At 32.3% G+C, this 55,773-nt stretch overlaps 1 long non-coding RNA gene across 1 annotated transcript; it reads right to left on the bottom strand.

Moving 5' to 3' along the window:
- Window positions 1-8,926: 8,926 nt before the first annotated feature.
- On the bottom strand, window positions 8,927-54,463 carry LOC143055683 (uncharacterized). Its single transcript, XR_012972130.1, has 4 exons — window positions 54,237-54,463; window positions 31,483-31,690; window positions 11,203-11,303; window positions 8,927-10,397 (listed from the first exon to the last, which is right to left on the bottom strand). It is a non-coding gene; the product is annotated as an uncharacterized LOC143055683 (long non-coding RNA).
- Window positions 54,464-55,773: the final 1,310 nt, after the last annotated feature.

The following is a 55,773-nucleotide window of genomic DNA, read 5'->3' as shown; positions in this document are numbered from 1 at the left end:
AATGGAATCAGTTGTAAATAGATCTGAGGCACAATTCGATATAGATATTTATGCACATGGTGCTTGAATTTTATCGTGTGCGTAGGATAACTTTATTAGTATACCAACAATATTATAACACACTCGGGACATTGCTGGTCCGTGACTGAATTCATATATACGCCTTATATTTAGCCTTTATCTTCAGTATTGGTATTTTTATATAAAAGGGTCATGTTGATTATAAAATTGTATAAATTGCACGGTTTTCGCTGCTTTCAAAATCTTTTAGTACGGCGGCTTTGTGAAAAAATTGTACACATCCTGCTACAACATGAAATTTGGCACAAAGCTGTAGCTAGTATTTTCTTTAATTTCAGATAGGGAGGCGATCTTAAAAAAAGCACCACTTCCGGCAAAATTAAATATGGCGGACATTATACTAAAATAATCCAAATATCGAAGGCTGATATGAGAAAAGGCGTTATAATCATATTACTTTCATTATATTCGGTACAAACCTTTGTTTTGTACTACTTTTGGATATATTTTAAAGATAATATGACTTTAAAACCCCTACTGCCGGTTAAATCCAACATGGCGGATATTGTACTAAAAACAAGCGTATTTTTAGGTAGCGCAATTGAAATGCGTCTTAACGTATTGATATAATCATCATGATCATTATATTCGGCAGGAACCTTTCTTTAGTGCCTAATGGTACAATTTACCGGACATATGTCTGTAAAACCCCTCCTTCCGGTAATATTCAACATTTCCAATATGTTTGACATAGAAATAATTATGTAAATTGTCCTAAGATGTAATTTGGTTATATTTATACTTTTGTTGCAGTCTCATTGTCTTGTGTCCACATGTCATCTACTTATTTGAATATGAAAGGAATTAGGCAACACGATTGAATAGATTTACTTTTTTTCACCAAAATATTGATAAGCATGTGCATGTAATATGATGTTCGTGTTTGTCTTATTTTCATTTACTAATGTTTGTTCTTATGAAGTTGATTATTTTAGACGAGATATTTTCTACTTTGATGTTGTTCCGTCAACGAATCATTTACAATTTGTAAAGTATTTAAGTATATTAATCGAGAATTTGTACATTTTTCCTTTAATATTACTGTCAATTTCTTGTAAGAATATAAACAGGACTTGATACTTGAAAACATATAAGTCATTGACGAAACGTATCAGTGTCACTCTCTCACGTTCATCCGCGTCAATTGATCAAGGAAATGCACGGAAATGCGTTCATACACCTGAACAACTATTCCGATGTTTTGTACGCCAAAAGGTAGTTGTATTAACTATTTCAGTCTGCTTCATTTTCTCAACGTAAACAAATGTACAGTTATGACAAATTGTTGATAAAAAGAATAATGCCATTTTATTTAATGATACTGAATTGATAATCATCTAGACCCAGCGGGCTTGTTTGAAATTCTTGCTGATAAAGTCAGTATCAAAACAAAAATGTAATTATTCAGAATATGAAAACATTTCTTTTTACAGCATGCAGCTGTACACAAAGAATAAACGATAAACAGCATTAAAAAAAGGTCTGTATGCACTGATCACCAAATGATTGTTATTCGCACACTTTGATAGAGGACATTCATAAGAAAAGACTACAATCGATCACAACTCGATTTGCAAAACATGATTTCACACTGAACGTCGATAGAGGTCTCACAATATTGGACATTAATCTAAGAAGGTGAAGTTAGATTTGAACGTCGTTTTAATGAACAAACGTCGATTAGACACCCGATGTTGATTCGAGGAATGGACGTCGATTACAGACTGGACGGCTTAAATAATTATTTGAATAGCTTTCTGTTCTACGAACTACAAGTACTTTTCTTAATTTAAAATAACCTTGACCTTGATTTTTAAATTAAAGATGAATGATTACCTTTGCTGTATTTGACAAAACTTTTAGGAATGTTGGTCCTCAATGCTCTTCAACTTTAACTTGTTTGGATTCGAGCGTCACTGATTAGTTTTTCATAGAGGAAACGCGCGTCTAGCGTAAATACAAAATTTAGACATGGTATCTATGATGAGTTTATTAACAATCACTGGGTCGATGCTACTGCTGGTGGAGTTTTTATTCCCAGAGTGTATCACCATCCCAGTAGTCAGCACTTCTGTGATGACATGAATTATCATTGACATGGTCAAATTTATAAATTGACTGTTAACAACACTTTTTAATTTTTGAAATACTAAGGTTTTTCTACCTTAGGAATAGATTACCTTAAGTTAGCTGTATTTTGCAAAACATTTAGAAATTTTGGTTATCAATGCTCTTTAACTTCGTACTGCATTTGGCCTTTTTAACGTTTTTGGATTCGAGCGTTACTGACGAGTCATTTGTAGACGAAACGCCCGTCTGGCGTAAATATGAAAATTTAAGCCTGGTATCTATGATGAGTTTATTTACAACCACTTGGTCGATGCCACTGCTGGTGCAGTTTTAATGCCCCGAGGGTACCACCAGCTCAAAATATATCAATGATATGGTCATAATTATAAATTTACTGTTTACCAAATGTTTGAATTGTTTGGTCCTCACTGCTCTATAACTTCGTACTTCATTTGGTCTTTTACACTGTTTGGATTACAGCGTCACTGATGAGTCTTTTGTAGACGAAACGCGCGTCTGGCGTAAATACAAAAAAAAAGATATTCCTATGTCGGACTAATGAGATGATCAATGACTTTTCGTGCTAATGAGGTGTTGGAAAATCAGGGCTGTGCCACCAATGTTCTGTTAAGCTCGTTAGAATGTGTTGTCACCCATGTTCTGTTAAGCTCGTTATATTGTGTTGTCACCCATGTTCTGTTAAGCTCGTTATATTGTGTTGTCACCCATGTTCTGTTAAGCTCGTTATATTGTGTTGTCACCCATGTTCTGTTAAGCTCGTTATATTGTGTTGTCACCCATGTTCTGTTAAGCTCGTTATATTGTGTTGTCACCCATGTTCTGTTAAGCTCGTTATAATGTGTTGTCATTCAAACAGTGGACGTGTTCTGTGTATTGTTTCTAATGTACCGCGTGAATACGTAATAAAATTGATGACAGTATTTTTCATCGAGATTTAAAAGTTACAATATACTGAGATGCTGATTTACTTGATTTATTGATTATGTGGATTGCATAATGCATGACGCATTTAATAAGTTGTTCAATTAAATTTCACCTGATTAAACGGTCAAAATTCAAGATAGACCGTACCATATGGATATAAAACATTTAGTTATTGTCAAAATGTTCTATTACATTTGCTTTTGAATGGTTTTCTTTTGTGATGTTCATTAATGGTGTCTTCATATGTCATATATTAATGTGTTTTTTTTTCTGTATTCGTAGAATCGGCTGTTAATGAAAGCTCTTCCCTTTATTTCTGTTTTTGTTTACAACTTTGCAAGACTCTGGACTATGTTATACAGACACCTATCAATTTGTAAAGTTTGTTTGTTACCCTACTTCAGTGGCTGCTTTGGGTGGTTTTTTTTTTTTTTGTGGATTGGTTACTGTTGCATTACTGTTTGCCACACATAAAATAAGAAGTTTTCGTGTATTTCTGTATAGTTAGCTAAAAATTGTGTTATATTGTAAGCATATTTAAACGTATACTAAAGATAATATCGTCATGTAAATGACATATTCAGTCTTCACTGGGTTTTTTAAGACACAATTTTTAGCCTCAACAAGAACAATTGGTGCCATTCTATACAGGACAATAAATGACAATATACCTAGTCATCAATTGATGATTTATGTTCTGTTCTGTTTAGGTATTACCCCGGGTTTATAAAATATATCCTGATACCACGGGTAATTTGTGAATAATAATATTGCCATGGTTAGTCTTCTTCCGACCGGCAGTAAAGTGTTTACCAATGTTGCGCTCCACAATCAATGCGGTCTGTAAAAGTACGCTCCCTATCCCATCAGAAAAGGACAGTTAACTTCAATGCATCGCGAAGAGAATGTACCATGCTCTCAACACGTTACAACCAATGGCAACAACTCTTTAAAGGGTTCGGACGTGATGTATTGCGAGATTTTGATTATATCCAATATTCATCATTTTCTAGCGGTTGTCCATATTTTCCGACAAACATCCCGTAAGGCCACTATTACAGTACCTACCTATTCTATTTTTTGTTAAATTGTTCTCGTACTAAACATGTATGACATATTTGTCAGCATCCAACAATATTAAATGGTCTCATTTTCAATCTTCTACTTGCCGGTGTATAAGTTTTTACATAGTTTAAATCCGTAAAGGGAACAGTCGTTGTTTATATGTGTGTCGTGTAGTACGTGATTTATAGTTGTCTAAGTGGCATACCATATCTACTAATTTTAATATCATTGTCAACCATGAATTCATTGCATGTACTGCTAAATGCTGGGTAAATAGTGAGAAACATTTGAAAATACTTTGGTTGGACTGAATCGGTAGTTGAACCAACAACCTCTTGCACTCGGATAGCACAACAAAACATTAAATACAGTTTATCATGTTGTCGCATGCTATTTAATATTGATTATGAATATCATTATAAAATATAATGCATTGTAGTGCATTGTAGTGCAAACAATACAAATGGCGTGACCACTTTTCAAAAGTATCGATCGCAAATGAACTGCCAGGTCATATATTAAGCCTGCCGCAAAAACATAATTTTTTATCTGTTAACCAGATGTTTACCAGATAAAAGAGGGACGAAAGATACCAAAGGGACAGTCAAACTCATAAATCTAAAACAAACTGACAACGCCATGGCTAAAAATGAAAAAGACAAACAGAAAAACAGAAAAACAGAAAAACAATAGTACACATGACACAACATAGAAAACTAAAGAATAAACAACACGAACCCCACCAAAAACTAGGGGGGATCTCTGGTGCTCCGGATGGGTAAGCAGATACTGCTCCACATGTGGCACCCGTCGTGTTGCTTATGTGATTACAAATCCGGTAAAATAATGTAGGCACTCACGTTCGTATTTGTTCATTAAGGATATGAGGATATTACTTTGGTTTTTTTAACGTAAAAAGTTCGCGAAAAAAAGCTATGTTGATTTTTATCAAAATTAAATTGCAATAGGTGACTATATGTAAAATGTGTGTTCATCCAATTTTGGTTCGGTTTTTTTTTTTTTTGTATTATTATCTTTTTTTATCCTATGTGATTGATGTTATTCTTTACCAATAAAAACTAAAACAACTTCTGTGTCAATTTTCATTTATATCATCTTACATTTCAAAATACATAAAGTCTAAGTACAGTCACGCTCTCTGCAGTTAGATAAGCAGGGGATGTAATTTTTTTTAGCAGAAACAAGATATAACGGGAATTCATAATGCTAAGAAAAAAGGTACAAGTACATGCAATGTATATAGTATAGCTAATATTACATTTTAAAACACAAGACAGAACAGTACACTTTATCAAATTCCCTAATCATACAACTGAATATCACATTTGCACCGGGAGAAGAAGCAGATACATGTACATATGCATTACAAATTCAAAGTCTTCTTCGATACGTTTCACTCATTGCCCCTACTCCTTAAACAATCTGCAAATTCTTAAAATTCTTGAAAAAAGTTGTGATATATTATCTCCTTAGTACCATTGTACTATCATCTAAGATTTGATATGGTAACATATGTTATGTGTGTATTTATGTTTGACCGTGTGTCTAAATGAAATATAGTAAATGGAATATAGAATCGGACGGCTGATACAATGACTCATGTAAAACCATTCAAACGTCATATTTGTCTGAAGTGCCATTCAAGTCTGTTTATTGCAGCTAAAGAGTACATGAAGCTTTGAATTTGTAATATGATTGTATTTAAATATTTTGATATGAGCGTCACTGATGAGTCTTATGTAGACGAAACGCGCGTCTGACGTACTAAATTATAATCCTGGTACCTTTGATAACTATTATATACAATGCACTAAGTTACCAGCTAGGTCGTACTCGTCGCTTTCCGACCCCGCAATTTGATAAGGTGATCTAGATGTGTTATTGTATAACTACATGTATATACCAAAGTCAAACAAAAATTCCTTGACATTCAGGGGATTATTTGCCAGGGTATCATTACATTATATCTTTTGATTTGATTCAGTTCATGCCAATAATGGAACAAGAACTGCTTACCACTACGACGCATCGTGGTTCACCACCAAATGTTTTTTTTTTGTTTCATGTTGTTCCATCCTCGTTTATATAGGATTTTTTTGCAGACATGTTTGTCTTTTCGTATTTTTTTATTTCTTCTACATGCTTTATTTTTATTGCCTCTTCGTGGTGTTTTTTTTTTTTTTTTTTTTTTTTTAAATAAAGTGCACTCGGGAATATTCAATTTGCTTTGTTTTGTACACATATATGTTATAGTATTCTCTACCTGTATGTAAAAAACAGTTTCCAGATGACGATGAGCAATTGAAACACCACCGTTTTCATGTATTACCACATGAAGTACTACTTATTCATATCAAAAAGACATATTTTGACTATTTACGGTCACCAGTGTAACAGTCCAACAGTACATCATTTGATTCTTCATAAAATGCAGATAACTAGGAACTTATATCGATATTACTTTGTTATTTGTTTACGTAAAATATTTGAGGAAAAAGGCTTTGTTTTTTTAAACGAAATTCCGACAGGTAGCTTTATATAGAATATGTAAAATGTGTGTTGAGCTAATTTTTGTTGGATTGTTTTTTATCCTGTGTGATTGCCAATAAAAAAATAGTAAAACTTCTGTATCAATTTTCATTTATATCATCTTACATTTCAAAATACATTAAGTCTATTATTAGTACACGCTCTCTAGTTAGATAAACATTGGGATGTAATTTTCCTAGCAGATTTAAGATAAATCGGGAATTTATAATGCTAAGGGAATAGGGGACATACATGTAATATATTTTTAAGTACATCTTAAAATACAAGACAATACAATACACTTTATCAAATTACCCAATCATATAACCCATTCTCTCACACTGACACCGGGAAAACAATCAGATACATGTACATATACTCATAAACATTACAAATATTCAGTCTTCTTCGATACGTTTCACTCAAAATAGATTTTAAAAATCTGAAAAATCTAACCATTTGTAAATAATTTAACTTTGGATGTGACGCGTCTTCTGATTGGCTGACGTTATTTTGTTATCAGTCCATAAACATAATTTTGTCATGTGACCGTGACGTCATCAACGTTTTTTCATGGTTTTCTACGGTTTAAAATGGAATTTATAATTAAATAATAAGACATGACTGCATGTAATATTTTTCTGTCTATTCGAAATAACATTAAAAATGTGGTGCACACTGTTAAATAACCCGCAAAGCGCGTTATTCAGTGTGCACCAAATTTTTTATGTTATTTCTTCATAGACAGAAAAAAATATTACAGTCATTCCTTAAATAACGTGGTTTTTCCTTGTCGTTTCAATTGATGTGGTAACATATACGTTGTGGGTGTATTTGTTTTTTGAGCGTATGTCTTAATTCGGTTCTGTGTTAGTTCCTGTAAATGCCGATAACTTATAAAAACTTTACAGATGAGTAACCGTGGTTGCTAGGGCTATATGAATATGAACACAGCACAAGGAATTAAAAAACACACATATGGCATTCAAATATCATTATAAGTAAAAATCTACTGGTACATTCGGCTATCAACCATTATACCTATGTGCATAAGACAAATTAATTGCAGTTGTCTTTCTTCGCACACATAATTATAATAAATAATTGTAAGCCTAAGATAATCATTTTCTAATAATCAGTGTTTCGCTTGTGCTATACTTTTATTCAACAAAAGTTCTCACGACGGAACAGTGTTTTCTTCTTATATTCAAACAAATACATACCAACTAGTCAGACTATGCATTTTTACATTCAATTATCTTCATAAATATATAATATACTGTAGGGAAATAAACGACAAACACACTAAACGTTCTAGTTTTTATCATACACTATACATAATTTTGAATATTTTTATCATTCACTCATCTCGCAACATTACAAACATACATGGTATAATAATTTGTTAAGTTTATCTATGGTAATATTTAGACAACATTCTGATATAATTTCATGTGTGAATAAAAGCGATGTAGGGTATATGTCAAAGCGATATAATTCAACAAACCTAAAGGCATCGATAGATTACCATGCTATAATATTCGTCTAGCTGTGTATTGTATCTATTTTAATTTTCTTTCTACCATTTACATCATACAATATTATCCACTGCGCTTAACAGTTACATGTACATGTATTCAAAGAAACTTCTGAATTTTTATTCTTGTATTTAGGTGAAATGACAATTTTTATGTGATTCAAGATTAAAAACTAGAAGAATTGGTATCAATGACAAATAGACAGCTCTCTACCAGAGACCAAACGGCATAGAATATAACAACCATAGGTCACCGTACGGCCTTCAACAATGATCAAACTCCATACAACATACTCAGCTTTAAAAGGTTTCTAAATTAAGAATGTTAAACAATTCAAACGAGAACACTGATCTGATTTGTTACATAGCAATGAAAATAAACAATTACGATGTACAGCAACAAACACAATTGGATAACAGGCTTCATATTTGGTACAGGCTCATACAGAATGGAGTTGAGTTAAACATGTGTGAAGGCGACAACTATGCATGCTTAATATTTTTCATACGACGGCGAGGTGTGGTCAATGATAAGACATATTGAAACATTAATTTTATTTGTTATAAAAAAAACATATGATGAAGGTATCTGCGGTCACTAACGTATTGTTATACTTCTACAGTGAAGCAATAGCCCGTGTGTCCGTAGTTCGTTTTTTCTTTTAGTTTGTACATTTATGTATTTATATTGTGTGTCGTCCTGTACTTATGTTGAATCTACATGTACACGTACAACTCCTCTGCAAACAATCGCATGGTTGTGATGGAACTTTTAGATTACAGTCAATTGTAATTATTGAAAAAGTGGTAAATTTGTCAAATGACAGTAACAGATTACAGGTATTTCGAAAACGATTTTCTACATGTATATCATATTGAATGTTTGCTAGATATATACTACATGTATATTGATTCTTAAAATTTATAACTTCTTTTAAACGACGATTGCATTCAATGGTATTTTTTTCTCTAGTTTCCATACATAAACATAAAAATAACACGCATTTAAATCTTGGATGCTATTTATATTTTATCATGGTCAACCTTTTATTTTCATAAATTATGATGGAACTTGTATTTAGAAATCTCACAGGATTCCTTAAGGCAGTGTTTTATTCAAGATGACTTATAATGGCTAAATTATATGAAAACCTCAACTGTAACGATCAATGAAAAGTTATCACAATCGAAAAATGAAAATCATAGTCAATAAAAACATAAATTATTTTGAGCAAGTGTTAATACAGTGATTGTAAGAAAATACCGCGTGACTTTATTCAAGGCACCCGTGACGTAATTTAACACGTGTCTTTATTTAAGGCAACACGATAATACTTTTAAAATGACTGTAAAGCACCCAAACCATATTCAATTCTCAAAACTACCACCAAAGTTATTTCAACGAGGAGCGATACAGTTATGTTACTTTAATATTATAAATTTATCAATGATACCAACGTGGATAATGTAATACGCCAGACGCACATCTACAGCAGAGTCGTAAGTGGCGCTCGAACAAAAAAGTTGTCGGTAACCAAATCATCTACATCTACGATTTGGTTAGAAATAAAAAACAAAATGCATGTAAGGTATTTTACAGTCAGAACACGATTAAGGATAAGTTTTCAATTAAATGAGTCAACTTCTTATGCATGATACAAAAACTAAACAAATTCCAATCATAAGTAGACCTAAGCGCTGAATGGTCTGTTCTGCACTATTTGTTTTGTCTTCTTCTGCTTCTAGCTTCTCTTGTTTTTGGCGGGAATTTTCCATTTGAAACATATCGTCCTTATCCAAAGTAATTTCACATGTGACTATGGAAAAAGTTGATTCTGTGAACTTTGGAAAATACATTTGATCTACGTGAAATAAATTATTAGTATGTTCTATGATACTCATATTAGCTGTCATATTTTTAAGTTCAATATTTAGGACAGACGACAGCAGTTCTTCGTGGATACTACATTGTGAATCGGTTATCAGCAGTTCAGAATCTGTGAAGAAGTTTGACCCTATTTGTACTGCGCATGTGTTGTTTTTATTTTTACATGCTGTTACTATTCTTAGTCTATGATTTTGGAAAACATTTCCTGTTCTTTCGATTACGACGAAACGTGGTCGGATGATTACTTTTGGAGATTCCAATCTGAAAAAAAAAACAAATGAAAGTATTACGTGTATGGTTAACAATTAACAAGATATGAAAACTATCTAATTGTTAATTAAAGTATCGAGTGTAAACGAAGACGGTTAAAAAAGCTGAGCGTGAGTGGTTATGACACCTCGATTTTCAAACTGAGTTTGAAGCAAGAAATCATGTTTCTGAAATGAATTTTTGGATATGGTTAATTGATACAGACAGATTTATGCAACACGCGCTTGGGTGCACGTGGTTCAATACAAAAATAAAATAAAAGTATGAACAATTAACTTTAGTGTCTCGTGCGTTTTCTTTGATACACGATAACACATCAATGTTAACAAAAAAGGGGTGCCTAACAGTTAATGTGACATGAAAACCGCGACAGGTAGATATCAAAGGAAATTGTAATAATTTAAAATTGTATAGTCTTGAAAATGTAATTTGTTAGTATATTTTGTACAAAAGTTCAGCAAAAGTTTGAAAAGAGCATTTTAATACAAAACTTCCAAATATTTTTTTCATTCTTAACATTGAAATTTATTATGCTGGCAAATATTTTTTTTAAGAATAACATCACAGAAACAATTAGAAAGAATACTATTCTAAATTTGACATACACATACAAAGTCATGTAAGAGCTTTGGGATCCAAATTAAATACTGTAAATGGTGTAATAGAATGTTATCCTACCGTCGAATAATAGACGAAATCAACACCGGATACATTCTTGCCCACCCCCCTGTTTTCCTGCAATATGTATAATAAACTAAAAAAACAAAACAAAACCAACTTAAGTCACATGACTTACGCATTCAGGAAGGCTATATCTGGTGTCCAAATTGAGCTGTCATTGACCGTAATATACGGGATTTTGTCTGTTGACCACTGCAATCGTCTGTCATGCCAAGTCTGAAAAATAGCAATGCCAGCAATATATAAAAGTTTTAATAAATGCAAAAGTATCGAAATCCTAAGAAGTCGTGAATTCGATACATCCATGTACGTGTACCTGTAAGTATATTATTCTAATGGAATCGCAATAATTTATCTTGCGCTTTCATTCAATTTTTAACAATCGCAATAATAAGAACATCGCATACATAAAGTTCACAAACTACCAGAGTACATAATGCATAACACGAATATATGGAACGCCATAGCTGTCTTCCGTTGTTCATATTTAGTATATGCTGTGATCATTTAATTACTTTCAGCGGTATTTTTCTCGATTATGAGTGCCCTTTTCATTATGTTCAGTAGTATAACAATTGTGTTGAGCAGTAACATCATAATGATCAGTAGAATAACCATTATATTGTGCAGATCTGGTATTATATTCAGCACTTTAATCAATATACTTAGCAGTTTTGGCTTTATGTTCAGTAGGTAAATTATTCTATTGAATAGGTTTGTCTTTATATTCAGTACTTTTGAAAATATCTTCTTTTGAAAAAAACGCTGAAAATTAAATGATCACAGCATATACTAAATATGAACAACGGAAGAAAGCTATGGCGTTCCATGCGAATAAGAATGTTTGATTATTTAATGTTTAACGCCGCTTTCATTTGTGGAGGAAGCAGGAGTGCACCATATGATATATTTTTTCTTTGTACTAACCAATATCTCTACTTCGAATGCTAATTTGAAAGCTGCCGCTAATTTAAACTGTAAATGTACTTCATATCAAAGAGTACATATAGTCAAGTTAATAAAATAAGCTGCATGCGCAGAAACCTTGGAAGTTGATGCGCATGACACGTAAGAAGAGTCCCTACTGGAGAGATAGAGAAAAAAAATTTATTTGACTACATGCAAGTCTTTACGGTGTTAATTACAAAATAATTGTGACTCACAAAAATTCAACGCTGCTACATAATGGATAATGTTAAAACAGGACTGTATAGGAAAACAATTAAAAGACTTTGAATAAAGCATTACAATTAAAAACGCATCGTCTTAATTCAAAAGGTTATTCACACAATTATAAAGTGCTATAGATAATGGTAGCTTTAAATAGTTTCAGATGTACAATAGAAATATAAACAAATAAATGCTATAAATCTAAAGTTCTTCATAACTCTCTGTTATAAAACTAGACATTCCTCTCAGATATAATAGTTGCAGTTCCCTCCAATTACGGTGCACCAAGCGAAGAAGACAAGTGTTATTGTCATTTTCGTTTTTTGCAAATCTTGAAAGCAGCCAAAACATGATTGCATAAAGAACAACAACTATTTACCTTTATATTGTGAAGTGTGTTTAATTGACCGACAATCTAATTTCATACATTTATTATTAGAACTTCTATTAATATTATCACGACGACACTGTTTTATTGCTACATGTACCATACCATAACTTAATATATCACAACACCATTTTACTACTGCTGCAACTACTACAACTACTTTCGCTGATGCTGTTACAACTACTTCTACGACTACATTACTGTGTCTATAACCCTAACAATTACTTTCGCCGTTGCTGTTACAATAGTAATTACTCCTCCTACTATATTACTGATATTAAAACCCTTAAAACTACTTCCGTTGGTAATGCCATTACTACAACAACTTCTACAACTATCAATCATACATCTACGTTCACTGTTGATGTTACAAATATAACTTCTTCAGCTACTACATTTCATATATTACAACCCTTAGAACTTCTTTCGAAGTTGCTGTTTAATCAAGTGTACGGGTGCCACATGTGGAGCAGGATCTACTTATCTTTCTGGAGCAACCGAGATCACCATCAGTTTTTGGTGAGGTTTTTGTTGCTTTGTTTTAAATGTATGTTGCATTGTGTTGGTCTGTTTCCATTTTTCTGTTTTAACCATAGAGTTTGACCTATAATGTTTTACTTTTTACACATTGGGACTTAGACAGGGAGTTGTCTCTTCGGAACTTATACCACATATTTGTATTTCTATTGTCAGTTTATTTTCGACTTATGAATTTGATTGTCCTTAGAATAACATTCGCCTCTTTTGTTCTAGAGCCAAACAAAAAAAAAAAAACCGGCTAAACTTGTAAAATCCTGGCAATGTCGTATAGTTGATAAATAGATGGTTAAAGTATGGTAATGTTACCATGAAAACGGATACAACACTGGGAATCTTGCATTGAGACTAGGCGGGACAGACTAACTCAATACGTTTGATTGTAACTGACACTGCCATGTGATATAAAATATGACGGAAAAAGAAAAGCAGTTCGATTACGTTAATACTGCTTTTTAAACTTAAAGACTGAGCAACACGAAGTCCAACAAAAACTATTGTTAAACTACCACATATCAGTGGCGGATCCATTGGGTGGTCCCACGGCGCACCGGACCACCCCCATGACGAAACTCAACTTTTTTAAAGTGTCTATTTTTTTCAATAACTAGCCAATTAACAAATTAACACTTAAGATTAATCCTTTCATCGCACTAATTGGTTATCATGGATTACCTGGATACCTGGAGGTGTCACAATGATAGAATACGGATCAATGCGTTTCACCTGTATGTAGCATATTAATCTATTGTAATAAAAATTCATAATATCTAATAAAATTTGTAGATTTAGCTAACAAGGTCCTTATATTTGGATAGAGTAACATTTGTTTATAGTGGAAAGTTGTTTTATCGTTAAATAAGCTACAATTAAAAAATGCTTGCTAGTCTCTCTCTGTGATTACCTTTAGATAACTCTGGTTTATTTCCCAATCAATCTATCATGAAGTGAAGATAAATAACACAAATTTCAATCATAGTCTTTTTCAAAAATGATGAACGGTTCTTTATATTGGTATGTAATTATTTTAAACGTTTCAAATTTATGAAATTATATTCGTACATTAATGTGTTTGATACACCAATAACAAAAACTGAAATATATTGAATTGATACATAATGTAACTATTCAAATTTATATCAGAAACCTAAATTTAATTATAAAATAATGAACCTGTTAAAGGGAGACAATACTCGCATAACTTTTTCGAATTGGCACATAATACAACGGAATGTCACTCTAGCATACAAATGGCACATCAATATAATTAATTAACTGTGCAATCGCGCTCCACCTTCAATGATGATTCTAAATTATAATTATAACCAAAAGTTGTTAATCTATATATAGTAAAGACTAATGAAATCTAACCCACTGTTTAAATATTTCTTTGCATTTTTTTCAAAACTTCCTCAGTAAAATGCTTGAGCAACTTGACTTTCATAGATCATAATTAACGTTTTTACACAATATTTAAATAAAGTAGCTAAAGATTATTCGCTTCTCAAAGTGTAAGACGCAATAAAAATCGTATGCTTGCACCATCTTACCCAAAAACAGATTTAATTAAGTTCTGAACATTTCGACATTTCTTCGTTAAAACCGGTTTTAAACAAATCACAAGTACGTGTTAAGATCCGACTAAATACCCATATCCAGATATCGTCAGGTAAATTTGCTACTGTATGCATGTAATTAAATTGTCAAAACAGCTCTTCAATATGAAGAAGTTGACTTCTTATTTTGAAAGGTAAATACAAATTATTTTTGTATTTTTAAGTGAAATTTCCATATATAATTGCATTGTCCAACTAACGGAGTCTCGGTTTTAAAATTCATTTATGTACATTTTGAAAAAAGCAATCATTATGAATGAATTAAATTAAATTTGTTTATTTATCTCTTTGAGCCCCCCCCCCCCCCCACCCCCCACCCCCCACCCCCCACCCCCTTTTCCCACAACATCAACAGCAATTCAAGCACTGAAGTTGGTACCGGCATTTGTACAAAGCGCAACATTTGATGAAATTAAACATTTTGTAGACTTTTACCATACTGATTTGCCGAGTCCATCTACAATGCCGTCCGAACTGCGTTTGTGGCAAAAGACTTGCGAGTCAATGCTTTCAAAACCAGAAACTGTAGCCGGTGCTCTGAAAGTATTTTGTAAAACAGACTTTCCAAATATTTCTGTTATCTTAAAAATCATAGCTATCATGGGGGTGACGAGTTGCGAATGTGAGCGATCCAACAGTGAGTTATCACTTTTAAAAACCTACCTGAGAACAACTATGGGACAATCACATTTAAACGGACTTGCGTTGATGCATGTGGACTACAGTTTGGAACTAAACATAAAACAAATTATAGATAACTTTGCAAGGAAACACCCGCGACGCATGATGTTGAATGGCCTGATAAACGACTCTTTGTTAGATTAGTAAATTTTGAACAATTTTACGTAGAACTATTTTTACCGATTCGGAACATTTTAGCTAAACTTTTTTCACAGCTTGCCTAATTCAGATGACAGTTGTATGTTGTGCTATTTTAGATTGCAAGATATTGTATAGAGTCTTAAATAAAAATCAGTTTTACATGTCTTTAAATTCCTTTACCTAGGAATATGTGCATTGCATGGTGTTGTCCAAATTCATGATCTTCCATAATGTCGAAGGTATTTTTTAACCTTTTTCGTACCATTCAATATTCATTTGGGACCACATTTGGGACCATCCCCAAATTTTTTTCTGGATCCGCCACTGCATATTCTGTATCTGCATTCAAATAACGTATAGGAACTTAGACCCCACCTTATTATTTAAATTTAGGATGTAGCCTTTTTTACTCTGTTCACATTTGATCAAACCTACTTGTTTTGTGGCGTTTCTTGTCTATTTCAGTTTTTTTTCTTCAGTTTTTACAAGTTTCAATATGCTTTCTGACGAAGAAATCAAAATGCGTGCAATGTATCAAATGTAGACTGTGACTGCACTAAAGGCAATCCATAAGCTCAAAGCAGACAAGCAGTAATTGTGATCAGATTGACAAGTATTACAACAGAACAAGGAACAGTTTACCATCACAAATGCAACAACTGTCAAAGCTAAATAGATGTAGTTTTTTGGAAAGAAAAATCTAATAAAAGTTTGCCAAAAACGTTACACGAGTCATTAAATTAAGGTGTTGACTGATGTATTTAGCATCAACCTGACAATTTACGGGCAGTAATTGGGCATGAATGCTAAATTAAGCAGAATGTTATCAAAGACTTTGAACACCTTGCCTCTAAGAAAATATTTCCTTGGGATTTTCGCTTGACCAAGTAAATTTCATTGATAACAGATAGAATGATTTAAACAGTTGACTTTATTATTGTATAGGGTGTTAAAATCTTTGAAGACATGATAGTTTTGATGTTCAGATTCGAAAAAGAACTTATAGACATAATGATCAATCTTGTTTACCATTATTTACTCTTTTAGCGATAAAGCTAATCGTTTAAGTCAACGTATAAAATGAGAATGCTAAAACTCAAATATCAAGCGTATCAATTCTATATATAAAAAAAGTGCGTATTAATAAGAACACATTATTTGAGAACTTTACTGAGGTACTTGAAATGCAAGTCAACATACTCTGTTCTTTCACATTTGTAACTTATTATAATATTATTTTTTTTAAATCATCTGTAAAAAAAGAACAAAGATTTCATGCAACGACTAGCGGTTGAATATTTGTCATAATCAAAAAGATAAAAAATGTTTAGAAAGACGTTTCACCGGTTATCTACAATGGTCCGTATGTTACTTACCGCTATCCCTTGTCATGAAATAAACCCTATATACAAATAAAAAGTATGTGGCATCATAGGTTCGTTGTAGAAAACCTGTTAGTAGGCCAAATGATAAATCAAAACTGCTTGATCTTTTAATAGAAAATGGTGGTATACCGTACACCATACATGTAGTTATATGTTCACAGAAATTTAAGTTCAGCTATGTTTTAAATGAACAAGAATTCGTGTTTCGGAATTCGACAGATGATTTGTACAAGGTATTTTAGCTTAAATATAAAATTAAAACTCGCTCTGACATTGCTGACATTAGACGATTTATAACAATAATTCATAACTTCAGAAGAATGCGTCTTGCGCATGAAACCGGTATGCTCGGTTTACATTACAGCCATTGGGGAAGATAACAATATGTGCAGTGGGAATTATAATTGACATACGTCCCCTAAAATCTGAAGAAAAAACATTTTGTCATAAAAATAGTATATTTTTTTTCTTGCATCCCTCCACTGGGTGACATTCTTAGAGTGGCTTCAGTACTAACCTAAATCTTTGCTCCGCTGATGCTGCTTATATTTTTCAACTAAATGACAGTTCACTCACACCGGACATGAGGGGACTTTTATTTTGAATTTTGATGTAAATTTTAGATTAATTTTCATACCTTGTCATATTGCAGTTTAAATTAAAGGTATATTTTCAAAATAATAAAAGTGAGAATGGAAATGGGGACAACAAACCGACCAAAGAGCAGACAACAGACAAAATAAAAATAAATATAAGTTGATGGTATGCCAATGTTTATTGTGCAGCACTCACAGCTTTGAACTGAGCATGTTGTCTTATATAAATCCATCGCAAACTCCGTTTTAAATAATGGGACGTAAATATGTAATAAGTACTTGATTTTTCTCATCACAATCATATGCATTTAGTTCGTCTTTGAGAAGCAATGATATTTTTGGCAAATTTCGGTCAATTAAAGCACTTAACAGCTGTTTTATGTCTTTACACTAAACACCCACTACCATCTAATGTTCACAATGCTTGTATATATCTTGTGTTCTTTCAACATTTATAAAAACTATACTGTCTGTTTGTTTGGGTAATCTGTTTGATGTCTTATCAGTTGATCTATTTGTAGGTAGACTCGTAGATGTTGAGGCAACAGTATATTCTATGAAAAGATGTTTCAGTTAACAGTTAAGCAATTCATATAGTAAACCATTTTGTCCGCAAAAATAAAACGAGAGAGAAGATAGCAATACATGAAGCATGCATGCATGAAATATCGGACGAAAGTTCATCAATACCGGTCTGGACAAACAAGGACGAAACTCGGTTGTGAGTTCGAATGTATTTAAGAATTGAATGCTTCTTTTTGTAACTTTATTGGGGTGTAAAAGCGTTGACCGAAGTACATTTTGTATGAAGCGCGAAAGCGCTTCATTCTAAAAATGTACGCACGGTCAACGCTTTTACAACCCTATAAAGTTACAAAAAGAAGCATTCAATACTTATAATTACATTTTTCAGCTATGGTCATGAAAACACGAATTTTATAAAAAAAAATTATTTTATTTACCTGTGCACTTTATTGTTGGACCACGTGTTATCATGAATGAAAAGTTTTATTGAGTGATGCAATTGCTTACGGAATAACATGTGATGTGCGGTTAGCCAATCAGAATAAAGTATTATAATGAAACATACATGTACATCTAATGTAATTATATGATTATAATATAAATTATACTTTGTAGGAAGAGATCGAGCTTTATTAGTAGGTTGGAAATTGATTTTTGGTTATAATGAGGGTTTGATTATTCATAGCTTTTTTTTACCGAGGGAACTCCATTCATGTCTTTACACTAAACACCCACTACCATCTTATGCTCACAATGCTTGTATATCTTGTGTTCTTTCAACATTTATAAAAACTATACTGTCTGTTTGTTTGGGTAATCTGTTTGATGTCTTATCAGTTGATCTTTTTGTAGGTAGACTCGTGGAAGTTGTGGCAACAGTATATTCTTTGAAAAGATGTTTCAGTATATTCTTTGAAAAGATGTTTCAATCAACGGTTAAGCATTTCATAGAAAGACACGATATTGTCCGCAAAAATAAAACAAGAGAGGGAAGGATAGTACTAGCACGCATGCGTGAAATATCGGACGGATATTAATCAAAACCGGCCAGGGCAGACGACGACAATGTCGGCTGTGAGTTCGAATATATGAAGGTCGTGCATGCTTAATACAATATTTGTTATCACTAATGTGGATTCGACCTTTCACAGATTTAAATGAAGTCGTTTTACTTTGTGTGTATGTGGAAAGGGGGGGGGGGCTATTTTGGTCCATTCGCCTATGCAAAATGCATCGATATTTGATACATCTTTCTAACGTTCACATATATAATATCTTTACTAATAAAAAAACGAGGTCCAATTAATCGCTGGCATGTCGTTAAAACTAACGCCGATTCTAAGGATGCAACTTTATATATAACTAAAATAGAAGACTGAGTGGTGTCGATTCAAAACTACACCATTCCATGCCCTTCTGTGTACAAAATGATTAATTATTACAATAAATAACAAGTTTCGGATCGAATCTGATAACGATGCAAATAGCATGTCACATGTAGTTTCCGGTTGTAGTACTAATACTTAAGAAAACCAGACGGATTAAAAAGGTCTCTAAGGTTTTGAAAGCAGGGAAAACTATGCCATCAACATGACTTCAGTTGACAACACGAAAGTCATGCTAAAATTAGGCATATGTATTCTATTCAGTCAAGGACAAGTGATGTCGTGGGCGTATTCTAGTATCATTATGTCGAGGAATAACTTCAATTTAAGACAATAAAAAACACATTTTTTCATGAGGGCGTTAGACCGAATCGATGTATCTTCATTGTAACATACACTCAGATGTAGATTATTTCTGCAATAATCTAGATTTTGATAAATGATTTAATAGGGGCTCGTTCAGTATTTAAACCTTATGCAATGGTAAAGAAGACTATCTATACCACAAGGAATTCACATTTAGATGTCATACATTTTGTATTTAAAATGCTGCTTGCTTTAAACAGCAATAACTTGTTGCATGATGATATAATATTGTACATGTAGTGGTTTATGGTTTATGCATTAGAAAAAAAAGAACCCACCAAGACTAAACAAAAATGCATGTAAAATCAGACAGACACTACCTATACTCCTTGTGTATGCAGTGTTGAACACATGTTCTTACTGTGAGTGAGCTGATGAGCAAATTCATGATCACATTTGAAAACGCAAAAAAAAACAACATTGTTGACTCTTATTAATAGGAATGAAAAAATGCACAAATATCAAATTTCTAAAACAGGTTTGGATATTAAAATCGCAAAATTTAAACCCTGCAAAAATTCGCCATTTTACAGTTAGTGTAGTTTTAACATGTCATTGAGCCGAGAGAATTCGACATGTTGTTAGTTCTTCCCTACTTTCCATTTGTCTGTCTGTAATTTTTGTCGATCTATCTTCTTTATTTCAACACTTTATTGTTCCATTAGCGCAGTAAAACTTTTTTAACATTATCTAAACATTTCATGCTGTGCAGATATGATTTATTTCTAGTTTCATGCACTCTGTACCAATACTGTTAACAGCTACATGTAATTCATAGCGACGATGTGAATAATGATATCTGTATAACTTCGCTATTTCTTAGTTTTACGTATGTATATGTCACTGGGTTAACGTTTCCGCCTATGCACATGTATCGTGTCAGAATTAAGGAACATATTAATATCAAGAAATTGTAAACTTAATTAAAATATACAATTCCTTGATAATATTTATAATGGTAAAGCAACAATTTGCCGATTTATGATTAAACCTCAAAGAAAAAGAGATATATCTTACATAATATACATTGTTTTCGAATCTGCAGTTTATTTTTACGGGCATAGATTATTTTTGCTTATTTCGCATGTATTTTGTGTATGTTGTGCAGTCTGTTTGATAACGAGATTGGGTACCCATGCTTCGCTAACAAGGATTTGACGACACTTATGTATACTTTCTAGTGTCTGTTCTTTTAGTTATTACGAAGGCTAATGAAATTTTCGCTGCAAACTTTTGAAGGTGTGTATTATAACGACAAAACTGTTGTCAGGCCCTTCTCAAGTCAGATTGTATTTTGTATTTATACTAAATTAATGTTGAACGCAATACTCTTTCAAAAGTTTATTATTCTGAAAATTTGGGTTCGTATTTATAAACACATGTTTGTTACCAAGATGGCTTTAGTTCTGCTTTGGTGAAATTAATGAAATGTGCACTTTCTTCATAACAGATATATATTGAAATGTAACCTGTTAGAAAGATTTATAGATTATCGTTGATCATCTCAACGAGATTTTTTTTTCTCGCTTGAGCTGGTCCAGCGAAAGCAAGAAAAGCAATCGAGTTGAGATGACTAATGATAATCTGTTTATCGCTATTTTACCTATGACGATGTTGTCAATTTCAATGTCAATTTCGTTAGCAACGCCACGTGGCCATCTTAGTTTCTAGCGATAATTTTTCCATCTCAAGCGAGAAGCATGATATGAAAATTATCACAAAAAAAGATCATAAGAAAAATGCAAAAAATAGCGATAAAATAAGATAATGCAAAGTGTCGTGGGGTTGAATATGTATACATGTACACGTTAAATAAAAGGACAAAAGCTTAATATTGGAAATATAAGGGAAATAACCATTTCAGAATGTTTATAATTATTTCATGTGTTTTTCTACCAAATGAACGTACTAAACTGTTCAATCTTTATGAGGATAATTTGGTTTTAATTCAAATTACAAAATGATGATGACGACATGGTGACCTTTTAATTTTTTTAATTTATGTCTAGCTGTCAATTAATCCAGCATTTATTTTTCTTCATGTCAAATGGTCTTATTAATAAGCTTTAATAAATTTGTAAATGTTACAATGTTTGTTTTGAATAATTGGAATTTAATGATTTTACGATGCTTCTTTCCTTTAGAGAGCCTTTCTTGAACCCAATGCTGTATGTCTTTTATGTGTTCCACATTTTTCTCGGCAAAACTCGTTTACCACAATAATATGTGATGAGTAAACTCTATTACATCATTGGGAACTTTTGTTTGCTATTACAAAGATATTTTCTTTCATTTTTTTATGATGTAGTAAGACATTTTTTTAGTAAGACATCTTTTTCTAACACGTTATCTGATAAACGGAACAACTTATTTCTTGTAACATCTTGTACCTGCCAGGTACGTGATTTAGTTACCAATTTAATTGCAAGGTATTCAGATGTACCGTTAATTTGAAGTGACAGCCAACATAACCTAGTACTCCCACCCGCATTCAAAACAGAAATACAAGTGCAAAATAGATCATTTAATTATGTCCAAGTCTCTTAAATATTACACCTGTACAAATTCAAAACATATTCCAGAATTAGATTTATGAATGTGTTCTCGTGTATAATGATATTAAAGCGTGTTAATAGCATCTTTCTCTTGAATATCATAATTAAGGTGGTACCTAACACTACATGGAGATAACTCTGTAAAATCAGCTAAACGTTTCAATTACGTTGTGTTGTTAAGGGAATATTTTTTAAAGCTTCTCTATGATCAAAATTAGTGTTTGTCAAACTGCTTTATAACCAGTGTAATATTTCTGATAAAATGGTTTGTTCAATTTTTTTGAAATTTTTAATATTTTTGTCAAAGGGTCAAAGTAAATACTTTGTCAAAATTTTATGAAAATTAAACGAGTCAAATTAATTTTTATGAAGGTGTTGGGAACCACCTTAAACAGCCAATAAAGTGTATGTAGAAAAATAATGAGAAGTGGTATGACTGTTAAACAGACGACAGATACCGAGCGTGATCGTTAGTCCCTATATATCACTGTACGACCACCTACAATTTTCAAAATTTAACCTCGCCGCATTGTTGCACCTGTCCCAGTCAGGAGCATCTGGCCCCGGCGCCATAAAACTATTTGAGTAAAGTTTTTTTACTCAGCCTGAGAATTTTCTCAATTTTTTTATTCTCAGCAAAATGCACCGCCATAAAAAAATTCTCAGATATTTTCTTACTCAAAGTTAAGAATATTCTTAAATATTTGAGTATAGCCAAAACCATACTTAAGTATATAAAAAAATCTTAAATGTTTTTTTTTTTTTAAGGTAATTTGATATAAAATTACAAATGTTGGTAGTGTTTTTGTTAAAATTTGCAATGAAGAACTTCACTTATCACCTCAAATCAATTTCTATCCAAAGGAACATACACATCTTTATTCCTTAACATATTTTTTTTCATACATTTTTTAGGATGAATACTCAAAATCAATGTTGTCTAAAAAAGCTGATTAATGGGTATCTTAAATGTGCATTTTTTTACATAAAAAATAAGAGTAAGGTAAAACGACTGAAAAATGTCTCATAATTCTGTAAAAGCATATGAAAATTAAAAATGTAAGTTGATAACCCCATCTTTGTTAGTTGGTTGTACCATATTAATCTTACCAAATTTTAAAAGATACTACAAAAAAACCAATTAAACAGCTTCTCATTGTAGATACTTCTTCACTTTTAACATATCCCGCTTGACGCTTGAATATCTGATCTTTCTTAGAAATTACCAAAACAAACGAGGCGATTAACAGAAAAGAAAATACCCCCCCCCCCCCCCCCCAAAAAAAAAGAAGAAAAAATGTGCAAAAAAAAAAAAAAAAAGACTAAAAAAATGGGGTGTAAAAACGTACAATTTTCTTATATTTAAAAATTAAGAATAAGGTAAAACGAGTGAAATATTGAAATGGTCGTAATCGGAATTGGTCAATTGATGTACGTAAGCATTGCAATTTCTGTATATCCATAACCATCAGTATTTTGCTAAAAAATCATGATCTTACATCAGGAGTTAACAAATCTTGACGTATCATTTCGTCCACTATTACAGATAAAGTCAACCTAACATCCTTCTCCTGCATTGTGTCAGAAATTACACAAACATTACACCATAATAAAACAGTTCGTGTCAGAGATCATACCAATATGATCATTGACAAAAACGCTGCAATAGTGGAAAACAAATTGAAAACAACAAATCAGAAGTATGGCAAAGAGACGAAGGTCAACTTTGTCAGAGTTGAAATCTCAGTTTCTTTAGATTTTCAAAATTTATTAATGAACAACTAACGGTAATTAAAGTCATAAGAAACCTCAAATTAAAAAAAATAATGCATATATGTTTTTTATAACTCAATGGATAGTTTTCATTATTAAACTTATGTACATATACTTTTTTCTGAAGAAAATTCTTTAATTTGTTCATATTAAGAAGAAGTTTACATTATTCTAATTGTTTCCTTCCAGGAAGCAATTCCCCGACATATTTTCCGTATGCAAAGTGACCTCCGTGTGACCCATCTCGTAAAAATCCGGTGATCGCAATACGCATGGATGTCCTTAAGATAAACTATTACCCGATTGTACATGTTAAAAACGTGCTCAATATCCATGCTTTTTGGTGGATTGTTGACAAACAGGTGACAATCGTTAAACTTCGGCTTCAAAACACGAACTTTAATTACCTGCTATATTTTCACAAGACTAACCGATTGAAAAAAAAATTGACGATTATACGAAATTTATGCGAAAAAAAATGATAAAATCGTGCACAGAAGACTAAGTTTATGGTGTTTGTATGCATTGGTTCAAGAATTGGAATAACATTATTTTTCACCGGTCACTTGTTTATTATGACTTTAGATAGAATTACAGAATCTAAAAAAGTCTTAGCTCAAGCTCGCCAGCATGCTTACTTCGTTTTATGTTCCAGTTTTGTAAGATCCATAATTCATTGCAATTTAATATAACATTTTTTGGTAAGGGCTGTTTGACTGATCCTCGAGAACGGATAATTACATTGTTTTCGATTTTTCTTTTTGTTTTTTTTGTTTTTTTTTTTGTTCACTTCCAATAAATTTTAAATATATGCTCCAAAATAGATGATAGATAGCCATTTTTTTATATTTTGTTTGACAGTTTGGGCTTATCAATGTCTTTTCTCTCTTAAATCTATTTTACAGAGGATGACCTAGAGGTCACTCCGATGTATTGTTATCGCTTAAATTTCCGTCATGCATAAATTAGTCAAATTAGTTTTGGGTTTTCAACACCAGTGAAAAAAGTGCATTTTCATACCTGCGATTTCTGTTCTCCGGTTGTACGATGTTTCAGCAAAATATGGAATCATTTCAGTTGTTGATTTAGTGGTGAAAATTTGACTGAATTATATCTTAATAAATACGTTTTTATATGTTTAATTGGTGTTTAAGAAAGAGGTCAGGTGCTCTTGTTCATTCATAAAATTATCGTTCATTCATAAATTTATCGTAAAACAAAAATTACTACACAGGGTTATACGTGTAGTGTAAATGACCACCTGTAATCTAAAAATAGCGGTCTCACTAATAACGACAAGAAGAATTTTTAGCGACAGGAAGCGTCAAGAACGGACAAGAAGAATAAATTTAGCGACAAGAAGACTATTTAGCGACATCAAAACTTCTCGTATCGAATGAGGATGACACATATCAAATGATCAATTATGTGTGTGACTTAGTTTTAAGAAATTATGTCAAAGTAACACTATGAAAATATTAGTAAGCTGAAATATATATTTATTTTTTACATGTTTATGTCTTGGGGGATATTTTATTTCTGTCCCATTTTTCAACATTAGCGTCTCGAAAGGTGAAATGTTTTAACTGAATGGTTAATTTAAATTAAATTAATTATGAAAATTGTTAAAATTAAATCAATAAAAGTAATTTTTGCCCAGTTACAAACACTACCAGGGGATAATCCATAACCTGGTAAACTTGTCTCCTTGTGAAATATAAAACATATCAAAAATGATTTCCTGCTTAAGTCTTTTATTGATATAAAGTCAAAACTGTCAGGTTTAATTCTTATATATGTAGATGAAAAATAAAAGTCCCCAAAACATTTAAAACATGGCAGCAATCGCTTTTACAGCCTTTAAGGCTTTGATTGTTTTACAGAAGAGTGTCCACCATGCACTTGCACTGCACTATAATAATAGTAGAATAGAATAATCCTATACAAGTAGATGAAAATTATATAAACATGCAATCGTAATATTAATAATATATATATAACAACAAACCAGTGTATTCTCTACGACTATTATTATATAAGTATAATAGTCCAAGGTATACTGATTTCTTGCACTACAATAAAATAGTTATTACGGTGAGGTTGAATTTCCTGTCATTTATTCATCATCCAAGCACGAACTTGTATCAGAAAAAATATCTCTGTAAATTAACCCCAGTTTCAGGTATAGAGATGTGATCTGTTTCTGTGACATGTGCTTTTGACCATCCACAAGAACCAGCTGTCATCCGATGTTCAGTACTTCAGTACTTTGATTACAATTTACTACTGGTACATCAATTAGATATCAGTACCGGTACCACATATCTTCTAAACCAAATACATGTATAAATCAGAATGATATACCCACATGTTATGTCATCCTATCTACTATTTATTATCTTAGATATCAAAAGTTTAACAAAGAAAGTAACACCCCCCCCCCCCCCCCCCTGTTTGGTTTTAAACAGATATCAGTTAAAATATTGATATTCAGGAATGTATCATTTGTGCAGTACAGTAGTACAATGACAGATTTGGGAGGAGGGGTGTATTGTTGTCATACATATGTCGTTGGTCCAGACAAATCATTTATCATGTCAAAATCATGATACAGAAGGAAATTTCCAGATGCACGATCAGAATTTTACAGAAAATATTTCTTACTGAATATAGAAAAATAGAACATCTTCCCCTACTCCCCTTTTCATGACCCTTATAAATCGGATAGTTTTGTTTGTTTTATTAAACTGTTTTTATTTTCGAAAATAATATTTGTACAAGGTGTTGTTAATAACTGTAATGGACATTACATATATATGCCATGCTTTCTCACACGACGTCGTACTTTTATTTTCTCTTCCTGTGCAATATGATATTAAACTCATTATGCAGAGCAATTTTTTATGACTACTTGCATAATTGTTAAATCGTATTAAACATGTTAAATTCTGTATCAGATTTATATTAATATTAAAGTTACATATATCTTGAATATTGAAAACGGATTCAAATTATTTACTGGCTTTCATATTGATTTAAAAATATTTGGTTTGTCGTTTTTTTTTTTTTTTTTTTTTTTTTTCCATTGTAGATGTGAGAAAAAGCAGCTCTGTTTCTCTTAAAATTGTCAAATGGTGTCTTATGTCGTCTGAATACATAATGTATGTTATTGATCCGTAATAATTATCTTTTCAAAATGTTTATTTGGCACGCATACTCGATAGAAGTGCGGACGTGAAAGAAAACACTCTTCACGTAAACGTCAACGAAGATTGCATTTTATCTTTAAAAAAATACAAAATATAGATCTAAATAAAGAAATATAAAAATATATATATATACATATTTATAAGAAGCTACGGGTAAATAACTCAAGTATTTCAAGAATTTTCTCTTATAATATCTATTAGGGTCTATATTTCTTATAATAACACAAATTATTTGCCGACTTTATGTTCTGTGACTTTTTGTCAGGACTGTGGTTACAGATGCTTACTAAATGCTACTTGTCATCTTATCTATCATAGATTCTTTTTATGTTTTACATTATTTCTAAGAGATAAAACTGCGTTTTAGAGAAGTTTGGTATACGTTTTAGTTTTCAAACAACTATTTTACCACTTACATCACTGAGAAAAAAATACTCAGCTGAGAAAAAAAATTCTCAGCTGAGAATATTCTCAACGTTGAGAATATTTTTTTATGGCGGATAAAAAAGTTCTCATTCTTAGCTGAGTAAAATAATTCATTCTGAGAATATTTTTTTACTCAGCAAAAAAAAGTTTTATGGCGCCTTTGTTAGACTTGTATGATTTTAAAATAAAATAGTTTCTTGTGTATATTTCGGAGTTTAGTATGACGTCCATTATCACTGAATTAGTATACTTTTTTGTTTAGGGACCAGCTGAAGTATGCCTCCAGGTGCGGGAGTTTCTCGCTGCGTTGAAGACCCATTGGAGTCCTTCGGCTGTTGTTTGCTCTTGGTCGGGTTGTTATCTCTTTGACACATTCCCCATTTCAATTCTCAATTTTTTTGTTGTCGGACCCAACATAAAACAATGGGAAATAACGGAAACAAGAAAAAAATCAAATGTCTGACATGTGACACACAAAACACAAACATGCCATACATCAACCAACGATAACCACTGAATTACGGGTTTCTGACTATGTGTGCATGCCTGCTTATAATACTATCACATATAGTTTGGTTTTTTTTTCCAGTCAAACGCAATTAAGACAACTGCTGTGTCAAAATTGTGCCATCAACTATTACGCATGTTATACATGTCTGCATGAAGACAAGGATTTTGTCATTCGTTACCTCATCAAATGTTACAAATTAGACTTGACATACCCTTTGTATGTTTCGTTGTAGTAAATGTTATAAAAATTTATGAAACTAACTAATGTGTGTATAATTGTTATAAATACACAGTTATTATTAGTATGACATGTTTTATGGATGTTGCGAGTGCGAATCCCGCACAATGCAGGTGCTTGTTGAGTCGAATTTTGATAAGCTGTTTGCAAGGCGTTAAGGACTTGCTTGATAAATCCTTAACGCCTTAAAAAGTAAACAGCTTTTAAAAGTTCAACTCAACATGCACATAAACATAGTCAAGAGCCCCTTAATTCAGTGGTTGTCGATGGTTGCTGTCTTTTATGTTTGGTTTTTGTGTGTCACGGGTCAGACTGTTCATGTTTCTCCTATGGCACTCCTGTTGTCTTTTTAAACAGTTGTTACTATATAACTTCATGTACACCATACTTAAATTAATCACAGTTGCATGGAACAAATATTGGCTTGTGTTCAATTTGGTGGCACATTTAATGTAACCATTTGTTTTAGGAAGCAATTTATGGCGAATTATATTAGGTAAAATATGAACGATACACGTCGGCCAATACACAGGTATAGTAATGGTACATATATAAGGCATAATTATACATGTATGGCGAGTAAGAGGGGGTGTCGAAGACACATTTCTGTTTAAGGCACTTGTCAGAATAATACATGACAACGAGAAGGAGCACAAAAATAATACGGAATACAACTCTACAACTGAGCATGGAAGACATACGCCGAGAACACAACACCAACCTTCAAATAGAACATACAGACGTTCAATAGAGAATACAAAGTTTAAATTTTGACGATTTATGTGGGAAAAAAAAGTAAATTAGGTGATCCCGTCAATGTCTTAGCTTCACAGTGGTAGTGAGCATTTTGAAAAACAGATACATTTTACACTACTTTATCGGAAAAGTTTAACCAGAATCATTTAAACGTCACAGTATAATCATTCACCAAGGTTAACATGCCAAAAGCAACAATGCTATTTTGATCTACAACCTTGGCCCTATCTTTAATGTTTGTAATATACACATGACAGATACAATAATTCAATATCATCCCACAACACAATAAAAAAGCAACAAGTTACTATTATTATTATCTTTTAGTATTTACTATACTGTATTTGTTTATTTTGTAAGGTACAACAAGATAGTTTTATCATCATTAATATGTTTCAGAACTGCCATTGGTATGGGTAAATAATTACTGCCACAGTGTCTGCAAGATATGCGTACGCTTCTAGGGATCCTAAAATCCATCCCAGTAAATAGTGGTAAAAGTGAGACAAAAGATACCAAACAAATATTTAAACTAATAAGTTTTTGGTGGTGTTCGTGTTGCCTATTCTTTAGTTTTCAATGTTGTGTCCTGTGTACTATTATCTGTTTTTTTTCTTTTTCTTTGTTAGCTATGGAGTTGTCAGTTTATTTTCGATCTATGAATTTGGTTGTCCATCTGTTATCTTTCGCACCACTTTTCGCAGACGAACTGACAGAAGCATAGCCCAAAATTACAGCACAAACTATATAGTAGAAGCCAAATTGACAACAGCACGGCACAACATGAAAAACTACAGACAGAGCTACCCGAACCGGACCATAATCAAGGAGCGATCTAAGTTTGTCTATCAGGGTAATCAGAAATAACTCCACATGCGGTACCCAACATGTGGCTCATGTTAGTACCAATTTGTTGAAAATAATAATTGCAGAGAATTTAAACAATTCGGCCCCATAAACCATAAAAACGAATGACGAAACATGCAACTACAAGTGCTGATCTTCAATTCAATACTTATAAACATTGAATTATATTGTTAAACACGTTGTATAATGCACGTGGTAGTACTAAATAAACAAAGAATTTTGTAAATTGTTTAGTATACCTCTTTAAATATGCATTACCACGAGTTATTGTTCACGCGATCTATAAAAAATGCAACATGTGTTTTACATAGCCATTATCATTAATACGCGATTACATGTTGCGTTTGAGATTGGTTAAAGAATAGAAAATACATTTATCAATAAATTTCATGAAGCGAAAGTTGAATTATATAACAGAAGCCGCAAAGAACTCTGGAAGTCTTGCATGGCATGGGTGTGATAGTTTATCTGCAAATTGACATTTTTAATACTTTGCTGTATACAGATATTAATCATCATGACAGGCAATATTTTGACATAAGTTGCGATGTGCGAATAGTGAGAGTATTTACTTTTCTTTTTAAGCCATTTTACATGTATTTTTGACGTCAAATCATCGATCAAAACTTTTCAACACTTTTGTGAAGAATGTCTTCAGCATTAACTTTGCTTCACATATGATATTTCAATTTTACTCTCTTAATGATGTACTTTAAATTTTAGAAAAAAACCAACATGGAATTTGAAATTGATTTATTCCATTATAATATTGACCGCCAATAGCCAATAGAGATGAAAATGCGTCAAACACTATCAATCATTTGTTATTTCATACACAAAGTCAGGGCATCATCCATATATAAGCCGATGTTTTGGTTTTGGTATTATTGCATGGAGCATATTTCAATTTAAAATGTACAGTTGATGGCATTTTTTTTTACTAAACCATGGGTTGTATTGCGCTTGCTATGGACAATGTAAATCTGAACGGCGTAGTGCATGGTGTGGCATGTAAAATCAGATAGAAGTTTTAAAAAAACATGACTGTGCACATCGCCATGTCATGAAGTTACAAGAAGGACACGTTTGGGTGAATTCTGAAATGTAAGACGTTGCATTATCGAGTGCACAAGAGATGAACTATCGGACGACAACGAGGCAAGATGTTAGGGTTGCTCCCAAAACGAGTATAGCATCTAACAATTAGGACAACGGAATCTGCCGAAATTTGCCGATATCAGTAATAAGTATAATGAAAAATATCCACTTACCACTCTGAGATCTACGATACTCTCTAACTGACCATGTTTGGTATCTATGGAAACTATATCGATGAATTCTAAATTTGCTTTTATTTCCACTGGGTGCAGACCGTTGTTATAAGGTCGTACACGTTCGTTATATTTGTGAAATGCAGTTGTAAACACGTGTTTTGTTTCTTCTTTATAGTCTATATCTCCATAGCAATGGACCGGTGACCTGCAAAGGAAATAAACTTTGAATGTATCTATTAAATCTTACAAACAATACCAGGTTTATTATCGATTACGATAGACACGTGGTGCGAGGCGCATCAAGTGTATTTGCGACTTATCAGTGGCGCTAAAACCGGAACAGTATAAACCAACAACGAAGTTTACAAAAAAACATTATAATGAGGAGATGTGAAATTATTGCTGATAATACAACAATCCAGCACAGTCCAACATGATCTGCATGTAAGCAATTAATCAACGTTTGAAAGTCCCTCTTTGACCAAAATGTTTGCGTATGAAAATCTTAAATTGAACTGGTTGTACATCGCTTTTGGGTTTCTTTCTAAATGATAAGAGGCTTTTGGCTAATACCATTTATTACCAATTGCAAAACTAAGAAATACGTTGGTGTAATAAAAGCCAGTTAAAATATTGTATCGATCTGACAATCTCGAATCTGATTATTAGTATAATCGATGACCATTCTTTAAAACAAACAAACACACAGAAAAATGAATTATTTGAAAGTAACATTAAATTGACTGATTTATGTCCAGTGGCAAATATTCCATTATATTCAAGACATACTATAAATTAAAAAGAAAAAAAAATCAAACTGCATACCCAAATGCAAATATATCAATGTGTTTCATTTTTAATAATTGTTTACACAATTGAATTATTTCTGAATAAGACAATTATCATTATTCTGTGATTCATAGTGACAAGAACGCAAACTACCTCATCATTACACGACCATTAACACTGTCAGGTGGCTTGAATGGTGCAGCTATTCTATTTAAGTACGGTTTGTGTTATTTAAGTCATACGAAACAGTGGGCAATACATTAACAGTCTAATTATTTTATACGAAACAGTGGGCAATACATTAACACTAATTATTTTAAGACGTTATTTTATTGCACTTTCAAACGTAAGGAAATCAAGAAAAGAATATCACAAACGCTATATAAATTGTTACAGCATTTAACGTCTGCTTCAAAGACAGATAATTTGATGAACGTAAAAGATCGATTAGTTAAAACAGCTGTGGAAAGACTGAAGGCGTAGTCTGCAATATGCTGAAATGTAGTTTTTAATCAATGCATGGTATTAAAGATATCATTCAGTGCAGTATGATCTTTTGCCTTCTGTTGAAAGTGAGAAATTTACTAGAATCCTTTTAAATAATATCAGATTATTACATGGCATTTTTCATATCGCATGTATTATCAGCCCTAGGTTCAATATTAGCCCAAGAGCCGCATGGCTCGAGGGCTGATATTGACCGAGGGCTGATAATACATACGATATGAAAAATGACATGTTATGATCTTTTTATCATATGCTTCAACAGTAGAGAAAAATAATAGATTCATATATTGATCCTTTTACGTGATTCCCGAAAAGAAGTTGAAAGAGTAAATAGTTCACGGACGTCGGACCCAAAATCTGATACATTCGATATGAAATCTATCATATGCCTCAACAAAGAAATAAAACACAATTTAATATGGACGAATCGACAAAAAAATAATTCAACAATATACATAATAAACATTGTTTGAAAAAGTCAACTTTTTTTAAAGTAACTTTCTAAATTATGTTTCAGAAAATCTAAAAAAATGCATTTATTTAATATTTTTTTTTTTTTTTTTTAATTTAATTTAATTATTCTACACAATATACTTTCCAGTATTCAAATAATTGTTTTGTACACTACTTTGTAATATTTTTCCACTGAAAACGTAGCATTGAGGTATATTTTCCGGAATTTGCCGAGTATCACCGGAATGCCATGTGATAACGTTACTGAAAGGCATGTGATAACAATCGAAGCATGTGATAAACTTTTCATATCAGCCCGCTAAACACCAATTCGAAAAATATGGAAAATACTTTAATTTAATGTTTTTATCATACGGTAAAAATAATATGTTATTTAGTCTAAGTATATGATAAATATATTTATGAAATATGTGGGTTTTTTTTTAAATAAATGTATACATTGTATGAAATACATGTTTTCTCTGAATTGGGTCAGCGAGAATTTAATGAGTCTAATTAAAAATCACGAAAGAATGAATCCGCGAACTCAGTTTCAAAATAACAAGCTTTTCAAAAAGATTGCTATGAATTGATAGTACATTAATAACAGAACTAAAAAAAAAACATAAAACTTTGAAACATGAAATTTTGCATTGGATAGAGATATACGGGGATGGTTGAGATCTCACAAAACAGGTTTATATATGGAACGCCAAAACTGTCTTGTTATGACCATTTTCATTATATGATGTGCATTTACCTTTATATGATGTGCACTTGTCATTATATGATGTGCATTTACCTTTACATGATGTGCACTTGTCATTATATGATGTGCAAACACCTTTATATGACGTGCAAATATGCTTATATTATGTGCTAGTATCTATATATGATGTCCAAACATCTCTATATGATGTGCAAATATACTTATATGATGTGCATAAATACTTATATGATGTGCAAATGTTCTTATATGATGTGCAAGCATACTTATATGATGTGCAAACATTCTTATATGATGCGCAAATATCCTTTTATGATGTGCACATATACTTATATAATGTGCAAATGTACTTATATGATGTGCAGTTATACTTATATGATGTGCAAACATCCTTATATGATGTGCAAACATCCTTATATGATGTGCAAACACCCTTATATGATGTGCATTTTTCCTTATATTATGTGCAAACATCTTTATATGATGTGGTTGTGTCATTATATTATGTGCTTGTAATCTTATATCATGTGGTTCGGTTAACTTCATTATATGATGTCGAAACGTCATTATATGATGTGCTTTCATCGTCGTTATGGTCAATGAACATGATTACGATTAGAATGATTACTGTCTACGTCATAACTGATTCCGATCTGCTTCTGCAGAATAAATATAAACCCGGATCAAATCTGTAGCTATCGTTTGGAAAATGGTTGAGATGGAAAAAAACAAAAAAACCTTGACATGTTTATTCCTCGATTTAAGATGAAAAAATCACACCAGATATTCAGTATTGGAAAATTGTCAAATTGTGAATTGCAAAGTTTAGTTTTAATCAATGGGTCTACATTAATGAACATACGAGGTCTGCAATAATGGGCATACAGTTAAAGTTATTAAATTAAAAGAAATGATTCTTTTATGTCATGCTCTATGCTCATTGTACTAGGCTTATATTTGACAATATCTGTATACCTTGCGTTAGCGGCTTTTTTTTTAAAGAAGTAAATACATGAATTTCCAGTATGTTCATTGTTTTGTAAAGTTTGCTTTGCTGATCATTTTAGCTGTGGAAGTTTGTCTTTATATATCACTTTTCTGAAGAAAGACTCAAAAATGGACAAAAACCGGACATTGATAGGGTAATGACCAATATAATGGACCGGTCATTTGCAACCCCCATAAAGAGGGGATAGGAAGAAATTAAAGGAGCCTTTAATTTTGATTTTTTTTTAAATAAAATGGTGGTATTCAATTGTTTATATTTATAGATTTGACGCAGTATAATGTTTTTGCGATGTGTTCGTTGTGCGTAAATACTTTGTTGCCAGACAAAAACTTTTTAGAAATAAGGGGCCAAAACAGCACTTAAAACAAGCAATTCTTAGGGTTCTTTGATATGTTGAATCTAGCAATATATTTAGATTTCGGATATTGGACAATATAATAGGTAATTGCCCAATTTCAACTTTTGAAAATCTTAGACTACATTTATTATGTGTCATAAACCTATGATTTGTCAGTTATTAAATAATGAATTAATTCAAATTCAGACCTGTATAAAGCTGGAATGGTTATGTCCATACTTGCCCTAACTCTTTAGGGTTCGACCCTCATCGTACTCCCCCCCCCCCTCCCCAGTAAAAATTAATAGTTTTGACTCGAAAGACGTCAATTTCACGCCTAGCTCCGCTAGCCTCATCTGTTAAAATCTAAATCCTTATTTTTTTCAACAAATAATTTCTTCTAGCAGAGTATGGTTTCATCTGAAACTAGTAATATTGAATGAAGGTGTGATAAATATCAATGAGACCATAACCGGCATATCCAAATTAAATTCCAAGTCGCAAACAACTTCCACACTTGAAGTTCTAGATCCACTATTGACGTGCTATTTTAAACTTATATAATGCAAAAAGAATTTAATGCGGTTTTTTGTTTTGTTATTAAGAACAAATGTATTGAGAAAGGTGTGTGTAATTGTTCTCTGGTGGGTTTTTTAGGGGGATGGGGGGGGGGGGGCGTGTAAAGTTTATGTCTTTGGAATGATTGTGGTTTTTTTTTCCTATTTCACGGTAATGAATTGGAAAAAAATTAGAGGAATTCCCATCTTTCCTACCGCGTCCTCACCACCAATGTTGAAAATTGAAAATGACAATAATTATAATTTACTTATTTTTAAATCTGTTCTTATAATATAAAGAAAGAAGATGTGGAATGATTGCCAATGAGACAACTCTCCACAAGAGACCAAAATGACACAGAAATTAACAACGATAGGTAACCGTAAGGCCTTCAACAATGAGCAAAGCCCATACCGCATAGTCAGTATAAAAGGCCCCATGATGATAATGTAAAACAATTCAAACGAGAAAACTATTTTGCTAAGAAAAGGTTTATAAATAAGTATCAAAATAATAGGCAATAAAACAACAAAACTCATAAGAACCAAAATTGCCCAAAATGGGACCTTAAAATTTACCATAGAATAAATTCAGACACATTGAACTATTATTTTTTTTAATCTATTGTAGTTTTAAAGATAAACGCAAAATATTAAAAGTCACCGCCGTAAATCTTCACTTAGAAAAATTGAAAACACAACTCTCTATCTGTCAGAGACCACCAGGCCTCAGTAAACAAAAAATAAATACAGTGTTTTTATGTTCATTCAGACACAAATCTAATTAAATTACAGATATTGTGTGTCCAAGCTATGCTTACGCGGATCTGAAAACGCTCCATTCTATTTTCTGTTTAAAGGTCACCAGTGGGATTCTCGGTTTTGTCGGATTTATATACACCTTCAAAAATGTGAAGGCTGAATTTCATTGGCTGATGTAATATTTACTAGAACAAACAGTATCAAAGGACTAAAGTACTGAACATCGGATGACCGCAAGTTCTCGTGGATGGTCACACGCACTTGTCTAAAATAAAATCACATCTCAATACCTGAAAGTGAGGTTAACTTACAGAGATATATTTTTTTCTGAGACAAGTTCGTGCTTGGATGATGAATAAATGACAGGGAATTCAACCTCACCGTAATCACAATTATATTGTAGTGATACAAATCAGTATACTCTGGTTTGTTGTTATATATTAAATTAATATTTGTATATAACAGTTACATGTATAGTTTTACATAATTTTGATCCAAATGCTATAGCATTCTATTCTATTATTCTAATAATAGTGCAGTGCAAGTGCATGGTGAAAACTCTTCTGTAATAATTCGGATTTTCTAATAGTTTGGATTTATGTAGGCATTCATTTTTCCCGCATAAACGTTTTTGAGATATTCTTCCGCATGCGTTGACACAATTGTTCTGTACGTGTGCATATATATTACTTACAAATGTATAAATATATTTCTAACGACGCAAAATTTTCATATTATTAATTTAATATGTTCTAAAAAAATGTTTTAATGAGTATTACTTGAAGCGACAAGGAATGTTATTTTGCACCCGATTATGTCGGCGTTTTTATACGATCGGTTACATGTACCAGTCAAAATCGAAAGTCAAATCTCTGTTGCGACAATACATCGGAATGCCCCCACGGTCATCGTTATGTAAACATGAAGTGTGGGCAGGAGGACGTGTACTTTCTTATTCCAGGACAAACATATTTTTCAACTTTAATGAAAAAACTCTTTTTTTAAAATAATATGGTTTTTTTTTTTAATTTCATTATTGTTTTATTTTTTCTCTCATTTTAATGGAAACAATTATTTTGATTCCCTCCTGAAAAAGATAAAATATCTTTCAAGAAACTTGGAATCAAACATTTACAAAAAAACATGCCCCCTTTCCCCCTTTCCCCCTTTCCCCCCCAAAAAATCAATGGTCAGTATGTTAGCCCTGTTTACGGAGTTGTATATCTGAACGGCTTTTCTTTTATATTACGGGAAACTGTCTAGTGGCGGTGCTTTCATGGTAGCATGTTAGCCTCTAGTGTTGCTGGTCGTAGGTGCGATTTCCGGCCGGTTTAAAACCAAAGAATTTTAAATTGGTATTTGCTGCTTCCCTGCTAAATTAAGGAGTAAAATCAAAGACTTGTTCGGCTCGGAATCAGAATAATCTGTCCGGATAACACCGTAAGCTGAAATGGATTTCTGCGAAGTAGCATGTTAAAAATCCGACTCAGGGTGTCGGGCTATTACAAAACAGGGTTAATATTCATTTCACATTAATATGTTCCCATACGAATATGCACCTGTCCCAAGTCAGGAGCCTGTAATTCAGTGGTTGTCGTCTGTTGATGTGTTACATACCAGTATTTGTTCTTCGTTCATTTTTTGTACATACATTATGCCGTTAGTTTTCTCGTTTGAATTGTTAAACATTTGTCATTTCGGGGCATTTTATAGCTGATTATGCGGTATGGGCTTTGCTCTATGTTGAAGGCCGTACGGTGACCTATAGTTGTTAATTTCTGTGTCATTTGGTGTCTTGTGGAGAGTTGTCTCATTGGCAATCATACCACATAGTCTTTTATATATCACTATTCCGCTGGACGTCAAGCATACATTCATAATCATGTAAGTGTGCAATAAATGCATGAAAACATAATAAAAAGATGCAAGCAAATGTCATGCACCGAGTTGAAGGTCATCCCATATCTCCTTTCATTCCTTTTTTTTTCTTTTTTTTTTTGGGGGGGGGGGGGGGGTTGGCTCGGTGGCCGAGTAGTCCGAGTATCTAGTCTGTCAACACTTACATGTAGGTTGTGAGTTCGAATCCCACACGTGGCAGTTAAGCTCGACTCCTATCTCAATTGAATAGAATTATTAGTTTTTCCGAAAGTCGGTGTTTCTTTCCGGGGACTTCGGCTTCCTCCATCTATATAAACTCACTGCCACGAAGTAGCATGATCGTGTTGAAAGTGGCGTTTAAAAGCAATCAATCAACAAATTAATCAACCAATCATCCATACCGGTATAATTGTATATACAAGAGCGGATAATTTTGTAGCTATCGTTATAAAATGTTTTTAAAATTGACGTTGAGTTCATTGGTGTTTTTTGCAATGAATAGAAATAGGAAGATATGATATGAGTGCCAATGAGACAACTCTACATCTAAGTCATAATGTGTAAAAGTTAAACAATTATAGGTTAAATTACGGCCTTCAACACGGAGATTTTACTCAAACCGAACAGCAAGCTATAAATGAGAGGCACACAATTTGTTTTATCATATTTTCGCCGCTACCGGGAAATTCTTCTTCTAGTTCCTGCATTAATTGATCTTAATCTTCCGCCGAAATGTTGGAAACGTTAATTTTTTGTTAAAATGCACTGTCTCACTTTATCTTAAAAATGCACTTTCGCTTAAAAGATTAAAGATCTATTTCTAAAACGTAATAAGTTAACTGTATGCTCATCATTGTAGATCCCGTATATTCATTATTAACCCATCGATTGAAAATTCATAATTTGACAATTTTCCATCAATATTTGGTGTGATTTTTTTTCATCTTAAATCGAGGAACAAACATGTCAAGGTTTTTCTCTTTATAAATAACTTTAGATTTGATCCGGGTTTATATCAATTCTGCAGAAGCAGATCGGAATCAGTTATGACGTAGACAGTAATCATTCTAATCGTAATCATGTTCATTGACCATAACGACGATGAAAGCACATCATATAATGACGTTTCGACATCATATAATGAAGTTAACCGAACCACATGATATAAGATTACAAGCACATAATATAATGACACAACCACATCATATAAAGATGTTTGCACATAATATAAGGGAAAATGCACATCATATAAGGGTGTTTGCACATCATATAAGGATGTTTGCACATCATATAAGGATGTTTGCACATCATATAAGTATAACTGCACATCATATAAGTACATTTGCACATTATATAAGTATATGTGCACATCATAAAAGGATATTTGCGCATCATATAAGAATGTTTGCACATTATATAAGTATGCTTGCACATCATATAAGAACATTTGCACATCATATAAGTATTTATGCACATCATATAAGTATATTTGCACATCATATAGAGATGTTTGGACATCATATATAGATACTTGCACATAATATAAGCATATTTGCACGTCATATAAAGGTGTTTGCACATCATATAATGACAAGTGCACATCATGTAAAGGTAAATGCACATCATATAATGACAAGTGCACATCATATAAAGGTAAATGCACATCATATAATGAAAATGGTCATAACAAGACAGTTTTGGCGTTCCATATTTATACCCCTGGGTTTTTGCGCCTGTCCAGAGTCTCTGGTCTTTGTTAGACTTGTATGGTGTTTTTTATTTAAGTTAATTTATATGTTTTGGAGTTCAGTGTGACGTTTATTTTCACTGAACTAGTACACACATTTATTTTAATAGTGGCCAGCTGGAACCACTTCCAGTTGCGTGAGTTTCTCGCTGCATTGAAACCCCATTTGTGGGGTTCCCTTCTCAATTTTAAATATTTATCTGCAGATATTATAAAAATTAGACTGTATTACTTCAAATATAACGACTTACGTTAATCAAACCTGATATTGCAAGAAGCTATAAATATATTTTTTTACGAAAATCAAACACTTGATCTTCGGATATAAGAAGAAAAATTACGCAACTTAAAGGTGTTAATGTTCTCATCTATATTATAGTAATAAGACAAGTCCGTCCCTGCGAGGCCAAAACTGTCGTTTAATTTCCATATGTCATCATTCTCATTAAAACGAATGATTTTATGATTTCCGTTCCAACAATAAAATTGAGAATGAAAATGGTGCATGTTTCTGTGATTACCTGTCGTCGTGTACGTGTGCGTTTGCGTCCAAATCGTTTGAATGCCAACAACATTAATGTTTAGAGGAACAAAAACATCAAAAAATTAAATTAAAAAAATGAACAGAGCAACCAAATCGTCTAAGATATACCTTACTTGAAGATGTCGGCAATTAGGTCTAAGTATAGACCTATGAGAATGAGACAGCTCATAGGGACAATACAAATATTAAAAGTCCAATAAAAAAAAAATGTTCTGTGTCATTTGGTCTCTTGTGAACAATGGTCTCACTGGCAATCGTATCACATCATCTGACTTTTTGGAATGTTGGGTCTTCAATGCTCTTCAACTTTATACTTGTTTGAATTTTTGACTACTTTGATCTGATTGTCACTGATGAATCTTATATAGACGAAACGCGCGTCTGGCGTATCAAATTATAAGCCTGGTACCTTTGATAACTATTCAACTTTCATAAACACGTGCTTTGAAGATAAAGAAACGCGACGAAAATAGAAACGACAGACCCAAAAGAATACATTGAAAACTAAAACTTGAGGACCTCGAACACCATGAAAGCCATGAGCTTCGAAAAGATAAGAATATATATCCTGATTTACAAGTGGCACATGTTGTTATAGTATATGCATGAAAATTCGATTATAAATTGGGTTCGGTAACACATCGTTCACGAGTCTGGGTTTTAGTAGGTCTCGTTTTGCTTTATATCTACTATCATGTTAAAGTCTTTTATGACTGTTAACTTTTTTTCTCTCTATTGGTCTTTTTTTTTCATGTCTTTCTATATTCGAAAGAGATGAGCTATGAATTACTTATAGGGCCTAAATATGTTCAGAATAGATCTAAACATCCAGTAATGGACAGAATGTGCAGAATAAATACGGAAATAAAGAATAACGGTATAAAGGCAAAAATAAAGAATGTATGTGTAAAAATAAAAAAAAAAAGTATAATGGACAAACAAGATGAGAATAGACAAATATACGGTGTAAAAAAAAAAAATAGAATACAGAAATGAAGGACCTCAATCCGGACCCTTATTAATTGCCCCTTGGTTTAATCAATCTCAAGTGTTTGGTTTATTGTGAATATTACTTGGAAAAGTTGCAACATTGTTACAAATCGTGTCCTGATGTCACTCATTTATTTAAGGTTCGTGACGTTTGTAAGTAGCATTAGTATTAATTATAGTGTTATTTTACTGGTGCAATACCTCTTTCACGATAGTCAAACTGTGCAAACAGTTTATGACTGGTAATGCACAAAGGCGGTACATTTAAAGTAGAGCTACAATTATATTACAATGTATATCATTTGCTATCATTTATATAATATAAAAAGGCTTACTGGTGGATTATTGTTAATATCATATCTCATTTCTCAAAGCAACTTGGTAAATTATTTTCTTGTACCGCTCATTTATGGTGCAAGTGTCCTCATCTTATTATACAAGCTTACGGTATATTGATTTAGTTATGTCGTCCTCAGTTTACGTCATTTATATTATTTCAAATTTTTTGGCTGTTTTTTCTGACATTTTACACTTTTCTGCTTTTGATTCGCATGTTTCATATATCTGTATATTGCCTCGGCATCTTAACTGTTTGGCTCTTATGAATATGCGCAAACAGAACGTTTTGAGAATGATGCGATGATCTATGGTATGTAAAAGTAAGAAGATGTGGCAAGATTACCAATAAGACTCCCCTCTACCAGAGATGAAACGACGTAGCGGTTATCAACTAAAGGTCACCGTACGGCGGGTATTCGGCAATGTTTGCCAATGAGACAGCTATCTGCCGAAGAATACATGCGTAGATTACTGTAGATCACTGAACGACCTTCAAAATTTAGTCAAGTCAATGTCGTTAAGTAAACGTCCCGGGGTAAACCAATGTAACAGACCTTAACAAACCTTTGACCTGAAAGTCAGATTAAAGTGTGTACTAAAAAACGATCATGACAGACTATACACAAAGACACGTATAAGACAAGGGCTTACCTCTCCTGTCTTAATGAAGGCACAACAAGGAACGAAGCGAGGTTAAATATTGCATTATAACTTTTCTCTGGATTTTTAAGTAGTTGGTTTTTTCACCATTTTTCTTTGATCATTGCGTTGTCTTATATTGTAGTCTATAATTGATTCGTATTGCATACTTTTGTTTCCCATGTAGCTTTTTTTGCATAATCTTTAAAACGTCAAAATTCACTTAGTACCTAATGTTCTAGCCATACGTCGCAAATTGATCATTAAGTTGACATACTATCTTAGAACGTCTGTTATTGCTGTTGTCAACAGGTGCAGTCAAACAAAACATATATTTGTTTATATACTTGCATGTAAACATAGTTTATCTTAACAAACACAGAATGACTTTAACACTTTTCAAGACATTTTTTTACCACGCTTGACGGCCTAATGTCACATTAGATGGGAACTATTTGTACAGCGTATGTATATATAATTATACTATGGGTTAATGGCTGAGTAACAGTTATGTCATAACTGCTAATCGTTAGTAGTTATCAGAAAATTACAAAATGATTCAGGGCGGTGATTTGCAAAGTCAGCTTATTCTCATAATTAGTGTATGAACGACATTATGAACAAACCATCTGCCAAAACGAAGCAAGATCTCGTATATGTTATTTTTAAAGGATGAGGAAAATAAGCTGATTTGCCAATAGAAACCCTACCAGAACCGGAAGTTAACTAATATACTAATGAAGGGTAAGATGTACCTGCTCCACCAGTTAGACTCGTCGCGTTGTCCTTTTTATTTGAAAAAAGTGTGATAGCAGGATACAGTTTGTGAAGTCATTAAAGAAGAAATAAGGACACGGATAAAGACAGTTATGAAAATAGACTGAAATCATATGCTTCTTTAATTTGACCAAATTGTTTGGCGGATCTGATGTGGATTTTAACCCAAATTTGTTAGTTAACCCAACTCAGACATGTGACAATATGATTGCGACACAATGTCCTATAGACACCAACTAGTACATGTATCCTTGTTTTGATAGTTAACCTAAAAAACCTAGAAAATCAGTCAAAACTATATGACAGAGAAGATTTTTCAGATGTCGTCAATTCTTTGGTTTAATGCATTGCACTAATACTGTTTCAATCTTTCTCGATAATTTGTATTACATGTAGGTCAATTTTAAATTTAACCAAAACCTTGTTTCTGTAAAATAACCTTGTCATATCATTCGGCAATCCTCGGTAGAATCCGCGTTAGATGAGGGTACGGAATCGGCCGAGTTGAGACGAATGATTTTCATATATGAAAAACCTTCTCTTAGATTCAGATTAATCAATGTCGCCGAGAGAAAGGAGCGAGTTGTCGTCAGAAATCTCGTTGTCCAATGATATCTTATTCCAAACATTATATCGTTGAAGTATTGTAACATAACGTCCATTGACGAATATATCATGCGTTGCTTGCCAGTACTATTTAAGGAATGACTGTAATATTTTTTCTGTCTATGAAGACATAACATAAAAAATGTGGTGCACACTGGATAACGCACGTAGCGGGTTATTTAACAGTGTGTACCACATTTTTTATGTTATTTCGAATAGACAGAAAAAATGTTACAGTCATTTCTTATAATTTAATTCTAAATTCCATTTTAAACCGTAGAAAACCATGAAAAAACGTTGACGAAGTCACGGTCACATGACTGAGTTATGTCTGTGGGCTGATACCAAAATAACGTCAGCCAATCAGAAGACGCGGTACATCCAAAATTAAATTATTTATAGATGGTGAAGCTTGTATAATATAAAAATTAGAACATGTTGTATATGATTGCAAACGAGACAAGTTCACTCTTGACCATACAAAAAACTAACTATATGAAAGGTAAGAATAGTCAAAAGGTACCAGGATTATAATTTAGTAAGCCAGACGCGCGTTTCGTCTACATAAGACTCATCAGTGACGCTCATATCAAAATATTTATAAACCAAAACTAGTACGAAGTTGAAGAGCATTGAGGATCCAAAATTCCAAAAAGTTGTGCCAAATACGGCTAAGGTAAACTATAGGTCACCATATAAACTTCAACAATGAGCAAAACCCATACCGCAATGCAAGCAAAATTTTCGGCATTTAAACATCAGATAGTTTATGTAAACTAACCTAACTGACGAAGATTTGTAAAAGCACGACATACATGTAACATCAAAAATATTATTATGCTCCTTTATACAACTAGAGGATTATAGAAGTGAGATGTTTAGCTAGCTTTAAAACCAGGTTCAATCAACCATTTTCTACATTTAAAAATGCCTGTACCAATCAGGAATATGACAGTTCTTGTCCACTCGTTTTTGATGCGTTTTGTTATTTGATTTTGCCATGTGATTATAGACTTTCCGAATTGTTTTTCCTCTGAGTTCAGTATTTTTGTGATTTTACTTTTTAGCGGCTTATTATAGAGGATGGAATATCTACAAATGTGTCTAACAGCATATCCAATGAACAAACAAGTAAAATATAATATTCATGTTTCATTATCAAAGTTAAAAATTAGTATTTTTATAAAGAAAACTCAGAAATTCATGATACAGGAAACAACAACATAATGTAGAACTAAAACATAGTGATTTGGTGTAATTACATGCATTCAATGGCTTAGACACTGACGTCTGATTGAAATTTCGGATATTGTATTTCGAAATTCTAATTTCAAATTTTGAATTAACTAAAGATATTACATTTAGATTTCAAAGATATTCTTATTTATTTCAGTCTCTTTCATCCGTGTTCTTTTATATATTATTTGTGACTAGATGAAAGATACTCAAACGGTAATCGATTTTCACATGTGTCGTTTTCTTCATAGTAGATGTAAGTTCGCCAAAAAAAAAGTACGTTATTAGCTGATTAGCAAGTGTTTGAACATGAAAAGATAACCTCCCGCGATTTATCTACCTTCAAAGTTTATAACTGGTAATATCTGTCAAAATGATTTTTATAAGTTATCACATGGTAAGATTAACAATATGATAAAAACAAATTATTATTTTTTTATATAACTAACTTACAGCATACTGTAAAAAACGGTATTATTGAGCCTGTAATTCAGTAGTTGTCGTTTGCTGATGAGTTAAATATTTGTTTTTCGTTCATTTTTTGTACATAAATTAGGCCGTTAGTTTTCTCGTTTCGGGTCTTTTATAGCTGACTATGCGGTACAGGTTTTTCTCATTGATGATTGCCGTACGGTGGCCTATAGTTGTTAATTTCTGTATCATTTGGTCTCTTGTGGAGAGTTGTCTCATTGGTAATCATACCACATCTTCTTTTGTATATGCTACAGTGGTATTTAAAGGGAAAAGAGTATAAAAATTGTTCATATTATGACATTTATACCTTTCTATAGAAATTTGTTTCAAACAAAAATTCCATGCATGTACCATCATACTATATATGTATATTATGCTGAAGTTGTATATTACAAAACCGCTATACATTTACCATTCCTAATTCCATATAAATTACAAACACCATGTTTTAACAGTTTGCCCTTTTCATCCACTTAGGCTATTAGTTTATCCCAGCGTGTTTTATTTAAAAAAAAATAATGTTTATTTTCGAAATAAGCACAGAATCAGCATTATCTTAGTAAATTTTTAAAAGATAAAATAAAAGACAACTGTACATGCTGTGACGAAAATATTTCATATTCGAATATTATTGTGTTGCTTAGAAATAAATGTGGGAGGACTAGATGCTAGTATTTTATTAAATAAAACCTGTTTCAACGAATAATTTCCATATATTAGTTATTTTAACGGTGATGATAACTATGTTTGGGATTTACGTCAAGTTGCAAATATTACATGCATATTAGAATGAGAAGGAGATGTTAATGTGATATGCATATGATCCCTGCTATGTATTAGACACGTTGCTATTGCTAGTTCAGACGATAGGAAGACATTTCATCCTACGTGAAAACATTTTCCTGTCTTCCCCTTTATACAGCGTATTGGTATACTTCATTGGTAAGCAGAAAAAAACCCAATTTTCAAGTTATTGGTTTACACTTAAAGTGTTTCTAACTCTCCAGGTGGAAATGCTGCAACGATTTCGACATTGAAAGAAGTTACACAATTCAAATTGTATATTGTATAAGCAATGATATTATAGAAATCTTAATTCGTAAACGACTGTTAATAATACAACAGTAAAGACGATATATATTTTATACTAAATTCTACAAAGTTGGAAACATTTCTCGTACGATAAATAATTTAACATTTAACCAAAGGAAAATGAACAAAGTTATGTGTTTAATGTAAATTTCAAATCAGTTCGGAATGTCAACAAATATTTGTATTTGTACATGTCCATGTTAATGTCAAACACGTAAGTAGCAGAGTAAGTAGAATTGATTAAATTCTAACAGCAGGTCAACATACATATTATTGAAAATTGCTATAGCACATATGGTTAACATTGTACATAATTTGCTATTAAAGTACTTTAAAATTCTCCAAACATTCCAAAATGTTAAATTGTTGTTCTGGATGTGACATGATAGAAAAACAAAGAAAATGGGTATAAGTTCATGAACAACAAAAATAAAAAAAACACACAGAAACGGAACAGCGCTTTTATTGCTGTTAAGGTGGTACGTTACACTACAGGGAGATAACTCTGTAAAGTCAGCTAAACGTTTTAATTACGTTGTCTTGTAAAAAGAATTTTAAGCTTCTCAATGATCAAAATTGGTGTTTGTCAAATTGCTATATAACCAGTGTATTTTTTCTGACAAAACGGTTGGTTCAAAATTTTTTCATATTTTAATATTTTTGTTAAAGGGTCAAAGTAAATACTTTGACAAAATTTTATGAAAATTAAAAGAGCCAAATTAATTTTAGTGAAAGTGTTGGGTACCACCTTAATATATAAACAGATGTGGTATGATTGCAAATGAGAAAACTCTTTACAAGAGTCAAAATGACACATAAATTGGTAATAGTTATAGGTCACCGTATAGAATTCGACAATGAACATACCGCACAGTCGGCTAAAAAAGACCCCGAAATTACAAAATTAATGTTTAACAATTCAAACTCCACAGATGATGTTTACAAATATCTATTTTCAGAACAGCCTAAACATTTTGAATAAAGCTTTCAATGTTGAAATGTGTCGTTGTAAAAGAGTGCTTACTAGTTTAATGAATTGCAAATGAGGTTGAACTAATATCATTTAAAAAAAAAAAGATGCCGACAGCTTTTAATATACAGTGGTGTTTGTAAGGTATTAAAGATATTTCGTAGTGGCAGAATATGAGCTGACTTATTAACGAAAGTTATATACAAAATAGATAACAAGAGCATCCTTAGCGCTACAGTAAAAAACATGTCGTTTGGTAATTGCGGTTAATGCATGAAGATAGAGAGAATCGGAAAAGACAACTTTTGATATGATTGTAATAAGGGTACTCTTAATAAAAAATAGATTAAGCACGTGCACTTCAAAGATGATAAGTAAAGAAAATATTGTAAGTCTATATAAAAATCTCGTGTGATCCACTACTTAAAACAACACAAACTAATGTTTATTTAACTATAACTATTAAGTATGATCAGTATTACAACTGTCAGCATGGCTTTCGATTGGATTGTTCCAATTTACAGAACATTATTCATCAAGTACCTATAGATGTGCGAAAAGATTAAACCAATTCTAAAGGTTATTATAGTATGAGTGTACGGTATATGAAGTTAATAAACACTGTGTATATAGATAGCAGAGTTATCATTAACTAAAAGAACTATAAAAAAAAATGTGATTTTGGGGTATAAAAACTAAAATGATACAGTGAATTTTGAATTCCTGGAAAGCGTATTCCATTTCTACTGTATTTAATCATTTATAGTCTCTCTAATATAAAAAAAAAGAAGATGATTGTCAACGAGACAACTCTCCACAAGAGCCAAAATGACACAGAAATTAACACCATACGGCCTTCAACAATGAGCAAAGCCCATACTGCATAGTCAGTTATAAAAGGTTCCGGATAGACAAATGTAAAATAATTCAAACGAGAAAAACTAAAGGCCTAATCTATGTACAAAAAATGAACGAAAAACAAATATGTAACACATCATCAAACGATATGAAACCACTGAAATACAGGCTCCTGACTAGGGACAGGCACATATATACATAATGTGGCTGGGTTACATGTAAACATGTTAGCGGGATCCCAACCCTCCCCCTAACCTCAAACAGTCTATCTTTCTCTCTCATTCCACTCACGTCAGGCTTTTATTTTGTCATCGGTCTCGTCAGTAGAACTCGAACCATCTCAGAAAACATAAATTATTTCAGTTCGTCATGATTAATTTGCTCTATGTTTTAGACAACTCGTATAAAATACCTATGGGAATAATGTGATACGCATTCCATCTACATCGGACTCATCGTTTGAGCTCGAATCAAAATAATTGGGAAGCTGAACCAATAGTTTAAACACATTAAAACCGATATTTTCTCAATTTGAGTGTGTATGTTACATTGTAGTTCCATACTGTCATACCTACACTGTATACCGCTGCCAAATATTTTACCATTCCGAAGCACCTGAGATCACCCCCAGTTTTTTGTGGGGTTTGTGTTGCTTCGTCTTTAGTTGTCTATTTTATTTCCTGTGTATATATACTAGTATAATATGTCTGTGTGTCTTTTTCCTTTTTAACAATGGCGTTGTCAGTTTATTTGCGATTTATGAGTTTGAGTGTCTTTAGCCCCTCTTTGACTGGTTCAAATATCTATTTCATGGACCACTTAAATTACTAAATTGTATTGAATTTTGAAATTCAACAATTCTAAACCATTAAGCTCGTTGCTGTATAATCTGAAATGTGTCATATGACTTAACATGTGTCAAGTACAACACTGTGACACGTATAATCTGATCATTCTTACTCCTACAATTACTGGGTGTCGTTTGCTGTATGACATTGTATTAAATTAGTTATTAATATCAATACTTAGATATAATTGTTCCTATAATTGACATTACATCACAATACTGCTTATTTCATCTATAGATGTGTATGACATGTATTCTATATATTCACGGTCAACATCTGCAACTGAACAATCAATTGGGATCATGGCAGATGTCAAATTCGTGATGAATTTGAATAAAACATAAGTGTTATGCTATAGTTATGTTTAAATCTTACTGTGTTTGCAATAAATGTAGTTATTTTAAAGTCAAATGGAAAAGCGTGTTTTCACATAATGAATAAATCTTCTATTTTCTTTCCTCTGACGTCATAAACATGTACTTTTTTTTTCACTTTTAAAAACATAAATCATGATAATTCTATAAGTTTTGATAACCTTATCTTCCAACAAGTCATCTAAGGACCCCCACCTACTTGTTATGCTCAACGTCTGTGTGATCTTAGCAAAAAGACTCAAACGGATCTTTTATTCCATGTATCAGATATTTAACAATTTTGTGAACATTATCTATTTGTCATCTGATATATCTATTGAGCTGAATGTTGCGTCATTAAATAATTGCGTCATGCCCACCGTTTCGGTCTTCTCTTTTCATTCTTTTCCACCAACGGCTACATTCTACGGAAGCCGGTTAGTGTCAGGGTGGAGTTTTATTATTAAGTCGTTATAACGACTTAGCTAAGTTGTTATATCGACTTTACTAAGTCGTTAAACCAAGTTAGGTAAGTTGTTATATAACGAGGTAGATATGATAAGTCGTTATAACAACTTAGCTAAGTCGTTACAACGACTTAAAAAATAAAACCCCACCCTGACACTAACCGGCTTCCGTAACATTCCATATGTATACATGTACACGAAATCAAACAAATATGTAAAACCTATCCATTTTCTTAGCAGAAATATTTATTCAGTACACTTTATCGTTAAACAATCTTACAGTCATTCCTTATAAATTATTTGCAGATTCCATTCAGGCAAAATCAGGAAAAAAAGTTGATGACGTCATGATTTTTTTAAAATTAGACAAAAGTATTTATATGAGCTGATAGAAAAAATACTAACAGCAAATCAGAGGACGTGTTGCTTCAAAAAACAAATTATTAAGATACAACAAAAGACAACCACTGAGTGACACACTTCTTGGTTTAGTGAGACTCATGAGCAAGAATGAAAGCTTACTAGACTTAATGCAGCTGTATCATGGGCATTATGCTGGTTGTCCTTACAATGACCTTTATTTCTCTGCAGGAGCATTTGTATAACATCTGGGCGAATAATGCAGATCTTCCTATAATCAATAGAGTCGTTTAAAATGGAAATAAAAAATCATTGTTATCTTAATATAAATATTTTACAGTTATTGTATAATCCTTGATGGGAAGGCGTAGAATTATTTATATTAAAGACGTTTTTTTCTTATTTAACATACTTGAATGTAAAGCGTCATATCTGTTCGAAATAAAAGCCAACTCTATTAAACAGCATCTTCAGTATATTATCTTAAGTGATTAAATATCCTCAGCATTACAAAACTGACAATACACTTCAAACAAGTGCTCATAATCACTTCAAGTTATTGTTTGAGTGTGCGAATGCCCATTGTAGAATTGTAGTTTTAAATATGACGATATGTTTAAAAATTTCCAATTAAACTTTATTAAATGAAAATTAGATGGTATATAAGCTAATCTTATCACTATTTTCAAAACATTTACCCCTAGTTTTTTGGGGGGTTCGTGTTGTTTATTCTTTAGTTTTCTATGTTGTGTCGTGTGTGCTGTTGTTTGTTTGTCTTTTTCATTTTTAGCCATGGTGTTGTCAGTTTGTTTTAGATTTATGAGTTTGACTGTCCCTTTGGTATCTTTCGTCCCTCTTTTACATCTTACTGCCCTTTTTAGCATGAAATACTGGTTCGATGCAATGCAAAATAACAATAAAATGCCGCACTAAATCTGGGGTTGTGGGATGTCAGAGCACGTCCCGTATCAAAATGGATGCGCCGCTTCGTTGCTTCTAATTTATATGGTACATGCAGTGTAATAATAAAGATATGTGATATGATTACTAATGAGACAATTGAAATATCTACCAAATCTCCAATGAAGTGGATTTAAGCAATTATAGGGAACCGTAAGATCGGCATTCAACAACGACAAATAGCCATACCGTATTTGTATGCATTGTCTACAAGTCGTTGTGTAACAATTTCGATATTACTATAATATATAATTTATTTCGTGTAATTTGCATATTAAGTAAAGAGCATTTTTGTACATATATATATCTTAACTTTATTTTATTATAAAACATTTTTTAAGAAATATGTAGAAAGGAAGATATTAAGGAAAGTGGACTTAGTAATTATAAAAAAAAAAAAACCGCCCAGACCTACCTAGTATGAAAGCAAAATAATGCCAAGAAAATCCGTACCCATCTAATCGCAATGAAAACGTTAAAAAACTGATCTACACCGCCTTAATGTTGCCTTAAAACAAGATCAAAGAACAGGAACGACCATTATGAGAGACAAAATATCATAAAAGAAGTTTTGATTAAATAGATACACCTACCACTTCTAGAATTTCAAAGAAAAAGGTATGATACGTGTTATGTGCAATTACCAATCATATACTATCCTATAAAACTTTATTAATTTAACGCCTCATATCTTTGTTATAGAATTAACGTAATTTATTCCACACAAAAGCGTAATAAAATTTCTGCACCAAAGGCAATATATGATGAAAATAATGAACAGAAGGATTGATTCGTTCCAAAATTTTAGTATAATAAATTTCGTTTCGAGTTAAGTTCAACCTCGAATCAGTTTCTGCATACCAATCGCGTTATTTCAACGCAATTCAAAGAAAGGCATATCAGGATTGCTAATAGTCCATTTTGATTTAAAATGTAAAAACAAAAAATTACAACGACTAGACAAAACAACAACTTACTAAAAACTATACAGTAAATTACAGATCAAGCAACTCAAACCACGTGACTCAAACCCACCCAAACTGGGAGTGACTGGGAGCTTCGGAAGGGTAAACAGCACCTCTCCGGTTAGTAACACTTTTTGTTTTATTCTTTGTAAATACACATTTGACGATTACTTTAGTCGCATTTAGAACTGTCACCATTGAGAAACAGTGAACGGAATTTCGGTAACCTTAAATGGAGCACAATCGTCTATCCTTGGAAATCTGCGAAACAGTCCGCTATTCCATAATGGTCAACGAAATGAAGATGGCGCCCATAAATTTTCGTAGAAATAAAATTACATTAAATGTTTAACTGTCTTACTACGAAATGTTTACGTATATATACATGTATGTATTAATAGTATCTTGAATTAATAGACCTGTTAATTCAGGATGTATATTGTCTATACGACGGCTTAACATTATTATTCAACATCACTTGTTTACATGCAATTTAAATATTGATCTATGTAAATGCGAACGAGATACATATTTTGAATTACACAATTAAGAGAAAAAAAAAATGAAAATGATTTATAAATGCATCACGTTTTTTTATAGATCATGACAGAACCAATCACTGTCATTATCGGGGACTCTTAATATACAAATAAGGAGATATTGAGTGATTGCAAATGAGACAACTCTCAATCAGTGACTAATTGATGTAGGAGTTAGCGAGTGTATATTTTGTTGGTCACCGTATGGTCTCCAACAATGATCCAAATGTATTCCGCAGTGTATGTTATAAAAGGATCCTAAATGACAATAGTAAAACAAATCAAATTAAACGACCTGATTTATGTACAAAACAATAAACGAAACGCAATCTATTTTTGTTAATTTTTGTGTCATTTATTCTCTTCAATAGAGTGGTCTTATTTGCCATACCCGTAGCCAGTGGGGGGGGGGGGGGGGGGTTCGGACTTGAAATCAAATAAGCTCTGTTAAAGTCAACGTTGTGACTGTTAAAGTCGAGTTCATGAGTCCAACGACCCCCCCCCCCCCCCTTGGAAATTCCTGGCTACGGGCAATAATACCTCATCTTCTTAAAATGATATACACCAACAAACGACAACCACTGAGTTACAGGCTAGATCTGGTGTTTAGAATGAAAATATGTAGTTTTCTCCGTAAAAAGTTTGACTTAAATAGGAAAAGCCGAAAGATGTTCACGAAATAAAAAGGATATTTTTTTCAATAAGTTAAATAGTATTTATAAAAAAAAGCACTGTTATTGCAGGGACACACACAAACAAAATTTTACAATTAGAATTGATCGCAAGGTTACACTGAATTGTTCATAACTTACGATTGGTTTTCCTGCAAAGTTTTGTGAAATGAGTCGCGTGTCTTTATCTTCATGATAATAAAAAATATAAACAATTTGAATATGACTACATGTAAGAGATAAAAAAAAGTGTCTAAAGATAATATAACACAGGATAGATAAAAACAAAAATCTTACCTTAGTGACAATCCGAAAAAGGGTAACAAAATAATAATAAGCTCCATCGTTTTTCTTTACACAAACTAATAAAATCCTATATTCAAAATGTAATTAGTTATTCATAATCAATCTACTATTATCCTACTACAACAGCTAAACAGCTCTCTTCTACAAAGGCGAGAAAAGTGATCATTCACTGCTGAATCGTAGTGTCGTAACGATAAGCGCAATCATCATATATTAGTGATGAGATTTATACTATTTGGCATGGTACACGAAGCCAATGAATTTATCTCGTCGATTTATCTGTATTTATATATTTATCTGTCTACTTATACTTAACAAGTGTGTTGATTTTCGTTTATATTTCATACAAGAACGCTAGTGTCGGATGAAGAAATTAAGATGTAATATTTGTTTAATGTTTTACTTATGGACCATAAAAACGGGTGGTCTTCTGTCTTGTTTATTCATTTACTTTTATAGACTGTCTTTATTATTCAAAATGTTCTTACTATGAAGCTTAATAGTACATTTTGTACTATATATTACTGTAATGTCTAAATCAGGAACTCTATATTGAATTTGTTTGAAATATTTGCCACTGGATGTTAAACAACACCAATTAATTAGTCAAAGTAGCAAAGAAATGATAACTGCTCGAAATGAATTGTTTAGCTTTGTGTTACAGAGTTGTTGTTGGTTTAATTTTATTACGTTCTTTGTTTAGTCATACATTTGGTTGAGGGAGATAACTCTTTAAATCAGTTAAGCGTTTGTAAAAGTCAAGTTCATCAATGTTTTTTAAGCATTTACCTGAAACAGATTAAAAATAATCTATGTAACCTAGAAGCTTAGAATATGTTTTTGAAAATGGTTGACACAAACGTACTGATGATTTTAAGAGTTATTCCCCTTAACCTAGGTCTACCTCCTTAAATGGTATCTGAAACGTTTTGCTAATTTTTTAATGTGATTGCTTGATTCCGCTTCTCCGTGGACTCTGTTGGCTAGTCGTCTTTGGGGAAAGTTTCACCTCTCATCATTTCATACTTGTAGCGAAATTAAAATAATAATAAAGCAAATTTATTACATGTAGTTGTCTCATTGGCATTGCACAATAATGGCATTGAAGCAAGATCGTAACAACTATATAACAACTTCACATATGTTGAAAAGTCATTTAGTACTTTGTCCTTTATTAAAGCAATAAATGATGACAAACGAAATGAGCAGGATGACTTGTCATAAATGAACTAAAAAATGAGTACAGATAAACGTATTCACCATGTCAATGATGAACTCAATTCTCTTGAGTACAGATAAACGTATTGAGCATACACCTGTGACATATTGAACCATGCTATTTATCGACTACTTGTGAAACTATTTCATCAAGGGAAATTAATTGATTATCTCATCAGTTCATATAGCTGTGCATCACATTTGAAATATAATGATAATTGCAATTTTTCTGGCAAAATATTGAAATAAATTGTTTCTGGTGGTATCATTGAGCAACTGACGAGCAGACGGCTGCTATAATTGTTAAATC

Source organism: Mytilus galloprovincialis, chromosome 12, assembly GCF_965363235.1.
Source record: "Mytilus galloprovincialis chromosome 12, xbMytGall1.hap1.1, whole genome shotgun sequence".
In the NCBI taxonomy this organism is placed as follows: domain Eukaryota; kingdom Metazoa; phylum Mollusca; class Bivalvia; order Mytilida; family Mytilidae; genus Mytilus; species Mytilus galloprovincialis.
Note: the sequence above shows the minus strand (reverse complement) of the source record. Positions and strands in the feature narration are given on the sequence as shown.